Source organism: Aethalodelphis obliquidens, unplaced genomic scaffold, assembly GCF_003676395.1.
Source record: "Aethalodelphis obliquidens isolate GAN/ISIS:26980383/991018 unplaced genomic scaffold, ASM367639v1 scaffold82, whole genome shotgun sequence".
NCBI classification, from domain to species: Eukaryota; Metazoa; Chordata; class Mammalia; order Artiodactyla; family Delphinidae; genus Aethalodelphis; species Aethalodelphis obliquidens.
In genome coordinates, this window is record NW_020838026.1 from 150223 (window position 1) to 221793 (window position 71571).

Here is a 71571-nt window from a genome sequence, read left to right on the forward strand (position 1 = left end):
ATTTCACCACCTGTGAGATTTTGACATCTGGACCAGCACCTGGTGCCAGGGGCCAATTGTGATCCTCCTACAACCAGTGATGGGTCCTCATGGCCAACAGGGTGGTGAGCGGTCCAGTTCTAAAGTCCTATCTCCTGCCTTCTCAGGACTGTGAGTACCAACCACCACTGTTCAGGTTCCCCAATAGCAGAATCTGAGCCAGGCTTGGAGTGCAGGTGTTGATCAGGGATCAGTATACGTGGAAGGAGAGGAGGAGGCAAAACTGGGCACGGGAGGAGCACCGCAGCTCAGCCCAGCCTTGGACCCACCTGGGGGCTCTGGAAGGAACACTGCTGTTCAGAGTCACCTCATGATGTGTCTTATGTCCCTGGAGGTGGACTCCCCCAGGAAAGGATATGATCTAGAGCCAGGTGGCCCTCCGCTGAGGCACACCCTGAGGGAGCTGAGAGCTGGAGGTGGTCTGCTGACCTCACTGTAGCTCAATACTGATTGCTCCCGAAGAGGGATCTGGGCAGTGCGTGCCCGTGTCCACCCCTCCAGAACCGAAGATTAAGGATGATATATGCAAACGACCCAGCAGATTACAGGTGTCTGGTAAATAGTAGTTAATGTTCTAATTATTTAATTTTATAATGGGAATCCTTTTGAAAAATAGAGTAGGCAATAGTGTTACAATGACAAAGATCAGAGAAGGGTATCCTTCCTCTGTAGGGACCTCAACAGTGCGTTCTGCAGTCAGAAGCACAGGACAGATGGGGACACTCCTGACTGTGTGGGTGGACATCTTCTTCCTATTTACAGAAGAAGATTCCTGGGTTCAGGGTAGCAGGGTGACTTGCCCAAAGGCATGTGTTGGAAAGTATAGAGTCCAAATTGGAACCCAGGTTTTCTGTCTCCAAAGACACCAGTCTTTGTTCTCTGCTGCCACTTAAAACAATAAAAGCCATATGAAAAGGTGTATTTTTACCTGTGTGGCAGCAATTTTTTTTAGCAACATAAACTCTCTTTTTTCTGCAGAAGTCACTAGCCCCATTTTCCAGGAAGTTCAGGACAGACTAAAAGCACCTTGATTTCCTGCTGCTAACGCCTTGGACTCCAGAGTGAAGGACCAGAGAGGTGTCATCCAAAGCAGGGGTCCCCAGCCCCCGGGCCACAGACCAATACCGGTCCGTCGCCTGTTAGGAACCGGGCCGCACGGCAGGAGGTGAGCGGCAGGTGAGTGAGGGAAGCTTCATCTGTATGTACAGCCGCTCCCCATCGCTCACATTACCGCCTGAGCTCCGCCTCCTGTCAGCAGTATAGTGAGTTGTATAATTATTTCATTATGTTTTACAATGTAATAATAATAGAAATAAAGTGCACAGTACATGTAATGTGCTTGAATTATCCTGAAACCATCCCCGCTCCCATCGGTGGAAAAATCATCTTCCATGAAACCAATCCCTGCCAAAAAGGTTGGGGACCACTGCCCCAAAGGGCATCAAGGGCTTTGAGAGGAAAGAAGAGAGAGGTGTCAGTGACAGAGAGAATAAAAGCAGAGGAGTTTGAAGCTGGGGAGACAGAAAAGAAAGGTAACAGGAGGCGATACGCCGACTCCCAGGCCCCCCCTAGGACAGGGAGGTCCAGGCCGCTGCCCGGAGGAGCTGGCAATGAGCGCATGGGTGGCCGAAAGTTGGAGGGCAGTGTCTTAGGGGGTGAACCATACATCACCGGCACCCCAGAATGATGCCAGTTACACTCCGTGATCCAGGTGAGTCAGAATGCGACCCTGGGAGACATGAGGCTGAGTGTAATGCCTGCTCTTGGGCAAGACTGAGCCCGGGGGGCAGTTCCAGTGGACACACTGTTGCCTTTGAATCAGTGCAGCTCAGAACAGGGTTTTTACAAAAAGACATGAAATAAACATGATTATTTATTAGTCATAATCTCAATTAAAAGCTGCCAAATCTTAGGCAAATGGTAGCAAATAACATAGTTTGAAATTATGAGAAATTTATATTTAAATTTATATTAAACTTAAATTTCTATTTAAATTATGGACATTTATATTTTAAAAAATACCTTTTCAAACAACATCTGGAATCATTAAAATCATAGGAGAAAATTAATAAAATGTGTACAGAGCCTGTGCACTAAAAACTACAAAACATTTTTGAGAAGTCAAAGACCAGATTGAGCTATGAAGTCAGTACAATGCCAGTCAAATTCTAACAGCAATTATGTTTTTTACATTAAGATAGTTTCACAAGATAATTATTCTGTCAAGCCGATGGGTTCCAGAACATGGTTTAAAATCGCAGCCTAATTAATTCAGCCCTAGGCCCCTCCTCTAGCCCTCTTTACTGATTTTTCTCTCTCCTCCCAAATATCCAGGTTATATTTCCGGTTCTACTAAAATTGCCTTGCTGCAGAGCACTCTAATGGGATGCAAAGACGGGACTCATTTATTATTGCACAATAAGCATGTCGAGAAGTTTCCTTTGCCACACAACCCCGGGTGTTTTATTACTATAGTTTGCAAAACTGAGGAGGGAAAATGATTGCTCGGGACTCTCCAAGAAGAATGTACATGACACCTACTGCTTGTTTGTTTAAGTTGATGTGGGGATTTGGGCCCTTAGTACAGGCGGTCCCTGACTTACAACGATTCAACATACAATTTTTCTACTTCACAATGGTGCAAAAGTGATACACTTTCAGTAGAGTCTGTACTTGGAATGTTGAATTTTGACCTTTTCCCGGGCTGGTGATATGCAGTACAACCCTTTCCCGCAATGCTGGTGAACAACGGATACACTTAAACCATCCTGGACCCCGACAACCAGTCCGTTTCTCACTTTCAGTACAGTATTCAATCAATTACATGAGACAGTCAACACTTTATTATAAACTAGGCTAACATGAGTGCTCTCAGCAGCTTTAGGGGAGGCTGGGTTGAGCTGTGATGCTGTAGGTCAAGTGTACTCAGTGCATTTCTGGCTTCGAGATTTTCAACCCACAATGGGTTTATCGGGACATAACCCCATTGTGGGTCAAGGAAGATCCATAATGGGTTAAAATTCTTAATGTCAATGTCAACTCCAAGGGATGATCTAAGAAGTTTGATTTCAGAGTCAGAAAGTGTCCTGGTTAGGACGGTGGGTGACAGAGATTCTTGGCTTTAATTCAGGAAAGAATTTCTTAGAGAAAGAAAAAAGGACAAAGGTTGCCGGCTTTTCCTGTTCAGAACAGCTCAGTCTGTAGGGCTTTAGAAGGCATGAACAGCAGGTAGAGGTCGCCAGGGTGTCCCAGGTACCACGGCCCCCACCTGGCACCTCACCTGGCACCAGCCCTGCCCGGTTTCCAGGCTCTGTGTCCCTCCCTCCTCCTCAGGGACCAGGGACTCTATTCCCCAAGGTCAGCTATGCAAGGAGAGTCTCCTCAGGGGGCCGCCAGACCTCACAGGCCTCCTCCCCTTTCTGTGACTCGTATCATCTGAGGATTCTCACTAATATGATTCTGGCCCTGCTCTGGCTTTAGGGGATGCTGTTCTCCCTTTAATGGTCTTTTTTTTTAATTAATTAATTAATTAATTTGGCTGTGCCAAGTCTTAGTTGCAGCATGTGAGATCTTCGATGTGGCGTGCGGGGTCTTTTAGATATGGCATGTGGGATCTTTAGGTGTGGCATGCGAGATCTAGTTCCCTGACCAGGGATCAAACCCAGGCCCCCTGCACTGGGAGTGTGGAGTCTTAATCTCTGGACCCCCAGGGAAGTTCCCCCCTTTAATGGTCTTAATCTAGTTCAGACCCCTGAGAACTGGCTGGAAAATATAAACAAGAATTTACAAACAGCCCAGAGAAAACCAAAGGAAACGAAAACAAAACAAAACAAAACCCTGTGAGTAATGACATCTCGGCTATGGGACTCACAGGCAGAGTTATTCTTCCATCTGGTTCACACCACCCCGTCTCTCTCCCTCCATATATCCCAGGCCAATTGCAGGAGGAGGCACTGGGCCTCTTTAGCTGACAGTTCTTCATCACCATCACCATCATCATCACCATCATCATCATCATCATCATCACCATCATCTTCATCATCACCATCATCATCATCACCATCATCATCATCATCTCATCACCATCATCATCCCATCATCATCATCACCATCATCACCATCATCTCATCATCATCATCACCATCATCACCATCATGACCATCATCATCACCATCATCATCACCATCATCATCATCATCACCATATCACCATCATCTTCATCATCATCATCAGAGCGTCCCCAGGGGATGAGTCGGCCTTCAGTGCCTTCCTGTCCCCCCTGCTTCATGAAGGTCAACTCAAATTTCAAAGCTGCCTCTGGTCCTCATAACTTTATTTTTTTTCCCAGGTGCATTTCTATCCATTGAATAGGATATTAAAATCTCAACTCATATAAGCAGCAGGGAGACTGAACTGTATTTTATTTTCTTTAAAAATTTGAGAAAAACCCTCAAATGTTGCACCTTTGTTGCCCTGGCAGAGTCATTCATCATTTTCCACTTTTATTAAATTTACATATTTACTTATCAAAAAACATTATTAAAAATGAATAGGCATGTGACAATTGGGAAAGTATTACACAGATAGATATAGAAATAGATACCAATGTAGATATGTAGATATAAAACGGGTGAGTCATTCTTCGTGTACAATTCAACAACTAATACGTGAAAAACCCATTGAAAAATGCAAGCAGGCATTTCACGAAAGAAGACATATGAATACCAATAAGCATATGACATTGTGCGCAGCATCATTATTTATCAGGGTGATGCAAATTAAAACCACAATGAGATACCATCTCCAACCCATTAGAATCACCAACACAAAAAACTTCTGACAATATCAAACATTGTCGAAGGTGTGAAGTAACTAAAACTCAGACATAGCTGAGGGAGAATAAAATGAAACACTCACTTTGGCAAACTCTTTGACAGTTTTTTTTAATAAAGTCAGATACACATCTGACTAAACAATTCCACTCCTAGCTATTCCAAAGAAGGTTTAAAACATGTGTTCACCAAATTAATAGTATAAGAATATTTGCAGTAGCCTTTTTCTAACAGCTAGAAACTGAAAACCACCCAAATATTCATCAACTGAAGAATGAATATGGAATGTGGAATATTCCATAATGGAATGCTACTTAGAAATCAAAAATAACCTACTGATAAGTGGAACAAACATTATTCTGAGTGAAATAAGCCAGATACAAAGAACACATTCTATATGATCCTACGGACATGAAGTTGAAGGACAATCCAATATAATCTTTGGTGATAATACTCAGAATATTGGTTTCTTGTTGGGAGGGGGAAGGGTTATATAAAACAGCACAAGCAAGCTTTCTGGGGTGATGGAAATATTCTGTACCATGTTTTTGCTGTAGTTTTTTTTTTTAACGTCTTTATTGGAGTATAATTACTTTACAATGGTGTGTTAGTTTCTGCTTTATAATTTGCTGTAGTTTTATGGGCATATGTAATGCCGCAAATTTATCTAACTAACAGTTAAGATAAGTTATGACCTTAATAAATAAACAGTACGTGCTAAATGAGGAGCATTATCTAACATTGGCCCTCACCCATCTCTGACCAAGATGAACTGGCAAACTGGATGATTACCAGCGACACAGCTGCAAGGGTTCATTTTACGGTTCGGCCTGAGATATTGTTTGCTAACAGCTGTGGGCACGATCTAAATCACGCCTCCTGCCCGTCCAGACACAATCAGTGATCATCTCACAAAATAATGAATCTGCCAGCACAGAGAACCCCAGAATGTCCTGAAAGAATCAACCTCCTGAATTTTATTTCTAACCTTTTCTTACCCTTGAAATATTTCAAACTCTAGCAGCCCTGCTCACCAGCCTCCCACAAGGAGCTGCCCCAGGAGAAAAATATAAGCCCCGTGACCGGCTCTGTCATCGGCCGAGGACAGGACCTTCGAGGGTGAGGGCAGAGAGAGGAGGATGGAGAGGTGCCAGAGGAGGGCGGGGGCAAAGAAGAGGACAAGCGGGGAGAGGACGAGGGGAGAGAAGGGTGGAGGAAAACACAGAGAAAGTGGGTTATTTACCTCTGACAAAAAGGAGAGTCTCAGACGGTGGTGGAAATTGGTATTTTTGAACTAGGTTTCTGTACCAGGCAGCGTCATGCATTGGTAATAAAAGAGATGCCCCGGTGTCCCCAACAGAAGTACTTGGGACAGAGAAACCCCCAGACCCTCCTTTTACAATACGGCAACTCCTGTCAAGATTAGCACGTTTTGGGCTTCCCCGGTGGCACAGTGGTTGAGAATCTGCCTGCTAATGCAGGGGACGCGGGTTCGAGCCCTGGTCTGGGAAGATCCCACATGCCGCGAAGCAACTGGACCCATGAGCCACAACTACTGAGCCTGCGCATCTGGAGCCTGCGCTCTGCAACGAGAGGCCGCGATAGTGAGAGGCCCGCGCACCACGATGAAGAGTGGCCCCCGCTTGCCATAACTAGAGAAAGCCCTCGCACAGAAACGAAGACCCAATGCAGCCAAAATAAATAAGGAAATTAATAAATTCCTACCCCCAACATCTTCAAAAAAAAAAAAGATTAGCACGTTTTTCTGAGACTCGTTATCAAAGCTTTTATTTGAGGTACATTCTGTATATATTTCGTGATCCTGGAATCTGTTATAAATTTTTCCTCGCAAAAACTTTGCTGTGACACCAGGGATCATCTACTTCTTGCTACTTCCTTAGAATTTTCATTTCTTATAGGTATATTTATGAAGAACGGGAACACTCTTTTTGCCAATTTTAGTTTTTACTTGATCTGTGGAGAAATATGTTTCATAGAGGACTCATTTCTCCAAAACATTTTTGTTGACTGACTTTTTTCAAAACACTTAATGGTGCAAAATAGGCCGTGGCGGAGTTGCTGTTTGAGCCTTCCGCCCTCCGTCTCAGGTGTCCGGGAGAGCAGAAGGTGACCGAAGGCAGCTGCACGTCCCTGGGCCACCCACGGCATCTCCATCTGTGTCCCAGACCCACCTCCAGGTTCAGCACTTCTGGGAGCCCAGGAGGCCGGCGTTGGGTCAGAAGCAGCTCTTCTTGGTCTTCTACAGTTTTCATGGTTCAGGCACTGTCAGCCCAGCCCTAGAAAATCTCAGAAGAGGAAGCTAAAGGACAAGCCACGGAAGGGATTTGGAGGAAAAGTGGAGTGAGTTCAGATTCCAGGGGCATCCCTTCTCCGTTCCCACCAACAACTGTCCTCAAGGAAGCCCCCTCTCTTTCACAGCAAGCGACACAGAGATGGTCGCAGGTATTCTGGGACGGCGGACGGTGGGCACAGAGGGTCAGCCCCTCTCCCCCCTCGCCTGCCTGCTGGAGGGGAACCCCTGGGGTAGGGGGAAGGGATAGCCCGGGGCCTCGCACATATCCTTAGGTCTGGGTGACTCAGTCCCTTGGAGACACCAAGGTCGTCCCGCCCCCTCAGGAGGCTCTCTCAGCAGCTGTGCAGTGTGAGCCAGTCCTGCCCCCCAAGCGCAGAGCTAGGGGGAGGGGGTCCCGGGAAGGCGGTTCTTAGAGCTCCGTGTGCAATATTTAGGACTGGTTCCTGCGGTGGCTGAGAAAACCAGAGACGGAAGGAGAATGGGTCAGTTTCAGGGCCCTGTCGGCAGTAACCCAAACAGGGACATCTTTCCAAAACAACTAAGCGATTCTCTGGTGCAACGCCATGAAGGACAGAGTTCCTTCCAGCTAAATATAAGCATCTCTCCAGGCGTAGTGATGCTGGAAAGGGAATCAGGGATGGGAAGTTTCTGTTTCCTCTTCCCTCGGCACCCTCACGCTTCCCACCCCTATGATTTGGGGAGCTCGCCGCCCAGACCTGACCTTTTCCTTTGTGGTTCATCTCTTTCCACAAACGGTCCAGGTGAAATGACAGTCCCTGATAAGAAACGTTGACATTGACAGCCCCCCCTTCCCAGGAAGGAGCAGAGGGTTGCTTTGACTAGTGTGTTTGATCATGTCAGCTTGAAGACAGGTTCCTCTGATTTTAGTCCACTTATAAGACTCAGATATGGAGCAGGTACAGGAGTACCAAACCAATTACCACCTTAAGAACTGTGGCTGGGGGAAGAGGGGGAATCACAGAAAGGGGAGGATTAAACAGACTCAAGAACTTGTGTAACGTGTAAGGTATGGATTGCTCTGAATAAAGAAGATGTGCATGAAAAAAAGCTTTACATAATTTGAATATCTCTCCTGGGATTGTTGTAATAATTTGAAGGTGGGAGAAATTTGGTTACATGTGCAACTTTTATTCTAAGGTAACTTAGAGGTAACTTGAGGCTCAAGTGAGGTCATATACATTTTGAGAGTAATTTTAAGCTAAAAACACTGTCCAAATACTGGCAATGGTTTGTGTGACATTATTCATATTAATCCAATCAAAAACTCATTTGGAACCTCCCAAATTATTTTCAAGTACATCACAAAAGTATGTGGGATAAATTTCCGTTTTACTCCAAGGCACAGAGGAAAAATACTCAGAAATTTATGACAAAACTGGGACTAGAAGCCAGGTCAATTTTCTCCTGAGATGGTGTGGTTCCTATTAGGCTGTTTTATTTCTATGCAGAGAAATTTGACCAGGATACCACAGCAGCCTGGCATGAAAGACGTAGCTGCATTCAAGGGATCCGGTCGGTCCTCTGGAACAGAAGAGATGCTTATAGGAAACGGGCTGGCTGCCTCGCCATGAGAAAGTCTCGTGGAGGAAAGGATGTAACATCCTCGGGTTCATGTTCTCCCTCTGCCTCTCCGGCTCACACTGGATTTTGGCTAACCCAAAAGCCGTCACCAGTACGATCTTGTCCTATTCCTCCACTGCACAGGCTGGAAAACTCAACCCTTATTTTCCCACAAAACTAACTACCAGGTGTGTCTACATGATAGAGTTCAGGTCAATGAAATGCATGTGATTTAGCTGCTTCTGGGAAGGGCTTCCCTCTTCTAACAAAAGAAACAGTTAAAATCGATGCTGCTATTCCCTCTTCCTCCAGCCTGGATCTCCAATGAAAGGTCTGGAGCCACAGCTACCATATGATGAGCACGAGGCCTCAAGCACGAAGGAGAATCCAGCAGTTGGTCCTGGACTGTCTGAGTGTTGCCTCACGGCCAGCATCTTCCCACCTCCAGACTGTCTGTGCTTGGGGAAGAATTAAACCTCACTTGTCCTGAGTCACTACAGGCAAGTGGGTTTTGTCTGTTTTTCTTCAGGCGGATGCACTTATAACTTGTGGATGACCACTCCTCTGAGCACGCAGTCACCTCCCTGAGTGACCACCTGGCGCACAGGGTATTGCAGGCCTGGAAGGACCAACAGAGGCTGAGGCACAGACGATGTTGAACGAGCTGCTTTGACCCCACCCTCCTCCCTCCCCACCTCCCCCGCTCCTCCTCCTGTGAACCTTTTACCATTCTTTTTTTTTTTTTTGCGGTACGCGGGCCTCTCACTGTTGTGGCCTCTCCCGTTGCGGAGCATAGGCTCCGGATGCGCAGGCTCAGCGGCCATGGCTCACGGGCACAGCCGCTCCGCGGCATGTGGGATCCTCCCGGACCGGGGCACGAACCCGTGTCCCCTGCATCGGCAGGCGGACTCTCAACCACTGCGCCACCAGGGAAGCCCCCTTTTACCATTCTTGATGCAGAACAAGGACCATTTTCTTCCCCAGACAGATCCCAGCACAAGGTTTCCAGCATGGCCTACGCCAAGTGGAAAGATGACCAACAAATGGACTCTCCAAATCTAGAGGCAAAACAAATCAAATGACATTGGAACACAGAACCGCCCACGAAATTCCAGAACCCCCCCATGTTAGTTTGCTGGGGCTGCTGTCACAAAGCACCACAGAATTTTATGGTCCCCCAGTTCTGGAGGCAGGATGTCTGAAATCTGGTGTTGGCAGGCCCTGCTCCCCCTGGGGACACAGGGCGAGGACTGAGGTCCCCCCAGTCCCGCAGCCTTGGGTGCTCCTGGCTCGTAGGCGCATCACTGGTTTTCAACTTCACATCATCTGCCTCTGTGCATGTCTGTGTCCAAGTTCCCCTGTTTTCTGAGAACATAAGTGACATGGGATTAGCACCCACCATAGTGACTTCATCCTAACTTGGTTACATCTGAGAAAACTCTATTTCCAGCTAAGGTCAGGTGCTGAGGTGTTGTGATTTAGGGCTTTATTGTATCTTCTTTGGAGGATATAATTCAACCCATAACATCCTTTATGCACTGTTCTGTAGCCCTTGCTTGGTGGCATCTTCATATTACTTCAATCAAGAAGAAACTTGCTTTCAGCTAGATATCATGGTTTTGTCTTCTTCCTTGTGTTCCTGTATTTTTAGGTTTAATATGAATGTGATTATAATTCTCTTTTCCCCAAGAGTATTTACCAGTGAGCGGGAGATTATTTAATCCAGAAAGCTCTAGGTCCTCTGACAGATGGTGAATAAAATACAAAGCATAACGGGGGCCTATGCTTTGTATTCCCAAGGGCCTGACCTGGTCTGAAGAATCACCACTCAAGCACACACCGTGCTTCTCTGTTTCATGCTCGTGGTGACCACTTCCCAGCAAAACTCATTCCTCTGTCTCCTTTTCAAGAGTCACTTCTCTAGACCAGGCCCCGTGATTACTTGTCAACTCACAATGGGGAGATTCTAAATGATGTTGACAGCCTCACCTCTTTCAAATGTCATTTATTTTTCTTCTTTATAAGTGCCCAAATGGCCCTGGCGTTTTGCAACACAGAAAATCAAGTGTGAAGTTAAGAGCAGATTGGTTGGCTGAGATTTTCCCAAGCAGCACACACACAAAGAGCCCGGTGATCTGGGTCAGGTGGACGGCCATGCTCAGCGCTCGTCGGTGGCGACTGGTTGCTGGGGAAGGAGGGACTCGATGAGACAGATGCAGAGCAGAGAAGGCCTTGCTTCAGTGGGAAGAAGGTGGACAAAATAAACTAGATGGAGAAGGAGAGGAATCAGAGGGTCTTCTAGCAATTTTGATTGCTTTCTTCTCTCACATCCAAGTATGAATCCATTATTCTCAGACCTATTATTGCCGCGTGGTAAGAGACCGTCCTCCGTCCTCCGCACGCTGGCCTTTTTCCCCTTGTCTGACAGCAAGTTCCCCACGGCTCGAGCAGATGTCCCATCCCCTGTCTTCCCTCCACTTCCTCTGACTTGGCTACTCCCGCCTCTCCTCTCCCTCGTTGTAGTTTGATCTCTCATCTCAGGAGGGAAATCCTCCCAAATGAGAGAAGAGCCCCCGTCCGCTGAAGACGATTACCGGGAGGATGGCGGGCGGCGGCCGCTGGTTACCGCTTCCCAGGCTCTCCTAGCTGCTGACCAAGCTCCAGGGTTGGGACGGCTTCTGCACCAACTGTGTTTAATCTGCTGTAAAATTGTTTTCACGGTCGCAGTCAATGTTACTGTAAATGTTTAACAGTGTGCATTTCTTGGCTTTGCAGAGGCCTTGACGGTCTCTCTGCAAATCAGTGCCTTGTCTAATGCCCTTAAGCATGGTTCCTGGAAAAGCAATGGCTGGAGTCATGGGTAAACTCGTGGGCTCAAGGGGGGATGAGGAGACCAGAACAAAAGGAAGCAGAGACTCTGCAACGAGGGCACAGACATTGCTGGAGACACGTGGTCCCCACCTCCAGCTGCAGCCTCGTGTAGGGACAGGAGGAAGCAGATTTCATCCAACCAGCAGGGCTCGTGTCCTCCTATCACCTGGGGCTGACTGTCAAGCTCTATCTGAAGCAGAACACAGCGGATCCAGCTTTGCATAAACAAGCATTTTTTGATGTGTATTCGTCATGGGACTCATGTTTCAGGTAGAAGACACAGAGTACGTTTCCTCAGCTGCCCCGTTAACTCTTGTCACCCTCTCCACCATCACTGGCCTGGGGGAAAACTGGCTTTCTGATCCATGAGTTTTACGCCAAAAATAAAACATTTTCCTCTACCCAGCCCCCAAAGTCCACTCCACCTCCCAGCCTTGGAGAAACTGTGACCCGGGAGAGGGCTTCCTTCTCAGAAGAGAGGCCATCCTTTGTCCATGAATGTGAATAACAGAGGCTAAATTTGCAAATTCAAGTTCAGGTCAAACCTGCTATGAAACAGCACCTGCATTTCTTCCAGATGCAGTTAAACGAAAGCACAGGGTCCTGGAGCAGAACTCAGCCTGCACGTCGGGTCTGCCCGCCGCCCTGCTCCCCTCAGCAGCCTGTGTCCAGCACACTGACCCCTGCTCCTTCCTCAGCCCCTTTGGGTGCCGGGCTTTGGTGTGGATTAGCCCCCGGACAGTCGAGGACGGTGGGGGGATCGGGGGCAGAGACAGGGGCCACAGCAGGGCCATCAGGGCAGAGGCCCTAGGGGTCTCGGGGTGGCAGAGGCAGCTCCCGATCTCGGTGCAGGGGGACCTTCTGTAGATTTTGTAAAATTAGGTCCTTGGCCCCAGCCAGGGAGATGCTGACTCAGTCACTCCAGGGCTGATGACCGGTATCTGTGGTCAACAGAAACGTTCACATGTGATTCTGCCGCAGAGCAGGGCATGAAAACCCTGGGTGAGATCACGGGACAGTCATTGTCTCTAGAATGTGAGTCAATGAGCCATGTTCTACAGACAGGTGTGCTGGTGACACCAGGGCTTATTTAATAGCACCAACTTTTCCTTATTCACACGCTCGTTGTTTGAAGCAGGCCTGAACCCGGGACACCAAAGTGTGCATCTCCTGGTGTCATTTCAGATACAAATCATACAGGCATGGAATGTCGGGATGATAGGAAGTCTTACAGACCCTTGAGGTAACTCCTGTCCCTTTAATTCACCAATGTCATCTCCAATAGCTCCTCCAATTCATCTTCCACCCTCTCCTGGAATTGCGTCAGTGAACTATGTGACCAACAGTTGACTGAGCCTCTCTGGGAAGAAGCGTGGGTTCCACAAAGGTGTCCGCGGCTTGTTCCTGCCGAGCGACCAGACTCTGCCCCCAGAGCCTCTTCCGGCTGACCCTCGTCCTGGTCAAGGCCACTCCCAGGAACGCACTGCATCCGGAGCAGACTTGACTTTGACCCCAGTCCCCTCTTCTTCTTCTTCTTCTTTTTTTTTTTTGCGGTACACGGGCCTCTCGCTGTTGTGGCCTCTCCCATTGCGGAGCACAGGCTCCGGACGCGCAGGCTCAGCGGCCATGGCTCACGGGCGCAGCCGCTCCACGGCATGTGGGATCTTCCCGGACCGGGGCACGCATACGCATCCTCTGCATCGGCAGGTGGACTCTCAACCACTGCGTCACCAGGGAAGCCCCCCTCTTCTTTTGAGGGCATGACCTGTAGGCCGTCCCCCAGCAGGGACGGGAGCAAGACCTGCCTGGGAAGCCGGGGCCCCAAGGTGCAGACAGAGGACAGATCTCAGGAGGCTCCCTCTCCCCAGGCCGCAAAGGAACCTGCGAGAGAGCCAACGGTGTCCGCAAAAGCCCTGGAAAGTCACTCTCGAGCTCCCAGCCCGAGGCTCAGCTCCGAAGGGCCGATGAGGCCGCAGGAGGGGAGGACTGATGGGGTGAGGGGCCTGCCACCCCGCGGCACTGGGACCACGATGTCAGGACAGGATGAGGCCCCCAGGGGAGCCAACTGGCCCTTCTCCCCCACCAACAGCCACAGGGGAGGGGTCCCCTCGGGCAGAACCCGTGTCAACCTGCGTTTTCCTCACCAGTCTGAGCCCCAGGGCTGTTCTTCTGGGAGGGCAGCCTGCAGGCCCTTCTCGCCGAAGATGAACCAAAATGCTTGGGAGCTGCTCAGTTACCCACACAGCCTGTTCATCTGCTTCTGTGGCTACGGTCCGTGGCCCATGGCCCGTGGCCCAGACACGGGCAGCAGGCGGTCATCTGTCCCTCCTCCTGGCTCAGGAGAAAGTCCTTCTCACAAGGAGAAAGTCCTCTCGCCTTCCGTGGATGTTCTCCAGATGAGGAAACCTCACAAGCTGCCTCGATGCCCTTCCCCAGGGACTTGGTCAGCCCTTACTTAGGAGCACTGTTTATTATCTAACTTAAATATATCTTGTTGAAATTAAAACTTTGGTTTTTTTCCCCTTAAGTTTCATCCTCCGTGAAGTCTGAAAACAGGGGCAGTGTCTAGGACACACTTGGCCAGGGTGGGGAAGGGAGGGGGGTTACAACCATGTGTGTGTGGTGGGGGGGGGGGGTAATGTGGTGCTGGGGTCACGGGAAGGCTGGCATCAGACGGCCATGGCCATTATGTGCTGGGAGCCTCAGCACAGCTACGAAACCACAGGGCTGCACAGCTGGGAAGCGAAGGGATCCGGAGGTCCCTTCTCCATATCCTGGGTGAGCTCCATGCACTCAGGTCCCCTCGGTTTGTGAGATGCTGTTTACAGCAGAGAAGGAGAGGGGTCTCCTGGGCCGGGGGAATGAAGGTGCTGGGTGCCCACGTCGTATCTGATGTATTTGAATTCAGGAGCCCCCCGAGCCCTGCTCCAGGATGCAGCAGCACCTCCGCCTCACCTGCTGCTCTTGTTGCCATATCCAATCCCCCAGGACCCTCTCAAACACCTTCCACAATCGTCCAACTCCCCGCTGTACATAACAGCCAGATCCTGCAACTCATTCGGCAGTTAGGAGACTGCCTCTCATAGAAAGAAATATACATCCTGGCTTAGGAGATCAGCATTGAAGAAAACCAGCTTCATCTTCACAGGCACTTAGATGCTGTGTGCCTGTTAACAATCTTTTTGCAAGGCCTCAAATGCCACAGTAAATGTCAGCCAAGACCACATTTTGTGTGCGTGTGAATCTTCTTTCTTCCTATTTTGTTTCTTTTTTATTATTAAAGTATAATTGATTTACGATGTTGTGCTACTTTCAGATGTACGGCAAAGTGATTCAGTTATAGAAACATTGTATATTCTTTTTCCCATTCTTTTCCATTATGGTTTATCACAGGATACTGAATATAGTTCCCTGTGCTCTACAGCAGGACCTTGCTGTTAATCTGCTCTATGTAGAGTCGTGTGTATATGTTAATCCCAAACCCCTAATTCATCTCCCCCCCGCCTTTTCCTTTTAGTAACCATAAATTTGTTCTTTATGTCTGTGAGTCTGTTTCTATTTCGTAGATAAGTTCATTTGTGCCATGTTTTGGATTCTACATATAAGTGATATCATATGGTATTCGTCTTTCTCTTTCTAACTTACTTCAGTCAGGATGATATTCTCTAGTTGCATCCGCTTTGCTGCATATGGCATTATTTCATTCTTTTTTCTGGCTGAGTAATATTCCGTTGTATGTATGTACCACAGCTTTATCTATTCATCTGTCAATGGACACTTAGGCTGCTTCTATCCCAAGACCATACTTTCCTATTTATTGCTGCACACATGTGAATCAGGGACCATCACTACTACTCAACTTCTAAATTCACCTCATCCCAATACAAAAGCCTTAGAAACTCTATGCCAATGGATGCCAGGGATTATCTGACCCCACTCACTGACAGCACTGTGGTTCCTAAAACCACTTGATTTTGAGGGCCAGTCCTGGTAACCCACTGTCAAATTTGGTCACTTTAGATGGAGTGGTACTGAGGACTTTGGCTTCTGGGCAGATGGAGAAATAGAAAAGATGATCCTAAAATTCATATGGAAAATCAAGGTATCCAGAATAGCCAAAAGAATCTTGAAAAAGAATAACAAAGTTAGAGGACTCACACATCACATTTTCAAAACTTATTACAAACAATGGTAATCAATATTGTGTCCTATTGGCCTTAAGGTATTAATCAATGGAATAGAACTGAGAGTCCCCAGAGAAGCCCATACATTTATGGACAATTGATTTTCAACAAGAATTACAAGCCAATTCAATGGACAAAGAATATTTTTTTCAACAAAAGCTGCTGGTACAGTTAGATTTCCATACATGAGAGACTGAATCTAGACCCTTACCTCACACCACATGCAAAAATTACCTCAAAATAGACAAAACAACTAAGCATAAGAGTTAAATCTAAAATAATCTCTCAGAAGAAAACAGTAAAGTTGTCACGTTAGATGAAGCCATGGTTTCTTGGATGCGGCATCTAAACCACGTACAACCAAAGAAAACACAGAAAAGATGGGCTTCATCACAATTGAAAACCTTTATACGTAAAAGACACTATCAAAAAAGTGAATTCTCTGAAAACTAAGGATAGAAGGTAAATTTCTCAATGTAATAAAGATTATCTACAGAAAATCTACAGCATTATATTTAATGAATAAAGAAGAAATGCTTTCCCTCTTTTATGTGGTAGAAGAATGTCCATTCCTGCAATTCTTTTTCAACATAATGCTAGAAGTTTTAGTCTGCATCATAAGGCAATAAAAGGAAATGAAAGGCATGCAGATTAGAAATAAATACATAAACGATCAAAATAATAAATAAATATATACATAAAGTGTCCCTATTTGCAGATTACACGATGCCTATGTAGAAAATTTCTAGGGATGTACACACACAAAAAAGTCTAGTACTAATAAGTGAGTAAAACAACATTGTAACATACAAGATAAACCTACAAAACTCAGTCACGTCTGTATGCTAGCAATGAACACATGGATACCAGAATTAAAATTACACTGCCATTTGTAATCACTCAAAATAATGTGAAATACTCATCTGTAAATCTAACAAAACATATACAGGACTTGTATGCTGAAAAATACAAAGTCCTCATCAAAGAAATAAGAGGAGATCTAAATAAATGGAGAGACACGCCACGTTCACGAGTTAGAAGGGGTAGAAGACTCATCATAGTAAATATGTCAATTCTCTCCCAAACTGGTAGGCAGGTTTAAGACAATTCTTATCAAAATCTCAGCAAGATTTTTTTCTATAGATACAAGCAACATTGTTCTGAAATATAGCTAGAAAAGCAAAAACAATTTTGACCAAGAAGAAGACAGTAGAAGAATCACTTTCCCATAGCTCAGAACGTACTAGATAACTGTAGTCATCAAGATTGCCTGGTGCTGGTGGAGAAACAACACACAGATTGAAAGAACAGAAAAGGGAGTCCAGAAATGAATCCCCTTAATATGTCCAGTTGGTTTTGACCAAGGGCAAAAGGAATTCATTGAAAGAAGGAAAGTCTTTTCAACAAATGGCACTGGATTTATAAAATAGATAACTAATAAGAACCTACTGTATAGCACAGGGAATTCTACGCAACACTCTGTAATGACCTATATGGGAAAAGAATCTAAAAAACAGTGGATATGTGGATATGTATAACTGATTCACTTTGCTGTACACCTGAAACTAACACAACATTGTAAATCAACCATACTCCAATAAAAATTAATTTTAAAAAAATGGTGCTGGAGCCATTGGACTGCTTCCCCACACAGTGGCTCTCAGTGAACATTACCCACCCCCTGCTCCCCAAGCCCACCCCTCTCCCCTACTGCCTCTCAGCACCACCCCCTCCTCATTACCAAACCAAACTCGCAACCCCTCACCCACACACAGTAAAGCTGATCTACTGACCCCGGGTTATGGAAGGAAAATGCAGCATTTACTGCAGGGCATCCAACATGGGGCCAAGCAAGGAGAACGGAAGGAGAACGGACAGCTCATGCTCAGAACACCCAAACTCCCCAGTGGCTTTCAGGCAAAGCTTTTTAAAGACAGTGTGAGGGAGAGGGTCGTGGGGTACGTGGCCAGCTTGTGGACCTTCTGATTGGGTGATGGTGAGGTAACAAGGTGATGTTTCAAGAATCTCAAGTATCAGTTTTCTGGTTCCAACCGGTCTGGGGTCTACGGTGGGCAGCGAACAGTTAATTTCTTCCACCTGGAGGGGGTTTTTGTGTCTGCAAGACAATTCAAGGACATGGCTCAGAATATTATCTGCAGCCCCTGAGGAGGAAGTAAAGGTGCTTGACTTTGTTTAATGGCTAAACTATTATTATTTTGTCTTGCTTGACTGTTTTCCTTTGTTTTCGCATTTCCTCACCTCCCTGTTTAAATTTGCTCTTTGGAACGTGGGGAAAGCCTAGGAGACTAAAGCTTTTCTACAAACAAGAGGCGGAGACACGGGGTGGGGGAGGGGTTCTGTCACTGAGATCAGGCCTCAGGGAGGATTCCCCGCCTCCTCCCAGCCCTGGTCTCCCGCCCCAGCCTCCCTCCCGGCCCAGAGTCCAGGGACCCGTCACCGTGGCTCTGCGTCCCCCGGGGACCTGAACCGGCAGCAGCGGGACGGCGGGCCGCCAGGGCCCCCTCTGCACCCCGTCCTCTGAGGGTCAGAGCTGCTCCGGGCAGGAGGGGGACTTGGGCTGGACCCGCCCTGAGAGGCCTCGGCGGTCCTGGTGGGCTGAAGCGTTCCTGCCGGGCTGGGGTTGAGGTCGGGATCCCCACATCCCTGCCCGCACCCTGAGACTCGTCCCTCCTGGGGGCTGCTCGTCCAGCCCATATGGAATTAATGCACAGAGCAGGCCCGAAAGCCCCGTTTCTGCAGAAGGAGGCTCGTTTGCTTAGCTCCACGTGTGGCCGTTAATTAGAACGAATAGCCTGAGACACACAATAAAATAAAAAATTGATGATTCAGTGACGGCGAATCATTTGCAAAAAACAGCAGATGCTCTTACAATGAAGATATATTTCACGGTTTTTTTAAAGCACATTTAACTAACTGAATAATGCATTATAATGATCATGCTGATATTTCTAAATACGTTCTTAAGAATTTATAATAAAATTTTTCCTCTGAGGATACCAAGGAGTTTTACTTAATTGGTGACAATGTGATTAGGTTCTATTTGTTTACTTCTGCTTTTCTTTCTTTTTCCTTGGGAGACTAAGAGCACCTGGCAGAGACTTGGCTGATAAAAGGGCATTGCAGGTGTTTGTGACCATTGAATATGTGTAACTTACTTATCACTTCTGAGAGGGGAATATAGAATTAATATAGAATATAGAAGCCTTTCAGGCTTCGTAGTCACAGGGCCTTGGGAGATCACCCGTGACAGGTACCCAGCTAGGGAGCCCACTTCACGTGTGACGCTGCCCACATGCGGCGTCAGCCCTGGAGCGAACTCTCCACCGCCAACCCGAGGCAGTGGGTTCCTCACCGCGGCTGTGCTGGCCCCCACTGCCAAGGTCGCTGGGAACTTCTGTCGTCTGATGCACCGGCACCTCCAAAATAGAAGTGAGCAAATATTCCACAGAGTGAAGGAAATTTATAAATCTTATAGAGAAGGAAACTTTGTAAGGTCCAGGAAGTGCAGGTGAATCTCATTCGGGGTATGTGCGCTAAGATCTTTTATGTGTTCAAACAATTAGATCGGGGCTTCCCTGGTGGCGCAGTGGTTGAGAGTCCGCCTGCCGATGCAGGGGACACGGGTTAATACCCCGGTCCGGGAAGATCCCACATGCCGCGGAGCGGCTGGGCCTGTGAGCCATGGCCGCTGAGCCTGTGCGTCTGGAGCCTGTGCTCCGCAACAGGAGAGGCCGCAACGGTGAGAGGCCCGCGTACCGCAAAAAAAAAAAAAAAAAATTATATCGGCACTCAGCTGACATCAGTGGAGGCCTCTTTGGTGAAGCCAATCAAAGCTTCAAAGAAACTACAAAAGGAAAGGAACATCAATGCCCCTGAGGGATCAATTAACACCTTGAAGTTTTCATCTAAAACCTTTTTTAATGGATACCTGACTGAAGCAGGCTTCAATTCCAATGGGGATTGATAGTGGAACCCTAGTAGACTTGTTAGGGCTGCTTTTTAAGGTGGTAACATCTGCCAGTCTACAATGAGCAGCAGAGTCAGAGGATGAAGAAGAATCCAATTTTAAATGAGTAAGTGCAATTGTGTGTGATAAAAATCATCAGGGAAAGCATTTGTGTATTCTGCTAGAAACCTTATCCATGCATGATATGACATACAACTAAAGAAGTTTCACGGAGATACAGATTCTTACATAAACTTTTAGATGAATGAGAAACATATCTCCATAAAAGTACTCACATCTGAGTTTGTCTCATGAGATCTGCAAAGTGGACTCCCCGTCCTGTTCTAGGCACTGCTCACATCGCCCTCAAACGTAACACTGCCCTGGTCTCTGATGCCAGATTCATGCTGGCTGTTTTTGTCCGGAAGTAGAGCAGTAAACACACCCCGTGTCTGGCTTTGTTGCTCAGCATTTTGTTTGTGATGCGCATCCGTGTTGCTGGGTGTCGCAGCAGTTTCTCCTCATTGCTGCATACTTTTCCATTGTGTGAGTATATTATAATTTGTTCTATTATTGGCGAGTATTTGGGTGTTTCTCATTTGGCACTGGAGGGAGAGCCGCCTAATAGGAACCATTAGGGAGGCAGCCAGCCAGCCCAGGAAGGGAGAGGGAGGAACTCGGTACCCCGGCCTGTCTCCTCCTCTATCTCACCTAGGGTCTGTTCTCTCTGCTGGGGGTCCCACTAGCAACCAAAGCACAAGGACAGGCGCATGGGCACCACTCCCAGGCCTGGGCCTAGAGGGCATGTGAACACGGCCGGTGCTTGCAGGCAAGAGCAGGCATGCAGGGCAAGGACCCAGGGCTGGAGACTCCGTGTGCTGTGATGGACATTTGACAGGCAAACCGCAGCCCTGCTCCTGGGAGCCCTGGGCAGCCCCCTGCCCATCCCCCCACAAGGAAAGGCCAACCCCACTGTGTTAGACTGTACAAGGCGCTCAGCTGCCCGTGTTGCCTCTGCTGTGGGCTGCAGGAAATCTGTCCTCTGTGTTAGTAGACCCTGCTGGCTGCAGCACAACAGACAGACAGACATGGTATATAAAGAGCAAAGCTATGGCTTTGAAACCCACCGTGAGCACAGAGAGGTTAAGCATGGTTCCCAGAGCTGCACAGCAAAGTCAGCTTTAGGGAGATTTGGGTCATGATAGATAGATAGATAGACAGACATGCCAGCTTTCAGAGAAGAGAGGTTATTAAATTGTGGAACAGGATATCCTGGGAACTCTGAATTCTTCCAAAAAGGCTTTAAAAGTGGACACGAAGCCAACTGTGTAGGACAAGGCCCTCTAAGGCACACGTCAATTCTAGCCTGTCTGCCTGGACTCCCCACCCTGAACCTGAGCTTTACAGAAGCGGATGCTTGGCCCAGCACTTCCCAAGGTTGTAACCGGACCACGGATGAGCAAGGCCCTGGACCCCTGGACCAGTAACGCAGAGCCTCATCCCGGCCCTAGGAGCTCAGAGGACAGTAGGAAATGAGGAATTAGAATCTCACCTGTAGGACTTGCCTGGTGGCGCAGTGGTTAAGAATCCGCCTGGCAGTGCAGGGGACACGGGTTTGAGCCCTGTTCCAGGAAGATCCCACATGCTGTGGAGCAACTAAGCCCGTGTGCCACAACTACTGAGCCTGCGTGCTCTAGAGCCCATGAGATACAACGACAGAGCCTGTGAGCCACAACTACTGAAGCCCGCACGCCTAGAGCAGCAAGAGAAGCCACCGCAATGAGAAGCCCGCGCACCACAACGAAGACGAGCCCCCGCTCGCCACAACTAGAGAAAGCCCACACGCAGCAACAAAGACCCAATGCAACCAAAAATAAATAATAAATTAATTTTTTAAAAAATCATTAAAAAAAAAAGAATCTTACCTGCACATTTTTACTTTTAATTTTGGACCCTGTTATCTAAGTAAATGTTTCTTATTTGGCAATGATGGCTGAAGGAAAACAGGAGTCAGGATACCTCTAGGAGAAAAAGTATCAGCGTGGGCGATAACTTTTGGTTGCCCAATGTCCTGAGTAAGACGGATTCTGTCTCCTGGACAGACCCGTTCAGTGCACAATTTATTAAGCCCCACCCAGTGGGATGCCTTGTACCACAGATCAGGGTGTTCCTGCCTTTGCGTGCAGGATCCTGAGGGCGTCTGGCAGCAGTGACCCTCATTTTTCCTGCTCCAAGGCTATAGAAGGTCATAAATCTATATTACAGAAGTAGAAATAAAGACACAGGGGCAGGGAAAGGGCTCCTGTGAAAAATAGAAAAGCCCATCACAAAGGACCTCTCTCTGCAAGGATGATTTGACTTCCTCGGGGGCCAGGAGTGACAAGAGGAGGAGTATCTTTCATGGGACGGTGACAGCACCTTAGCCAGGAGAGACCAGGCCCTGAGTCTGTGATGTGTTGGTCTCCAGCCTGTGCCCCCGCAAGAGTAGACATGTGGGCTGTGATCCGGGAGACCTTTAAGGGCTGATCACCGGAAGGCGCACCGAGGGGCGGCAGGACAACTGGGGTGAGTCCTGATTCTTCACTAAGTAGCACGTGGCCTTGGGCAAGTCACTCAGCCTTCCTCTATGCGATGGTAGGCATGGACTCAGTAACTTACATAGAGCATCACTCATGAGAAGTTCCAGTCCTAAATCCCCTGTCATGGTGGGGCCTGTAATTTTCCAGGGTGCAAAGTTCTCTCTATTGTAGGGTTCAAGCTCATAACACATTTACTCATTCAATCGTTTAGTTGTTTGTCCACACACACAATTAACATTAACAGAGCATGTTCCCGGTGAGGGGATGAGGAGGCTTCAGCGCACTTTGAGGCCGTTCTTGAGCCTCTGTCTTTGTTGCTTCCCTCTGCTGTACCATCCCTTAGGTAGCCTGACCTGTTACCATTTTCCCAAGGAAAAAGCCTGAGACAAATTCAGTATCGAAATTAATTGTCAGGCTATCAAATCCACCCCCCCATTCCTAGCAGCAACCCCACCAGACCTGAAATATATCCCACCCCGTCATTTATGCTCAAGAGGGAGGGTTCCCGTGAGACACTCACGATTTTCTGTGCACGAGATAATCGACCCCAAGAGAACAGCCTGCGGGTCTGGCACACAGTGTTGTCCCTGCCGTGGGCAGGGGCGGTTGCAGGCTCACCGTCCCCTCGCCTCTGACTGGGCGGCGGCCTCCTGGCTGCACAGGATTTCCCTGGAGGAGGATGGGGCCAGCGCTGAGAACAGGCAGCGTCCACGCGACCCGGGCGGGTGCAGGCGGTGGAGACTGGGGTCTAGACCCAGGCAACGCCCCTCAGACTCGGTGAAGAGCCGCGTTTCCCGAACCCACCTGCTGTCCTCCTGGCTGGGCAGCCACACCCGGGGTGCAGGACCGCGGGCTCACTGGATGCGGATGCAGGAGCTGCTAACACGTGCCAGGCGGCTGAATGGAGACACCGCCTTGTCAGCACCGGGAGCCCCTGACGGACGGTGCCCCTCCATCCAGACGCGTTTGCGGCCCAGGTTCCCACGGTGAGAGCTGCCGTCCAGAGGGACAGGGCGACCTGAGCCTGCCCTTCTCGAGCTGGAGATAGAAAGTTCTGAGAGTGCAGATTTTAAAACAGATCAAGGGTTATCTTTTTGGCCACCCTTTCTAGTCCACAAGTTCAGATGGCGAGGGTCTCATCTGATCGTCATAGCTCCGCTCCGAGGCCTGAGCCTCCCGTGACAACTAAGCAGGTCCAGAAAGGCCGAGGTTTGCAAACATCACCTGGTGTGTGAAGCTGAACCAGTCCTGGACCTCGGCCACATCACCTGCTCTCCCTTCCTGCTCTGTGCCAAGAGACGGCCGAAGAACAGCAATGGCGTGGCCTGAATTTTCGGAGACAGCCCTGATCTCAAGTAGATTCCCCGTTTGCCTGTAACCACACGAGAACCCATCAGGCCCTCTTCCCACTCGGGGTAGTGGTCTCCATCTGTCCAAAGTGCAGCCTGACAGACACAGCGTGTGGTGTGAGGTCACTCAGACTGACCACCGAGTCACCCACTGACGCCCCACCATGTGCCCCCTGCAGCCCCACCCCAGGCTGAGACCACCAACCCGGGAACCAGGGGCTCCGGGGAAGGTTCCCAGGCTCCCAGCCCACCAGGATCAGGGAGAACTCAGGCTAGGAGAACCGCCAGCAGGACAAGGCCCCCAGACCACGCTGGCCATCACTGATCCCCGCGGAAGCGCTGGCCGCGCAGCTGGCTTCTGTGCCTGAGAAATGTGGGTCAGGGCTTCAGAGACGAGAGAAAAAAAGCAAGGCCATCGGCATGAAGGGTGGAAGGGAAGTGACTACAGATGCAGATTAAATAACCATCAGACGATAAGCCGAGGTACAAGTCAGCCCCTGCAGACGAAGGAAGACAATTGAGTCCAGGGTGCAGCTTGTCCCCAGCTTCTCAAGACAGCCGCCATCCTGTTTCCAGCCAGGGTGACCGGCTCCTTTCCCGGCATCTGCTTTCCTCCCTCTGCCCAGCACACGGAGCTACCTCAGGGCTGTCCCTTGTCTGGGGAGTCGGGCCTGGTCCCACTGCAGGATCCCAGAGGAGGGGGCGTGGGGTGCTTTGAGGGGCTGAGAGCCCCAAGCCTTGACCTGAGGGTGTGAACTTGGATGGCGTTATCCATGGAACCACCCCAAAATGCCGCATCCAAAACCTCTGCTTAGGTGGAGCCGTCCCATTAGTTTCACAAATTCCCTCCTTCCACTGGCAGCTCTCCCAGGAGAGGGGGGGCCAGACACAGTTCTGGAAAGTCTGGCACCCCTCGGGCATCCTCCTCAGCTCCGTGCCTGAGCACGGCACCCGGGCTCCCAGCTGGCTCTGTTTGCCCACTGAAGCCACAATCCCACTTACCCAAGCCGCTTCCATTTGTCAGAAAGGGCAACTTTGCATAATAAATTACATCCATTGATGTAATCAAATATTTCCATAGATTGAATTAGGTGTAATCGGTTGTCCTCAAGGCTGTTGCCCTCCTTCCCAGCAGGGTTGGCGGCCCCCCTGCTACCCGCCCCACCCCGTCCTCTGTGCCGGGCCCTGCACACCCCACCCCCCCGCCCAGGCGCACTGGGGTGTGGGCGGAGCTCGGGCGAGGGCGCCCCGATGCTGTTCTCAGCAGCCTTAGAAGTTGCTCCAAAGCAGTAGCTCCGAGCGTCTCACTGTCCTTCTCAGCAGGCGTAACGTGTGCTGTTCTAGGCACAGAACACGATCCATTTCTCTCTCATGATGGGACAGATTTGGGTGGAGCCTCAGCCCGTCTTCACTCGGACACGGCTCTCTATTCTCGAGTCTCCACCCACTTTCCTGTGACAAGGAAAATGTGAGGCCCGCCCTGCCCACCTCCCAGGACGCTGGCCGGGCTGCACTAGCGGTACACCACGCACGGAGGCCGGGCCGGGTCAGCACCCACAGCACCACTTCACTTAATCCCCAGAGCAACCTTCCATCCACGACTGGGGGGGGGGGAAGCCAAGGCCCAGGGAGCTTGACTAGTTTACAAGGTGTCAAGGTCACATCCCTGGGAGGTGGCGTGGCCGGGCCAGTGACAGGCTCGGGAGTGGAAAGGCCGCCCAGACGACCCCGCTGTGTCCGTGGGGTCAGGACGACGCAGATGGGTGTCCACACGGGGGTCCTGCTGCCCAGCGATCCACCTGTAGGCACCTCGATCTGGTCTGGAGGGGGGGCGCTGGGGGCTCCAGGCCAGGGAGAGGGTCCGCCGGATCGGGCCTCGGTGCTCTGTGCCCTCAGCAAGGCTCCGGCCCCGTCCCCCCGCCCCCACTGCTGTTGCTCTGCCTGGGGTCCACGGCTGCAGCCCCTACGCACGACCCAGCGACCTCACGGGACGGATGCCTAATCAATGCAGCCTGCTGAGTTACGTTTCCACTGCACAGTTAAACAAGAACAAGAATTAAAGAAGCCAGTCTCTGGATGTGAACGGGGCAGGGGCCACGGAGGACAGCGGGTAAGCAGGAAGAAGAGCTGGCCTAAAACTCGTCCCACCCCGGACCCTCCGGCTTCTGGGTCCCGGGAGGGGAGCGGCGCGGGGACTCTTGGTTGGGGAGGTGGCGAGTCCTGAGCCGGGACGCAGAAAGCAGCCCTTGCCGCACAGAACAGCGCCCACGGCACGGCGCGTCCCGCCAAGGGACCGGGGCCAAGGCCTGAGCTGCAAGCCCCCCACTGGTGGGAAGGGGGGTTCACATCCTCTGACTCCCTGCTCCGAGCGCCACCGAGCGCCACCGAGGCCACGCGGGGAGGCCGTCACGGGCTCCGCAGCCACACCGCGCGCTCCATGGACCCAACTGTGCTCGTGTCTCCACAGCAGCCTCACTAGGTGGCTGCGAGACCCGTCGCCGCGGGGTCTATGGTGTTGACCACTGACCCCTAACTGGCCAAGCGAGGCCGGGAGGGGGCGCGAGCTCCGTCCTCTGCTGCGGGCCCCTCAACCCTCACCACCTCAAGGAGCGAGGACAGCCCTGGGCAAAGGGACACTCTGGGATGAGCCGGTGTGACGGGCACCCCCTCCCCCCCCAGAGCAGAGGCCCAGAGCCTCACTGTGCCCTTGGTCTCGAGGCCCGGGCTGCAGGGGCCACGGCGGGCGGTGGCCGGAAGCCACACACGATTGGTAGCCGGGGAGGAGCCAGACAAGCCGGGTCGGCACCTTTGGGGAAGACTGGAGCCCGACCTGGCTAGTGGGACCTGCTCGCCCCCCAAAGCCACTGTTTGGCCTCCCTGGCGGCGACCACAGGGGTAACGGCCCGGTGCCTTTCAGCGCGTGCCCACCATGACCTGCAGAGCAATCTCTTCAAAAATAAATCCAGCTGGAGACTCAGTTGAAAACAACTTCTTAAAACTGCAGGAGAAATTGGACACTTTATTTCAGTGACAAATAACTGGGCTGCTGAATCTCTGCGGAAAGGGCTCTTTTCAGCCATTCGAGCTCGGGCTGCAGGGCCACCCCACCATGCTGCCCCTCAGGGAACAGCAGTCAGGCAGATGCTCCAGGTGGGCAGACCATCCTCAAATGACCCTGACCCCAAACACTGCCTCTGCCCCACCCTGAGCCTCTAGCCCCTGCCTGCTTTCTTGAAGGTTTGAAGTCTGAAGGCCCTAGCCTCTGAATGCTGGATGCTGAGACAACTCAACACGGAAACTGATCACTGATTTAGGATTAAAAAGATCGATGCCGTCCTTCTCCTGGACTGAGTCTTCTGCACTCTTAGCCAGAGCACCAGGGGGTATCTGTGTTTTAAAGAGGACAGGAGTCCCCTCACCCAGGGCTGCGCTTTCCAAACACCTTCCCAAACTCTGTTGTGTTGGATCCTCCCACAAGCCCAAAAGATACTTCATTCTGTTTTCTCCATTTCACTAGGAGAAACTGAGGTCACTGAGCTTACACTCCTTTCCCCAAACTATTTCTCAGTAAACGCAGAGCTGCGGACTGACCCCAAGTCCTTAACTCAAAACCCCACGCTGGCTGTGCTCCTCCAGCCAGAAATAACCTTGTCTCCCCAGGCATCTAAATCTCTTCGAGGAACTCGTCCAAGAGGCAGGTGGCACGCGCTGTGGACGGAACATGAACTTTAGAAATTAGAACCTCTTCCCAATCCACGCCTGCCCTGGAAGGTTCTGGAAGGATTCTATGGCATCGAGCTGATAGATGTCCACTTCACCCACGCCCACCCATCCCCTGCGACCATCAACCCTGAGGTCCACCCCCAAAGGGCTGTTTGGAGGAAGCACTACACACTCCCCCTGTTCAGCCCATAGAGGCAGTGTGTCCCAGCAGGAGAGCACTTCTGCAGAAAGTGAGATAAGCGGGGTAAGTAGAAAAAAGAACAGGATAAATTACAGATATCGCATTTCTACAGGCACTAAAGTAACAGGGAGAAGAGACCATGGCCAGGCGAGCTGAGGATCACAAGCCGGTTTTCCCAGTGGGCACATTTGCTGATTCTGGGCTCGGATGGATGGGAGGAAAGAATAACCAGCAAAGCCCTCGGCCACTGTGCAGGCCCCGAGCAGCAGGCTGGGTGCTTGAGATGCTCAGACGCACACCTGGACACTCGGGGCTCCAGCAGTGGAGACCGACCGTGGAGACGGCTCAGAGCCCAGTGCTTCCAAGAGTCAGGGTGGAGTCACCTAAGAAGTCTTGCTGTTCTCAGGAAGCACAGGCCCGCCCGAGGGAGGGGGACCTGCCTGCCCGCTCGGGACGTTTGAAGGTTGTGTGTCTCCTTGGGGTCCCGGGCTGGAGTCGGGCGCTCCGGAAGCCCGTAGGGCGGCTCTGGATGCCCACTGTCCGGGACTGAGCCATGAACACGGGCAAACCAGAAGCTGAGCCGGCCTGTCCCTTCCTTTTGCTTCTGCCTGTTGTTTACATTTAAAATTCCTGTCCTCCCCTGGCGTAAGGTGGTAACCAGACTGACATTCTCTACTTTCCGTTACTGCGTTGACATTGAGTGAACGTGGACAGCCGGGTCTAAATCTGCCCTCTGTACGCCAGTTTTCTGTTCGTTCTTTCGGGGTTTGCTCCTCTGATGCTGCACTATTTCTGCCTTACTTGGGGTCAATTGAACATTTTTTCAGTGGTTTTTAAACTAGACCTCTTCACTACTGTTTTGTGAATGCTTACTCTGGGGATTATATTATCCATCCTCATCACGATCTGGTTGGAATTAATATTGTACCACTTCCCTTCACATCCAACCTCATGCTTCACACGTGTGAGGCCTTTAAAAAGGTATAACTTCATTTCCTGACTCCATCCTTTGTACTATTGCTGTTACAGCTTTTCCTTCCAGGTGTTAAATCCCCAGGTGATATCTTCATTTTGAACGAGTCATCTGTCTGTTAAGAAAATTGATGGAAGAAAGCAGATGGTTTCTGTATTGACCCACACATTTAACATCCATTGCTCTTCACTTCTTCCTGCAGATCCCAATTTTTATCTGGTATAATTTCCCTGAAGCCTGGAGAACACCCTTCAGTATTCCTTCCAATGCAGTCCGCAGGCAACACACTCTCATAACTCTTGTTTATGGGAAAATGCCTTTATTTTTGCAGCCACGTTTGAGGGATTTTTCACTGGATATAGAATTCTGCATTGACAACACTCTGTTTCTCCTTTCAGTCCTTTACGATGTCGCTCCGTTACCTCTGGCCTCCGCTTTTCTGACGGGACGTTACTGTCCTGACGTCACAGTCCTCTGTGTGTGGTGGGTCCATGTGCTCAAACTGCTTTCAGGATTTGATCTCCATTCTTGATTTTCAGGAGTTCGCCTAAGTCTTTCTTTCTTTCTTCTAAGGGGCTGCTAAACTTCTTAGGTCTGGTTTTCAAAGTTAGGGCATATTTGGCCACTGTTTCCTCAAAGAATTGCTGTAACCACATCCTCAGGGTCTACTTTTCTAGCATCCAGTTACCTCACTACATTGTGCAATATTGTCTCCCTGGTTAGTGGCGCTTCACTCTTTTTTTTCCATCTCCTCTTCTCTCTTCGGCAGATTGCATCGTTTTCGCTGAACTGTCTCCTAATTCATTACTGCTTTTTATCTTCCACTTCCATTCTGTTGTTTAGCCCATTCAGTGAATTTTTTCATTTAAGTAATTCTATTTTTTGTGCTGAATGTCTTTTTGACTCCCGCTTATAATTTCTACTCCTTTGCCGACAATCCCTGTCTGTTCACCCATTAAAATTAACTTTGTAAAGTTCTTTAACACGTTTACAATAACTGCTTCAAATGTTTTGTCTACTAAACCCAGCATCTAGGCCATCCCAAAAGGGTTTTATTCACTGATTTTATTTCTTGCCAATGAACCAGGTTTTCCTGTTTCTTTTTTCTCTAGAAACACTTTATTGTACACAAGACATTGTGGTCACTCACTGTAGGATTTCTGGATTCTGTTATGTTCCTCTGAGGACTTGTGGGTGTTTGTTCTAACAATCAACTCGACTGCAGGTGAGCTGCCTTAACCACAGTCTGGGTTCTATGTGCTGTGATGTGACCCTGTGGAAATGCCAGCCCCTCTGACTGGCAGAACTCAACCTCCAAATCCAAAGTTATTTTCAAAGTGTTTAATTAATTTGAGACATTGTTACACTGGGGAGGAGTAGCCTTTACTCTGGGGGGCGTCCCCCTTCTGAAGCCGTGGCCTCCTTAGGTGCTCTGGCTCACCTGAGACACCACGACCCAGGGCTCCTTGACCTCTGAACGACCTTCATCCTCAAACCCACAGCCTGCTCGACTTCACTGGTCTCACCACCTGCGTGCATCCCAGGCTTTTGGAAGAGCCCCAAGAAAGTCCCCCCACAGATGTTGGCCACCTCCCAGCGGAGGTCTCTGGGCTCCAGCCTTGAGCTGGGTCTTATCAGAGCTACAATCCAGCCCAAGTCCAGCCCATTTCATGACTGAAGCCATAAGCCCTTCCCGCTTCTGCCCAAAAGAGGAAAGTGAAACTCCAACTTGAGGGATAAAATGTCACCGAGAGTCGTTAAAGCTCTTTACACACAATATGGACACAGAATAACGCAAAATATCACTAGACAGGCAAAGAAGTTAAAAAAAAAAAAAGCTGCTAATTAAGAGGAAAAGTGGACCAATGACTCAGATATTAGACTTAGCAGCAAAAACTTTTTCAACTCTGATTAATAATTCTATGAATAGTAGAAAAGATCAACAGTGTAGGTGAAAAGATGGACATTTTGATATGTATAACAGGAACCTATAAATAAGTGAAAATGCAATATCTGAGTATTACTCAATTATTAAGTATTGACTAATTATTAATATTTAATTGACAGATTTGAAATCATATTGGATGGAGCCAAACACAAGGTTGGTGAACTGTAAGTGAGGTCAAAGGGCACGGAGATTACACCCAGGGATGCAGTCGTGCAGGACTCCCCAGCAGGCTTGAGATGAGCGCAGTTGTAGCAGCATGAAGACAGGGTGATGAAAGCATCCAGGAAATGATGACTGAAAACTGATCAGGCACAGCAGCACCCAGACTCATGAAGCTCAGCAAACCTCCCGCAGGACAGAGACCTGACAATATGCTGACAGATGCATTATGGTCACAGAGCTAAAGGATGGGGGAGGGGGGACGGAAACAGAGGGAGGGAGGGAGGGAGATCTGAAAAACAACTTAGGGCTAAAAGAACATCACCTTTAAAGAAACAATAATAAGAGCTCACTTCTCAAGAGAAAGAATTGAAACCCAAAGATAATGGAATGTTATTTTTAAAGCATTAAAAAAAAAGGTGAACCCTGTAGAAATGAAGATACTTTTTAAAAATAAGCCTCTGGATTAAAAATATATATATATGAGCAAAGTAGTGCCAGAAAACTCAACTACAATAAATACTAAATTAAATTAATCAGTCTGAAAGGAAAGGTCCTAGATGGAAACGCAGAATTGCATGAATCAATGAAAATAACCAGAAAGTGAAAATACATGGGCCAGTAAAAATGAATATCAACTGTAGACACAATAGTAGTAACGGCTTGTGGAGTTTCAAGTACATGCAGAATTAAGATGGATAATAATCACCATGAAAGCAAAAGGCAGCAGGGGTAAATGGAGTTGAAACATTCAGCGAAGTGGTAAAAATACCATTTTATTAGACGGTGAGAAGTCAAAGATGCATGTTGAACTATCTGCAGTAACAGGAAAATCATAAAAGAAGGTATACAGGCGAAGGTAATAGAAAAAATGAAATTTAAAAATATCACATTAATTCAAAGGGACTGGAGAAAGGAAAGGAGAAAAGGAAACAGAAAAATCAGAAAAGAAGGTATACAGGCCAAGGTAATAGAAAAAATGAAATTAAAAAATATCACATTAATTCAAAGGGACTGGAGAAAGGAAAGGAGAAAAGGAAACAGAAAAATCAGAAAAGAAAGTATACAGGCCAAGGTAATAGAAAAAATGAAATTAAAAATATCACATTAATTCAAAGGGACTGGAGAAAGGAAAGGAGAAAAGGACACAGAGCTGCTTGTTCGACCAGGAATTCAGTGGTCACGTGACAGCTCTGGACCCACTCACATTGGTAACAACATAGGGGTGAAACAGGTGCCAGTGATGGTCTGGTTCTTGATCTGGGGGCTCGCTACTAGGTGTGCTCAGATGGTGGAACTGTAAACTTAGGATTCGTACACCTTTCTGTTTGTATTTGATACATTCTTTAAAAGGTATCTCTAAGCCTTCTGGAAATGCCTACATTTTGGAAAGCTATAAACCAAAACGCCAAAGGCAACAGAAAAGGAGCTTGTCAAAGGTATTTGTGCCTTTTATGTGCATTTTCTGGTATCTTAACAATTTAAACCTCTGTACTTTGCCTAGTTACCAAAAATGTAAATATACTTAAAAGCCAGTGGAAAATAAACACATATAGAGATGGTCAGGCCAGAGTGCCTCCTGAGACCCTCCTGAGCCTCCGCCCCGACGCCTCACCTGGTGGACATGGTCCTTCTCCCTGGCCCTACCCCGGCCGTCTTACTTGGGTTCCAAGTTGAGAGCAGAAACAGAAACAAACCGATTACAAATGTAGGACTCTTAGCTACTGGGGGGCCCGAGAAATCTGTCATGTCCTTCTTCCCTCCTCCACCCGACCTCCTGGCAGTGCGGTCAGATGCCCGGGGGCTGCCCAGGAAGGCCTGTGCGTCTCTCTCGGTCCAAATTCTGGGGGCAAAAAAAAAAATGGGGCTTCCCTGGTGGCGCAGTGGTTGGGGGTCCACCTGCCGATGCAGGGGACATGGGTTCATGCCCCGGTCTGGGAAGATCCCACATGCCGCGGAGCGGCTGAGCCCGTGAGTCATGGCCACTGAGCCTGCGCGTCCGGAGCCTGTGCTCCGCAACGGGAGAGGCCACAGCGGTCGGAGGCCCGCGTACCGCAAAAAAAAATTGCCAACAGCCTCCGGGAATCCAAGTGCAACTACGAGGACAAGAGTGGGGACAGGGTGAGGACAGGGTGGGCTCGAGGCCGCTCCCACGTGGCTAGAGTCCAGTGGTGCCCCCGGCCCGGCCCCTCTTCTGGCAGCGCTGGGTCAACCCAGACGCGGGGAGAACGTGGACGGGGGGAGTGTCTCCACTTAGACGACCTACAGGCGCCCAAACCCACCAGGACTAGACTCCTCCCCACCGTAACCCACTCTTCCTTCTTGCACACATTCCTCCAAAGTGGAAACCCGGGCATCACCCCTCCCCACCCCGTGGGCCCAGGTTCTGCGGAGCCCACCTGAGACCCCCTCCAGCCTGTGCCTCTGCTTCCCCGTGGCCATCGGCCCCAACCTGTCACACTGACCTTCACCCTGGCCTCACACGCCGGCCCTGCTGGCCCCGTCATGTCAACAGCCCTGCAAAGTGCGGAAGGTCCCACGCGGCCAGCCAGCAGGGTGAAGACCGGGCCTCCCAATGACACGGCCGGGGCTGCTCCCGTCGGGTGCCCACCGGCACCACCAGCCTCGCTTCCCGCGTCCCCATCCTGAGCGTTGCCACACGGATCCCCGCAGACGCCCAACGGAGCCGTGCCATGTTCCACATCTAAGGGACCCAGGGCCCCTGTGGGGACACAGCGGTCGAGAAGGTGTCCGCCTTCCTCAGCCCCTCACTGGACACAGAGCCCAGGGAGGAGCTGGGCCCGCCCCGCCGGCTCCAGGCCACTGCACTGCAGACAAATGAACCCTCAGATGATGTCTTAAAGCAAGAGGAGGAGGGGGTGGAAGATAGCAGCACACAGTTGGGCAGCCGCTCGACTTCTGCGCAAACCAATGAGTAAAGCAGCCCTTGACAACTTCCCCAACTGCTGCCGACAGGATAATTGTGCCTAATTTCTTAATTTTAATGCCGTTGTTGCATTTGGCTTCTGCTAATGAGATGTAAATATGTGTCGCGGGTTCACGGATTTGTTTTATTGCAGGGTAGCTAAACTGCCATTGCCGGAAGGTTAGACTTGTACTTGCTTATTTTTATCATCACGTGACCCCGGACGGCAGAGAAAGTGAGGCTAGGAGGGGCAGGCGTGGCGTCGGCCCCCTTCCCTGTCCCCTCTGCTCCGGGGGGAGAAGGAAGGTCTAGGGCCCCCTGAGGCTGGAGGCTTGGGGGTGGGGGTGGACAGAGAGGAGGGCTGCCTGGACCGCATCCCTCCCAGGCCACCAGCCCTCAGGAGCCGCAGATGCATTCAGACCAGAGCTCTCACGAAGGAGCCGACACAGCCGGGACCTCCCTGCGTCCACCTTGTCCCCGAAGGGCAGGCCTCCTGCAGCTGCCTTGCCCCGTGGAGAGAAGTTCTGCGGAGGGTCTGATTCGATCCCTGCCCCGCAGTCCTAGTGGGGTCTCTGCACCACCCTCTCTCCAGAACAACCCTCCAGACGCTTACAGGACGGCACAAGGTGCCCCCCAGCCTCCTCCTTGTGGGGACAAACAGTCACTGCCCCCAGCCCTTCCTTCCCACCTACGTTTCTCTGAGACCCTCTGCCGTCGCCCCTCGGGTCTCGTCAGCTCCGCAGGCCCCTGACTGGGGAGGACACCCTTTAGTCAGGGTCAGGGCAGCAGAAGTGTCATCTTACCTCTTGGTCTTAGGAAGATGATGCTGAGAAATGGGCAGTGTGCCCCTGGCAGGGGGGGTCCCGGCGCCCACCTGCCCCCCACTGCCCAGGTCCACCTCCAGAGCACGCTGGGAAAGGAGCTGGCACACCACGTCCTCCACGTTACACTGCGTGCACTGTTTCTCCTAGAGGCATCTGCGTTTAGACCCAATCCAAAGCTTTACAGTCCAAAGACGTGAATATCTAAAGGTGGAATTTCCTAGGCCAGGAAGATTAACAAAATTAATTTTATAAAACCTATTCAAAACATTTCCCTATCAGGGAGGGGTGCAGACACAGCCCCACCAGTTACGATGCCCTGTCTATGTGGCAAGTGTCTCCCTGTATTTTACTACTGTGTTTTCCATGCGAGCCTCTCACCGTTTGCTCTTCTTTACTTTCGTGAAAGTACCCAGTGAAGCAGAAAGTCAGGAGACCCGCCCCCTAGTCCCATCTCACTTGGTAACAGAGTCTGGGGAAAACACATCCCGGCATCGAGGGTAAGGTCACCTGGTCTCCCTCCTCTGAAGTGTGAACATCTTACCACTTGCTCCAGGCAAGTGCTTGAATCCTTCTAAGAAGCCCTCGTCCCCAAGCAGGTGCCCCCCACCCCGGCAGCAGCTCCGAGGGTAGGGGCTTGGGGGACCTTGGAGGAGGCTGTGTACCCAAGGGAAGAACTCACCCTTCCCAGCCGCCCTGTGTTCTTGGGGACTGGCTGGTACCTCCCTTTCCTCATCTGTACAGCAGGAAAGATAATCTCCATCCCAAAGCGATTATTGTGAGGATAAAATGAGATTATGTTTGTAAAATGCCTGGCCTGTAGTAGGAGGGTGATTAGTGTTAAATCTCATCCTTCTCTGCGTGCGGTCCCTTCGAATCCTGCAGGTGGCCTCCTTCTGCTGAGTTGAGCGTCATGTAAAAGGGTCCCATGTCCTGTCGGGGTCCTGGTTTCCTCCTGGGAATCACCTGGGAACAGCCCCATGGGCCTCTCGACTGTCAGGGGCCGTGCGGTGTCAGTGCCATCACGAACGTGGCCGGATGGCAGAAGCCTCTGGTTTTCTGTCTGGGCACTTCCCTCTGTCCCCCTTTCTATTCCTCCATTTCCCCTTCTCTTCCTCCTCTTTCTCTGGCTGCCCCATCCATCCCAGCCCCCCCCCCCCCCTGCCCTCCCCCCCCCCTCCCCCCCCCTCCCCCCCCCTCCGTTCCCCTCCCCCCTCCCCTCCCGGCCCCTCCCCCTCCCCAGGCCTCCCCCACTCCAGCTGGCTAGCAGGGAGCAGGACCTGGAGATGCTCAGGGTTCCTCCACCAGCCTCTGACCAAATGTGTAGCTGTTCATTCCCAAGTACATTTGGTGGAAAAACTAAAAGCTCATTAGTTTCATAACAACAGAAGGATAGGTCCACTAACAGGAAGCTCACTGAACACTTCGCAAACCAGCCAGGCAGCTCATGAGACGGCCCCGGTGTGACTCATGGTTTCCTCGAGGCCCCAAAGGCCTGAGTCTCCCTTGCTTGGCTGTTGAGACATGTCCCCCCCTCACCCAGCCCCAGGGGGGACCCTGGGAGCTCCCAGGCCGAGGCAGTGCCAGCCTGAGGGGCCTCCCAGCTCTGCACTCATCCATCTCTGAGCTGTCAGCACTTCCCAAACACCCGCACGCCCATCACCAGCACCGCTGACGAAGCTCACACCTGGGCGGGTCCACTGGGGTTTACGGTGGGAAACCGGTGGGTGAGGGGTGCAAAGTGCGTGCCCACCTCAGACTCTTCTAGCTTCGCTGTGAGGGGCAGACCCTCTAATCGGGTCTCCTTCACAGAGTGGGGAGCTGGGACTGGGGGAGCTGCCTAGGTGACTCGATCACAATTACGCGGCAAGAAACAATGCAAGTGTGGACCGCAGCTTCCGAGGTCGAGGGGCAGGCAGTGGACTGTCACCCGGTGCCCTTGCTGGTTGGGCCACCTTAAGCAAGTCTATCCACCTGTTTCCTCACCTGTAAACGGGGCTGATGGTGCCTCACGAGGCTACTTCGAAGCTTGAACTAGTGTGTATGTGCGGACCTAGTGCCCCGGGGGCTCCAGCAGCTGGCGTCAGGGTCCTGCACCCTGACCCCAGCAGAGAGGGTTACTTCCACCCCTCGCTGGGCCCCTCGTGAAGATGGCAGCTCCTCCAGCCCCTCCCCCTCCTCCCTCCAGCAAATGTTAATTGCACATGACGCTTGCTCCAGCAGAAGGGTTATAATTAATTTATGTCAGGACCGTAATAGATTCCAACACAAACTGCTCCATCACATCCAACTGTTCTCTGACTGCTGTTGGCTGCAAAGCACGATCCCAAAATACACTGCAGGATGTGCCTCGCTCCGCCTGCCCCTCCCCAGCTCCCAGGAAGATGAGACACAGGTCCAGCCCCCCCACCTCAGGCCACCCCAGGTGCCACAGACCTGGCACGGAGTCCCACCTCCTCCTCGTAATTGCTGTGTGACCCACGATGTTCACCCAACTTCTCTGAGCTTCAGCTTTCTTGTTTACAAAATGGAACAGTAGGTAATATTTGTGAGGATTGAATCAGGCAGACTTCGGTAAAACACTCACCACAGCATCAGACACTTGCCAGGGACTTAACAAAAGAGTCACAACAGCAGCTAAGCTGTGACAGAGTTCCTGGGTGCTGGGCGCCCTGCTGGCTCTCCCCACCCTCTGGACACCCCGTGGGGTCCAGCCCTCCGTGTCATGGGCGGAGCTGTCCTAATGGTGTGGTCCTTCTTCACCCAGTGGGTGGGGGCGGAGGGTGGGCCCAGCTGCTGCCACACAGGGTCCTGTCAGGGAGCAGGGTGCAGGTTGTTCACTCCAGGGGGCATGGCTTGCTGTCCCCCCCAGATCACCAGGATGTGAGGAGTAAGAAACTCAAGGTGAGGGACAGACGCGGACTCTGAACTCAGAGGCTGGAGGGCGGGGCCTGGGGCTGCCTCTGAGAGGGGGCCATGGAGCAAGGACGCTTGGAAAGGGTCTGCGTGCCGGGCGGAGAGGGTCGGGTCGGAGGAACAAGCCCCCAGGACCCTAAGAGAGCGCGTCCTTCCTGGCCGGCTCCCAGGATCGCCCCGGGGTCCACGGGGGCGCCCCACTGCTCTTCCCGAAACTCATTTTCTCTGAGCATTTGTACCGTTTCCCACGCCTCAACCAGCTAGCTCACCAGCAGCTGAGCGGTTTGCCCTCTGTGTCACGAGCACAGATACACAAGCGTCCTCAAGCGCCTGACGCTCTGTGCCTGGTCAGGCTACCCTCAGCCTTGGACAGGGTCCCTCATTCTCCAGCCCGTGTCCTGGGGACACCCTGTGATCCTGAACCGGTTCCCCGCTTAACCCGGATTCGGGCGTCTTCAGAGCATCGATCAACTCCCAATATTTTAAATATATTTCTGTTATTTGGTTATTGGCCGTGTTTCCCAGTAAAATGTCAGATTTGGGGTTATGGGGTTTTGGAATTTTTTTTTTCTTTTTTTTTTTTGCAGTACGGGGGCCTCTCACTGTTGTGGCCTCTCCCGTTGCGGAGCACAGGCTCCGGACGCGCAGGCTCAGTGGCCATGGCTCACGGGCCCAGCCGCTCCGCAGCACGTGGGATCCTCCCAGACCAGGGCACGAACCCGTGTCCCCTGCATCAGCAAGCGGACTCTCAACCACTGCAGCACCAGGGAAGCCCTTGAAATTTTTTAAACTACTGCATCCTCAACGCCTATAACAGTGTCTGAGATTTAGTAGGTTTTCAGTAAATAGCGTCTAGGGAAGGAAGGGGTGAAAGGAAATGCTTTGTCCTTCTCCCCTCCTTTGTCTGCAGCAAAGCAGGTCAGGAAAACACACTCTGTCTGCAGTAGAGCTGCTGGGAGACAGCCATGGGTGTGTCCACACACACGAATGCACACAGGTACCGTGTTGGGAGTGGAGAGGGCCCAGCGGGAGGAACCGTCATGTCACTGAGGAAGCCGCATTCCGGGAGGGAAGAGGCCACGGTCTTGAAGGAGAAAGACGTCAGACGAGCAAACTGACCCTCAAAGGACGTGCAGGACAGTGCCGGCCAGACCCGAGGGCTGTCAATGACCGCAGAGACAGGCTGGTCCATTTCCCACGAGGCCACCCCACAATCTCAGCTTGGGCTGGCCTGCAGCGAACGAGGGGCTCAGGGGCATGGGAAGCGGGACCCTCACACCCAAGCCCCTCCAGGTGGCCACAGCCCACTTGTGCTCTTTCCTGGTGTGAGGGGTCGCTGAGCCTGGGCCAATGCCCCCACGTCTCCGAGCCCAGGTTCCCGTGGTGACCCCACGAGTCAGCTGGCACAGGGCCACCTAGGGGTCCCTAGTGGTCAGACCTCCACTCACTTCAGAAGAGTCTCGGTTTGGACAATAAGCTATCTTGTGACCCTAAAGCAAATCCCTTTTAGAGTTTTTGTGAGGATTCCATGAGCTGGTACATGGGATGGAGGCCAGCGCACGGGACAATTAAATGCGAATCCCACCCGGGTCCTGCCTGGCCCAGCCCCCAGGGCCCCGTCCCACTGCTCCTCTGATGCTGCGGCCCGTCCCTGAGGCCTCCTTGCTCTCCTTCCAGCCCCTCTGGATCTGCTGCTTTTCCCTCCCCCTGCTCTTAGCATCTGCCTGTCCCCAGCTGAGTGATTCATGGGCCACTAGGTCTCGTGGAGGTTGTCGCCCTGCCTGGGGAACCACGACTCCGCGATGGATCCTGTCCTGTCCTGGCCGCACTGGTAACGGACGAATGCGGCTACTTAGGGAAGCTTCCCTTATCTCACCTGCAAAGGCTCCCTCTTCCTTATCTTGAAAAATGGGTGGCTGACAGATATGGGAGCCATGACCACTCGTCAGAGCCTTCACCGGGACTGATGGATGGAATCTCTGCTCTTTGCAAAGAGAAATTTTGCAGCGATAGCCTCTCCCTGGGCTTTGCCTGCCTCTCTGAGAGGAAGCACGGACTGTGGAGGCTGGAAGGAAGTTTCTGCAGATGGGGGGTGGGGGTGGGGTGCTGGTGGCAGGCACAGGTCAAGGGCCCAGGCTGGCACTCGGGTCCTCCCTGCTCTGAGCCTCCCGCGGAAGAACCCCAGGGGGCCCCGAGCCCAGAGCAGAGGCTGGACTGTAGGAAGGAACGCTCCACAGGCCAGCACCCTGGCTGGGGAGGACTCTGCCCACAGAGCTTGGTGCTGGGACCGGACACCCCACCAGACTCTGCCCTGACTCTGCCCTTCGTGACCGTTCACAGGGGCTGCCGGGCTAGAAGGAAAGTGAGAACCACCAAGCCCTGCAGTGTTGAGGATACGCACACTTACCCAGTGTGCTGCGGCCTGAGGTGCACGTTTACCTGGGCATCCCCGCGTGCAGGCCTCCTCTGACCAGTGCTTGGGTATGAGCAGGTGCTGCCGGGGGGCTGCTCTCGGGGAGCGGGGCCCAGGGTCAGAGGCTCAAAGTCCAGAGGAGGCCCCGACCGTCAAGAGCAGGCGGGGTCCCACAAAGCGCGGGGAAGGGATCCTGAGCTCTGGGCTGGCCTGTCTCCAGCTCAGAGCCAGGAATCTGCCTGAGACAGGAGGCCTCGGGAGGAGGGAGGGGTGGCCCTGGGGAGCAGGTGCCGGTCAGCACGGTACCTCCTCGTCCCCAGGCTGGCCCTGTCCTCCAGGCCTCCCTAGGAGAGTGGGGGACAGATGAACCTGGCCCTGAGCTGAGCCCCACTGCTGGCCCTTCACGGGAGACACCTCTCCCAGCGTTACCCCTGGACCCAATGTCCACACACGCGAGACGGCCAGTGCCCGGAAGGAACTCAGAAAATTGCCAAATGGATAGATGGACTCAGCCCATAATGTACTATGTTTTCTGCCTGTATGTCCTCAACCTAAAGGTTCCTGTCTTTCACTGGTTTTGTCGCTTTCTCAGCTGAGCCTCACTGAACGCGGCCCCATCCTCCCCACTCTCCCCTGGAGCCCACGGGACTTTCTGATGCTGTCCTCCAGGTCCCCTTCTCCGTGACGTTTGTCATCCCGTCTTGGGTGCCGCCCACTGGGCGTGTCCTCACCTGGCGTCCACGCATTTTCTTCACTGCAAGTTCAGCTGCTCACCTTGCCTGTTAGTTTTTCATTTTAACACGGTCTATGTTAATTTTGAGACACTGGTTTTTCAAACCCTGTGTTCTTTTATAGTGATTTCCTGTTCCTCCTCATGGTTTTATGCCTTTTTCTCTAACAATTTCCGTAGACTTTCACAGTGCTGTGTGACCCTCAATCCTGGGGTTCAAGTACCCCGGTTTCTTGGGCTGTGGGGTCCAGCTCACGAAAGGATGCCTGGGACACGTGTGACATTTTTATTGTGAGCTCATAATCAGCAAGGACTTTTCTCTCCATGGGATCCTACATCACCTAAGTTCTCTGTTAGCTTCTTCCTGGCACACCAGACCTGGGATCGAGTTCATGTTCATTGCTCAGCTTGGGGACCCTGTCCTTCCCATCTCCAAAGCCAGGCACGGCAGAGGCCGAGGTACCAGTGACGCCTGGGAGATTCTGCACCCCAGACCATGGGCAGAGCTCCCCGGGGGAGGCAGGCTTCCCTTCTGAGGCTCAAGGTCAGCTCTCCCATCCGCGTGTGGTCAGAGCCCAGAGCCTTGCACACATGGGCACAAAGGCACAGGGACACACATGTGCATACATGCAGGCCCACACACACACACACACACACATACACACACACGCGCGCACGTGCAGTCCCTGCAGTGAGATCTCACACTGTTCCAGTGCTGGCTTTCAGTGCCTCCCCGGGGCTGTCACCTGGGGTCCCCATTCCTTTCTTGCATCCTCATCTGGACCTTCCAAGCACATGCATGCGGTCACTTAGTCAACACTCCTGTGGTCTGTACGGGACCCGGCTCTGCCTGCCTGCCGTGATGCCAGCGTCCGACGTCACACAGGTCCTGGGGGCGTGTTCTGCTCCGTGCCCCCTTTGGAGCATCACCAGGGCACAGCATCAGCTTCACCGTCCCCTAGGATTTCGTCACATCTGACAGACACTGAAGAGATACTTGGGCCCAGGCGCCCCCTTCTAGGAGAGGTAGAGTCAGGTGCCTGACGGGGGCCCCGGGCACCCCAGCTCTCCAGCCGCACCCGGCCTGGCAGGCCTGGGATTCACAGACAAGAGGGAGGGACGTGATGAGTACAGCCCAGCCCCCACCGGGACACAGAGGGCTCCAGCCCTGCTGGCCTGGGATTCTGCCAGGTACACGGTGCCCCTCGGCCCCTACGGACCTGACCACAGACCTGGGGCAGGTTGCTCACTGGAGGCCGGCCCTGCTGCACCCACTGCGCTCTCCAGCCTGGCCTGCATCCTCTTCATGGTAACCAGGAACATCCCCGGCCCTGCTCTCAGCATCACCCCTCGCACCCCTGGAGATCGCAAGACAGAAGACAGAAGGCACCGCACCACAGGCAGGGCCAGCACAGGGGCCTGGGCACTCGACCGAGCCGCTGACACGTGAGACCCTACTGAGGTCCCGTAGGACCGACCAGTGCAGTCAGAGCCTCAGGACCCGAGCCCCAGCCCCCTCCCATGTGGCAGCGAGGGCCAGCCCGAGTCAGGCCAGACTCCCTGGAGAGGACGCCCCTGACGGCCTCATCTCCCTGTCCACCCAGCTAGCCCCAGCCATGCCCAGGGCACGGGGACCTCAGCCCTGACCACACAGGGGCCAGCAGGTGCCCCCCGACTTCCTGCCCCACGTGGTGATATCCTGAGACACATGAGAACAGTGCGGGCTCCTGTGCCCAGGAGGCTCCTGCCACGGCCCTGGTGGGAGTCAGCCCGGAGGAGGTGAGAGGTGGAGACAGGAGTCGCCTCCCCCAGCCTGGAGCGACCCCAGCGAGCTCCCCTCCCCCTCCCTCCCTCCTTCACCCTGTTTTCATTCCTTCTTTTGCCCAGGAGCCCTTCAGACCCTGTGCAGCCCTCGCAGGCCAGCACTGCGCCAGGCACTAAGGAGGCAGTAATGGGTACCGAGGGGCGGGAGGAGGGGCCCGAGCAGACAATGCCCGTCTCCCAGGGGAGGGCTGGGAGGGGAGGGGCCTGCACGGCAGCCAAGGGGCTGGACCCGCCCGAGAACAGTGGGGCCGTGAAGGGCTTGCAGGAGGGGACCCGGCTCTGTCAGGGCTGCTGGCACAAGTGGGGTGGGTAGGCAGGTGCCAGGGGGGCAGTCGGAGGCTGTGGGACCAGCCCTGGGAGGTGCGGGGGGGGGGGGGGGACCCAGCACGGGGGGGGGCGGGGATGAGGGCAAGAGGGTAACCCTGAGGCCCCACCAGCAGCAGGATCTGCAGGACCTGCCTCCACGGGGGCAGGTGAGGCAGAGGTGAGGCAAGGGGGCCCCCAGGCCTGCAAGGGTGGGGAGGAGAGGCCCCGGGCCAGCGCCTTCAAGCCCCTCGCCCTGAGAGGCCCTCGGCCCCCATCCCGTGTGCCGTGAGGACAGGCCCCAGCAGGCTGTCTCGGCAGAGCCCTGGGGAGGGGAGGCGCTCGTCCATGATGAATCCCCCTGGGGACCTCCGGGCCTCCAAAAGCAATGGCATTATTTAAAACTGGCTTGAATTTGGCCCAGGACAGAGACGCCTGCCTCTCTTGTTGATCGTCACCCCTGCTCCTGCGGCATCTCCCCGTTTCCTGAGAAGACGGGCAGCAGGTCCTCCTTGCAGCCCCACGTGGACGGCACCACCTCCCTCCACCCGGCTGCAATGGAGCCGGTCATCCCTCTTCTAACCTCGCCAGTTCTCAGAGGAAGGCTAGTATAATCATTTCTGCTGGCATTTTGGGGAGAAATCCAAGTCATTTGGTCCCTTTGCTGGACCACTCCGAGTTAGAAGACCACACAGGTCTCATGACAGCCATGGTGAAGGGGGACTGGCCTGTCCCCTCGAGGCCAGCACAGCTCAGGCGGCTGGATCCTGGGGCTGGGCTTCTAGCCTGGGGAAGAAGGAGGCCGGGAGCGGCAGGAACCGTTGCTATGGAGACACTGCCCAGCAGTGGGGCAGCCGAGCTGTCAGCTGGACGTAACCTTGAAGGATTTCACAGGAGAGAGAAACAGAAAGCAGGCAGATACAGATACAGGATGTGAAGCCGACCTTTACCTGGGAGGCTGGGGAGGGTGAGAGGCCAGACAGACAGCAGGGCCTGAGGGAAGGGGGATAGAGGGGGGAGGGTGGAGGGGAGATGGGAAGGGGAGGGAGGGGGCACAGGCAACACCTCCTGAGAGCTGCCACACCCAGAAACGCCGGGTACGAGGTGTCGACGGCCCCACTGACCGATGAGGACACGTGTTAGGTCACGCATCCAGTCTCAGACCAGAAAATGATGCGGCTGGAGTTGGAACTCAGGTTTTTCTGACTCCAAAATCCACACCCCCCGCCTTCTCCCACTGCCTGGTCCTGCTGAATCAGCCCAGAGACCCAGCTCCCTGGGAGGCAGAGGCTGCCGGGCTGCACACGAATTGGACAGAAGAGACCCCTCTCTCAGTTGTGCTACTGGGAAGACACCCAGCTATCTCCCACGTGGCTCTCCTGGGCTCGGGGTCCCTGGGGTTTGCCCCCTCCTGCCCTCCAGGAGCTGCGGGCCCTAGGCCTCTGGTTTCTGCATCCACGCTGAAACCTTCAAAGCAATCAGCACCCACAGAGGATCAGGGTGAGGATAAATACATAATTTGTACCGCTTTTCTAGCTAAAAGATAGGCTGTGCCGGACCCCCAAGGGCTGGTGAGCAGAGGCACTGCAGCAGCCCCAGAGGCAGATAAAGACAAGCTCCTTTCACCACTTTGTTGCTCCATTCATCTTAGACTCGGAGTTGAAGACTAAGGACTAGAGACCTGGGGGCTCCAATTTCAAGGGACAGAAGCTTCCGCTGCAGAGTGGCCCTAAATTCTGGAAGCACAGATGGTAAAGCATAGGTAATAGACGGTTTTCCAGAACAGGTAGTTCTGGAAGCACAGATAGTAAAGCATAGGTAATAGGCATTGCATTGAAATACACGATCTAAGTGAGGACTCGAATCAATAATGTTATCAATGAAAGAGGAGGCATTTCGACTGAAACCCAAAGGCTCCTAAGAGACCATGAACATTTATAGGCCAACAAGTTGGATAAACTGAAAGATACAGACACGTTCCTAGAAACATACAACCTACCAAGTCTGAACCAAGAAGAAGTAAAAAAAATCTGAACAGACCAACAGTGAGTAAGGAGATTGAATAAGTAATCAAAAACCTCCCAACAAAGAAAAGTCCAGGACCTAGTGCCTTTACTAGTGAATTCTAGAAAACATTAAAAAAAATTGGCACGATTCATTCTCAAATTCATCCAGAAAAATTGAAGAGGAGGGAACACTTCCAAACTCATTTTATGAGGCCAATATTACCCTCATACCAAAGCCAGACAAGGACACTATAAGAAAAGAAAATTCCAGGCCAAAATCTCTAATGAACACAGACGCAAAAATTCTCAACAAAATACTAGCAAACTGAATTCATCAGCACATTAAAAGGATCATACACCAGTGACCAAGTAAAATTTATTCCAGGGAGGCAAGAAGGGTTCCATATCTTTAAATCAATAAATCTGACACACCACGTTAACAGAATGAGGGAGAAAAAATCGTATGATCATCTCAACAGATGCAGGAAAAGCATCTGACAAAATTCAGTGCCTTTTAGGACAAAACCTGGCAACAAATTAGGTGTAGAAGGAATGTACCTCAACATAGTAAAGGACATATATGACAAGCCCACAGCTAACATCAGATTCATTGTTCCTCTAAGATCAGGAATGAAACAAGGATGCCCACTCTCAGCACTGTTTTTTTTTTGTTTTTTTTTTTTTTGCGGTACGCGGCCCTCTCGCTGTTGTGGCCTCTCCCGTTGCGGAGCACAGGCTCCGGACGCACAGGCTCAGCGGCCATGGCTCATGGGCCCAGCCGCTCCGCGGCATGTGGGATCTTTCCGGACCGGGGCACGAACGCGTGTCCCCTGCATCGGCAGGTGGACTCTCAACCACTGCGCCACCAGGGAAGCCCTCTCAGCACTTTTATTCAACATAGTACTGTAAGTCCTAGCCAGACCAGTTGGGCAATAAAAAGGAATAAAAGGCATCCAGGTTGGAAAGGAAGGAGTAAAATTGTCTCTGTTTGCAGATCAGATGATCTTATATATAGAAAACCCTAAAGATGCCACCAAAAACTTAGTAGTGATAAACAAATTTAGTAAAATTACAAGATATGGAATCAACATAGAGAAATCAGTTGTATTTCACTCGCAATGAGCTATAGGAAAAAGAAATTAAGAAAACAATCCCATTTATAATAGCATAAAGAATACTTAGGAATAAATTTAATGAAAGAAGTAAAAGATCTGTACACTGAACACTTTAAAACATTGATGAAAGAAATTGAAGACACAAATAAATAGAAAGATACGCCATGTTCATGGATCAGAGGAGCTAATATTGTTAAAATGATCGTACTACCCAAAGTGATCACACATTCAATGCAATCCCTTTTAAAATTCCAGTGGGGGCTTCGCTGGTGGCGCCAAGAACACACAGTGGGGAAAGGACGGTCTCTTCAATAAATGGTGTTGAGAAAACAAGTTATCCCCGTGCAGAAGAATGAAATTGGATCCTTATACCATTCCATATACAAAAATCAACTCAAAATGAGTTAAAGACATAAATGTAAGACCTGAAACTGTAAAACTACTAGAAGACAACATAGGTGAAAAGCTTCTTGACATTGGTCTGGGCAATGATTTTTTGGATCTGACCCTAAAAGCACAGGCAACAAAAGCAAAAATGAACAAATGGGATTGTATCAAACTAAAAAGCTTCTGTGCGGCAAAAGAAATACTCAACAGCATGAAGAGACAACCTACAGAATGGGAGGAAATATTTCCAAACCATACATCTGACAAGGGGTTAATATCCAAAATATATAAGGAACACAAGCAACTCGATATCAAGTAACCTCACTAATAAATGAGTAAAGCACCTGAATAGACCATTTTCCAAAGAAGATATACAAAGGGCCAAGAGGCACATGAAAAGATGCTCACCATCGCTAATCACCAGGGGAATGCAAATCAAAACCACAAGAAGATATCACCTCACACCTGGCAGAATGGCTATTATCAAAAAGACAAGAAATAGCAAGTGTTAGTGAGGGTGTGGAGAGAAGGGAAGCCTCGTGCACTGTTGCTGGGAATGTAAACTGGTAAAGCCAATTATAGAAAACAGCATGGAAATTCATTTAAAATTTTAAAATAGAATAACCATATGATCCAGTGATATATCCCTCTTCTGGATATATTTTCAAAGGAAAGGACATCTGCATCTCAAAGAGTTATCTTTGCTCCCACGTTGATTGCCGCAGCTTTCTCAATTGCCAAGATATGGAATCAACCCAAGTGTCCATCAACAGATGAATGAAGAAAACCGTGTGTGTGTGTGTGTGTGTGTGTGTGTGTGTGTGTAGGAGATTCTGACACGTACTACAATGTGGATGAATATTGAGGACATCACACTAAGTGAAATTAACCAGTCACAAAAGGACAAATATTGTCTCAATCCAGTGTTTACACCTGGGAGGTGGGAGAGCTCAGACTGGAGCCCAGGCGGGTTCCAAAGCCTGACGATCAGCACCACACAGTCGTCCTTCCCCAGGGCGGAGGCGAGTGGAGGGACCCCGGGAGAAGAGTGGGGGGAAGGTCCAGGAGGGGAGTGGTCTTCAGTCAGGAGGCCTTGAGCACCAGGCAGAGGGGGTACAGCAGCCATCGGGGTCACCCACGAGAAGGGGCTTGGTCAGGGTGGACGCCACATGGAGCCCCCCAGCAGAGCTGGAGCCCCCGGAGTGGATAGTACAGGCCACCGCCGCTCTGCCTTGTCAGCCCTCCCGCAGGGGCGGCAGACGGGGCCCCACAGCTTCCGGCAACAGTTGTGTTTCCTCCATCTGACGACTTCAGGTAACATGAGCAACCTATCCATCAGGCCCAGAAGCCAACCTGCCGTTTCATCCATCAGCACCCTCCCACTGCTGGGGATGCACCCGCCATCCCCCACTCTCCAACCACCGCTGCCTCTCCCCATCCAGCCAGTGTGCTCCTCCAGGCAAAGCAGCGGCCCCTAGTCAGGCTGGAGAGGGAAGCGGGCCTCTCCTGAGCCTTCGGACACTGGCCTTTAGTCCCGGCTGCACCACCTACCGGCCTTGCGACTTTGTCCAGCCCTCACCCACCTGAGCCTCAGGCTTTCACCCGCACAGTTGAGTCGTGGCGTCGACCATGGGGAACTCGGGAGGAGCAGGCAGCACGCGGGACTCTGCAGTGGGCCCCACCCTCAGCATAGCTGACCACAGCAGCCTGGTCGGCCTCCACGCCATTATCACAGAATAAATACGGATCTACGTGAGACGTGTGTGTCCTTCTACAAAGAAGTCAGGTTTTAACATAGCTGTAGACAGAGGATAGATAGAGAGACAGAGAGAGAGAGAGAGAGAGAGACATACATACATACATTCATACATACATAGATGATAGATTGATAGATTTTGGAGAATAGGTGTCTTAACAGAAAAAATAGCTAGACAAAAGTCATAAAAACCAATGAAAACATAAGAAATGGAAAATTTTTAAATGGGCATGTGAGTGCAAAGCATAGATTTTTATACCTAGGTGAGAATAAACAAGTGAGGGTTTCCTACTGGGCAGGGACAGCAGGCCGGGTAAGGAGGAGGGATGGTAGGCGGCCTTCACGTCTGCGGAGCGTGTGCCGAGCCGGCCCTGCACCTGCAGCTCACACACCTCACTGAATCCCCACAGGCCTGTGAGGAGGCAATCCCACTGTCCCATTTCTCAGCTGAGGAAATAAGGCCCAGAGAGGTTAAGTCACTTGCTCTAAATCACACAGCCTGTGAAATGAAGAGGTGGGGCTGAGCCGAACTTCTCGACCATTTGCTGCCCACCCCACGCCCTGCCCCCCAACCCAGGTGGAAATGCATGTGGGCAGGTGGGGAAGTTCTGCAAACCCACAGAAGCACATCCCGCCGGCCTGAATCTCCCACCTTCTTCTCACCTCAGTCCTCCTAATTAACCCGAAAGCTCGACAGAAGCCCCCAGTCCCTGTGTCCCCACCGTTGAGAGATGGGGTCCTGCCGGCCGGGAGAAGACACAGGTCCCGGAGACCACTCAGGCGACAGCTCTTCTCCTTCCCTGCAGCCCCCAATCACGTCCCGGAGGCCCTGGAGGGGTCTCCTCCCCACCTCGGGGGAGCAGGCTGCTCTGCTGTGACACAGCTGGCGGCGGCACCAGAGGGACGGGCATCCAGTGCTTTCTCAGCGGGCTGTCCTTGGCCGTCCCTCAGCATGGACCCCCCAAGCCGGCAGCTCCGGGAGGCGGGCGTGAGAGGCAGCAGTGGGTCTGGAACAGCACTACCGCCCCTTGTGGGTCGTGGGTGTGAACAGGAGGCCTGGCCCGGAGGCCAGCGTGTCCCCGAAGCCAGCGTGTCCCCAGCAGAGGTGGGACCTGGGAGGGCCTTACCTCCCACAGACGCAGGCTCTCCTCCACACGGAGCCAAAGGGGTTCACTTTGCCCTTAAACCTCGGTTGAGATTCTAGATTTCACTGGGCACTAGGCACCAGGCTCTGAGTGAATCCCGCCAGGCTGGGGGAGTGCAGGCACGGAGGCTGCAGAAGTGGAGCTACCACAGAGGCACCCCAGGTCCCCCCACCCCGTTTCCCCTCTCTGCTCCCATGGCCCCCCTTCCAGCACTTTGTTCCAGGCTTTTCACTTACTTTACTATGAGCTTGAAAAAAAATCATAATGAGGGAAGTAGATCTTCCAGCCTAGCACATAAAGCGTTTTCCAGCCTGTCTGGACTACCTGCTCTCTGACAGGTGCAGAGGACAGAGCACCACGCCCACCCACCCCCCAGCTGCCCTGGGCACCCCCCAGACTGCCCTCCCCTTACACCCCGTGCAGAGGAACTTGGCCTCTGAACGGTCAGCCCTGGAGGTCCCGAGTGTGGGAGCACCGTCAGGGCTGCTGAGAATGAAACAACAAATTCGGGTTCCAAATCTCTAGGGTATTCAGTTCTAAATTTTGTCCTTGAGCCTTAGAAACCAGACAGATCTAGACAACAATTTAGTGCAGGGCAGTTACCCACGGGCACTGGGAAAATAATCACACATGGGCCCTGGGAACGGACAGGCTGAGAGTCAGGAGGCAGCTCAGTGTCCTGCCTTCGTGACAACCCTTTGAAGTGGGTCCCAGTGTCCCTGTTTCACAGATGAGAAAACTGAGGCTTAAGAAAAGAAATAAGCAACTCACCTAAGGATGCACAAGTCATGACGATGACACTGGCTGGAACCTGCCAGCCCGATGCTGCTGTGTTCCTTCCCACCTGCTCTTTGGTGGAGGGGCCTGTAGGTTAAGGTGGGCTGGACTGGATCCTGCTCTGCCCCCTGGGCTGTCTGTCCTTGGGCCAGCTGACTAACTCTCTGTGCCTCAGTTTCCCCAGGTAAAGAGGGAATGAGAGTAGTGCCTGCCCCACAGGGCGTCGGCGCATGTGAGCCCCGGGCCCGCGCTGCCCTCGCTGCATCCGCTCTGCGTCCCCCTCCTCGCTGCTCAGGGCAATGTCACCAACACCAGGCCCTTGATGTGCTCACGCCTCAGCGGCAAGAGCCTCGCTGCCCCAGGGGACTGGGTGTACAGCAACCTAGCTTGTCTTCTGAAAGGGAAGTTGCAAGTCTTCTAAGCAAGAGGGGCTGCCCGGGGCAGTAGCCATGTGTGGTGACAGGAGGGAGGCCCCCAGAATTAATTGCTCACCACATGTCACCACTGGTGACAAATTTGCAATTACTGTCTTCCTAGGAATAAAAATGTCCCATCCTCTCCCAGCTCCGGTCCCCACAGCCTCCAGCCTGATTTAAGCCGGTCCGGAGGCAGCACCTGCCGGTTCCAAAGAGGAAAATGACACCCCGCTCCACCACCCAGAGGAGCAAAGGATCCCGGGCCTTAAATGACAGGCTGGTCTTTCTCATCTGTTTAATCAGAGAAGAACTGGCCATGCATTGATATCCCCAAGATGGGGCCTCTGATTCGGATGGAGGCTGGCGGAGTCTGACGTGGGGCAAGACTGGGAAGGATGACATTTATTTCCAAGGACGGATCCGGGAGAGAAACTTGCCCGCTCCCTGTTCCCACCCGGCCTCAGATCTTTGCTTCAAGGTTCATCAGAGGCAACTTGGGAAAAGGACCAGAATAAACACTGGGTCCCGAGTGGATTTCCTGAAAGTGGAGCCTGGGGACCCCCAGCGGGCAGGGGCATGGCCAGGGAGCTGCCCGCTCCACGGGTTACAAGCCACGGCCCTGGGTGTTTGCTGCGGTGGGGGAGTATCCTGTGGGGGGAGGGTCCTGGAGGGGTCAGGAAAAGGCAGGCAGAGGTCACACAGCTGCCGGGCTGGGGGCCCAGGTGTCTGCAGCCAGCCAGAGCTGCCATCCAGGAGCCCCCAGGTGAGAGCCCAGCCGTGGCCCCCGGGATGGGGACACAGGAACGTCGCTGGACAAGTGTAACTCTTGGCCACCGAGAGCCCACAGCTCGGGGGCCCCTCCCACGGGAGGTTAAGACGATGATGCGAGGGGTCCACTGGCCTTCCGGCCCCATCTTGAATGATAACGCCCTGTGCAGGTGTCTGACCTGTGGACTCAGACTGAGTTCCTCCACAGCAGAAGCCATCCTTAACCCCTCTCACACCCACCCCGGCCAAACACCCTTACACACACACGCACACAAATATTCGTTCATGTGCTGACACGCCAACGTTTTTCAAAGGGGGAGGGGAGGGGTCTGAGCCCTCGAAATCTGGCCTGACTCAGTGGAGTGACGCCAGATCCACAGCAGGGAAAGCCTTGGTTTAGGACCATAGGTATTTCTGACAATAGAAAAGCTGAAGGAAACTGAGGTTTCTCAGTGGAAGATGGGAAAGTGCCGATACAGGCCTCGACACCCACAGAGTGGAGGGTACGAGCTGCCCGTTCTCTCAGGTCCTTGTAATCCTGGGTCTTCGCCCTCACCACGTACGGCCCACTCACACAACCACGTGTGCACACGCCCACACACACACTCCCTCCCGGTGAGGTCTCGCCCAAGGCCTCCTCTGGCCTGGAGGAGCAGAGTGGCTGGCCTGGCCCCCACGAGGGCCTGGCAGGGCCTCCCTGTTCCCTGGCCCTTCACCCTCCAGGACCTACTTCTGATGGGCAGCCTCTTAGCTCCCTGGTTGTCGAGTTCTACCCTTTCCTCCCAGGACAATTTACTCAGCCTCACTCTTCTTTGGAAGAGAACTTCCCCCATCGAATACTGGGGCCGAAGGGGCAGCACCCCGACAGCAGGTGGATCAGGACCGGGACCCCGGCCTCGGCATCAAGCTTCCTCCCTGACGCACGATGACCCCTCGGGGCCGGGCCTCCAGGACCCGCCCGTTTACGAGTCTGTTTCTCAGCACCACTTTTCCGCTCCGGTAGGAGGGGTAGCAGCCTGGTTCCCGGGGCAGCAAGCAAAGCGAGGGGCAAACACCTCTGGACTCTTCTCACATCCAGGCAGGGGGCCCGACTGTCTCTGGGGGCTTGGCCCCAGCCTGCAGGCCTGTGTGGGACCAGCCAGGAGCCCGAGGGCACAGATCGGGGGCTTGGTGTTTCTCTGCAGGAGGAGGAGAGGAAGACGGTGGGAGGGACCATCCGTGGGAACGAGGCCTGAGTTGCCTCCGCCGGTCACCAATGACCCCCCTGTGCCTACAGCCTTAGCCTCTTCATCTGCAAAGTGAAGCTGGCATCCCTGTGTCTCAGGACAAATGCGAGGGTCAAACGTAACCTCACGTGGTCAGCACGTGAGGTCGGGGGAGGTCGGGGGTCTTTCTGGCAAAGCTCCTGGGCCCCCAGCCCGACTCCAGTCTGGTTCACCTTCGCTGTGTCTATCCCCACCAGCCCGGGAGCCCGTCTGTGACGAGTGCTGCAGAATGCACAAGTGACCGAGGGCCCCCGAGCTTCATTGTTTCTGCCAACTGTAAAGCGCTGTGCTTCGGGGTGAGTGTGCAGGACCCTCACTGGGGGGTCCCCGAGGACGGCATGCCCATCAGGGAGTCCCTCCCTGTCCCCTTCCTGCTCCTCCACAATCACAGCCCCACCCATGACCATTAAAACAGACGCCTGGCACCCTCTGTCTGGCCCCGATCCTGCTGTCCCCGCTGCCCATCCGGCTCCCACTCAGCGGCACAAACTGAGTGGCCTAATGGGCCTGCACCTCTCTGAGCCACGTCCACGTTCCCCCAGGCTGACTGTCGTGGCCACCCCTCTGCTCATTTCCAGGGGTGTTTTGAAAGAAAGGACACAGGCTCGGGAGGATGCTGCTGTGCAGAAAACCGCTCGGCCCAGAGTCCTCGGCACCAGGCCCCGTGCTCAGCGCAGCCCCCGCATGGGGCCCAGCAGACACTGGGGCGCCCGTGGGCGTGGAGCCCGTTTCTGTGGCTCCCGGGGGGCCAGGACTCACGTGCTTGTTTTTCCAGGCCTGCGGGTCCCGAGTCACAGCCAGGCCCCGGGAGGTGGGCAGGCTGAGACCCCCCGGGGGTCCCCAGGAAGCCATGGGCCCCTTCCCGGTTCATTTATTTACTCCATTGGTCCATTCAGCAGATGCACGTTCAGCTCCCACCTCGGCCGGGTTCAGGCCCAGGAGCAGGAAAGGGAACAGTCAACAGAAAGCAGCCTGGCCGCCTGTGCAGCTGGGCCCCCGGCCAGGGTTCCCTCCGGGACACTGCCCGGCCCTCCGGTCTGCCCAGCCCCACCTGGTCAGGGGGCCCACACCCTGCCCTCCGGGTCTGAAGCCGTCCCCTCCTGGCAATGAGGAGGTCGAGAGGGGCTGCCGTTGGGTGATCAGAGCACAGGCCGCACGGACAGCAGAGGGCCCACCGGGGGCCCACCTCCTCGCCACGCGTCCCCTCTTCCCTCCAGAGGCGGCTTCCCTGGCTCCGTGTGGGCCTCAGGACTCTGGCCCATGGGTCCCGGGAACCCGGGTCCAGGGGTCCTGCCGTCAGGCCCTGGCCCATCCTCCTGCCTCTCCCTCCAGGATGAAGGTGCCCAGGGAGGGGGGCGGGGGACAGCAGGTGTCCAAAGTCCCCCGTTCATTAAATGCTCTGAATAAAACGTTATTCACAGATTAACTGAGTTTTACGTGAACAACCATTTTCATGTGTTTTAATTTTTCATGGGTACTTTTCTGAAGAATAAGTACATTGTTAATAATTTAGGGGAATGAGGCCTTGTTAACCTCTGTATTTTAATAAGGTCCTACTGTGCCCCCGCCATTTATATTTAAAGCAGCTTCACTTTTCCCCAAAGCCGTTTCCTTTGAGGCGAGTCCTGGTGGGGCAGGCAGCAGGGAGGGGTGGGCGTCCGAGTTCGGAAGGAGCCTTGGGCTTCAGGATGGAACCAGGGAGGCCGTGGGTCAGCACCAGGGGCGGGGAGGGAGAATGCAACCGCCACAGGGGGCCCAGTCCCGCAGCGCCAGCAGGACCCAAGGGACGCGATGGGGCCACGGGCTGCTGCACAGAGAGGACCCAGCACACGGTGAACAGAGACCGGGGGAGGGAGGAAGGCTCCTGGGCGGGGAGACGCCCAGCACCCCTAGGTCCCCGAGGGAGGCCCCCGCTTCCCCACGTGTATTCCGTGGCACCCCTAAACCCGAACACGCATCCTCCCAGTCAATGCTCATGACGCCCAGAAGAGGGGCTGACAGCACATCCCCTTCGCAGACGCGGAGGGAGTGAGGCTCAGACCAGAGCAGCCTTCAGGCAGCAGCACAGCCAGGACCCCACGAGGCTCTGCTTCTGACCACCACGCGGCCCTGGGGAGGTGACCTGCCCGCACCTGCCCGGCCCAAGCCTCTCGTCTCTGCTCCAGGGGATGCCTCCACGGGAAAGGTCTCCCATCTACGCTCCCACAGCTCCCTCCCCACCCGCCGTGGCTGAGCCCCCAGCCCCTACCCGGCCTGGCCACTTAGATAGGAGGCCCCACGGAGATGAATGTGCCCTGAGGCCCGTGGACTGAGCAGAAGCCGAGAGGGAAGGGGAGGAGACAGGCTTGGGCAGCCCGGCCTGGACGGAGGGTACTGGAAGAAGCCGTCATCCAAGCCTCGCTCTACTGGGAACTCGGGCTTTTCCTGCTTCCAGAGGGAAAGCAGTAGCCCCACTCTGGACGAGATTAAGGAGGCGCCTGCCAGGAGTGAGAGACAGGAGGGCCCTGCTTACGGGTCACACGGGATACGGGCTGGTCAGGGGCGGTATGCAGGGGTCGCGCCCTGCCCTCCAGAGCAGACGGGTGCCTGGCTGACGCTGGGGGCCTCGTCCTGCCCGGGATGTGTCATCTGTGGGAAGGACAGCCCACGACACCATGACAGCAGGGGACTCTCCTCTCCACCCACCCCAGATCCCCCATCAGGATCTGTCCCTGCAGAAGCGCAGCCAGGACAGCGGAACGGCCCGTCAGCTTCTACCCCCAGCCCTGCCCCTCACACGGGGTCCTCTCGGCACAACTTCCCTCTGCTCACTCAGGAAGGCAAATGCTCTGATGGCTGGAAAACAAGCGTGTCTCGCAGACATCTCTAAAGTCAACGCCAGCGCAGCCCACGTGGCATCAGAGCGCACGCCCTCGGCACTGGGACGTGAGGGTCCCCTGCGCTCTCGGGGACCCACGACTATGTTACAAGAGCACCACCGGCTCCTCAGCCTGGAGCCGCGCCCCCACTCGCACTGCATTAGCTCCTGTCTCAGCCCCACCACGTAGGAATGAGGAAAACACGACCCACTGGCTGAGCCAGGCTCCGAGCGCACCCCAGCGCCCGCTGCACCCAGTAGAGCACCCACGTGGTTCTTGTCGCTCCCTGTATGTTTGCTCAGAGCGCTAACCTCACCAGCTCCCCTGCAGCCGCCCTGCTCCCTGCCAGGGCACTGAGTCAGCCTCACTTGGTGGAGACGCTGAGATTCTGGTCCTGGACCCGGGTCCTAAGAAGCAGACCCACTCGTACCCCCGACCCCTAGGTGGGAAGACACTCCCGATGCCCATGTCAGCCAATCTGCCTGAGTCCTGACTTGCTGGGAGAAATTCCTGCCGCCCGTCTTATGGGCTGAATTGTGTTCCCCAACGTCATATGCTGAAGTCCAGACCCCCAGCCTTTCAGGACATGACTGCATTGAGACAGGTTCCGTAACGAGGTAATTAGGGTAAATGAGGTCACTAGGGTGGGCCCTAAGCCCACGTGACTGATGCCCTCCTGCCCAGAGGCGACTGGACACAGACACACATACAGAGGAGAGGCCAGGTGAGGGCATGACAGGGCAGCGTCTGCACCCCAGGGAGGCCCCAGGAGGGACCCTCCCCGCTGACACCTGGACTTCAGATTCCAGCCTCCAGGACTCGAGAGAGTAAACTTCTGTGCTTTCAGCCCCTCATTCTGTGGTCCTACCTTCCGGCACCTGGAGCCGCCTTTCTCTCCCTCTCTCTCCACCCCTGGCCCCCCCTCCCTTCCCCACCTTGATGAGCCTCTGATGGTTCGTTTAAGTCCCCCAAGAGGCCTCCTCTGACCGCGTCAACTTGTTTGGGAGCCTCTTGTCCCAACTTCCACACTGCCTTGTCCACGTGTGAGCTTGTGTGTACACGCATGTGTGTGTGTGTGTGTGTGTGTAATTGTGTGTGTGGTTGTGTATTTGGGCATCTCTGGGACCCCTGTTCATAGGACACACTCCCTAAGGGCAGGGGTCATGTCGAGACTCACGGAGCATCAGGCTCAGGGGGCCCCAGCGACTACGAACCTGCGATCTTAATTTTACAAACAGCTGGAGGAGGATGTGATGGTCGTGACATCTGGCCCAAGCCACCCCTCCAGGCCACACGCCTGCTCTTTGCCCTCTGAGATGACCCAGCGCCCAGTGGAGGCTCTGTCCCCTGCGGCCTGTTGATGACTTCTCTGGGGGTCCCTCTGATGCCGCCCCCCACCAGACCCCCAGATGCACTATTTCCACTAGTGTCCCATCTCCTAAGGACGCGGCGCTGGCCGGTGCTGCCTCGGCAGACACAGGTGCACGTGCGGCACCAGCGACGTGAACCCCCCCCAGGCGCACAGGCACCCCTCGAGCACACGTGCACGAACTCCAGAGCCTTCAGGAGCACGTCTCACACCTGAAGTTTACGCAGCTTGTCATCCTGGTTCACGTGGCTCCCCCACGAAACAGGAAAGGCCGTAAGAGCGGGTCTGTCCCCTGGGGCCCAGCCTGCTCAGGGAAGCCCTGGAACCACGGCTCTGTCCCTTCCCAAGCAGCACGGATGTGCACGCCTGTGTGTGCCTCGGGGACCCCGCATATGCATGTGTGTGCCCGTGTGCCCACTTTTGCGCACACATGTCTACTCATTCAGCAAGTGTTTACTGAAGACCTACTACGTGCCAGGCACTGCTGGGCCCCAGGAGAAAGACTTGTCTGCTTGGAAGGTGAGCAGAAGCATGCCAGCCAGAGCCCCCAGCTCCACCATGGCCAGGGCCCCACATGCATGGTCTCAGGCTGCCCAGGCAGGGCTTCACCGGAGTGCTCAGCTGCAGAGCAGGTGACCCACGCAGCTCTGAGTGCCGGGGGTCCCCAGACACCCTGCCGGTCTTTTCCTCCTCGTCTGAACTCACGTGTCCACCAGACAGAGCTCCTGGACATGGGTCCTGTGTCCTAGATGCAGCTCTGTCCCCGCCCTGGCCGACCGTGAATAGTGCTCACAGACCTGCCCCCCCAAGCGGGGCGTGGAGCGTCCTCACCGGCTTTGTCCTCTTCCACTGGTTCTCCTCTGCCGCCCTGGCCGCGGAGATGGAGCCCAGGCTCTCCGTGTGGCCTCTGCCAACCCAGGCCCAGGAGAACCAGGACCCAGGCCGCCTGCTGGACAGTTCCGCGCATTCTTCCTCGTTTCTCTTCTGAAAACATCCTTAAGTAGTCTGTGATGACTTTCACGGGGTTAAATGACTGGTATCCAGGTTTCCTCGTGGTGGAGTTGACCACCTCGTTTCCCGTACAAAGCAACATGGCCACGAAAACAGGCTCAGGGGTCCAGCAGAGGAACTCAGCTTTGGTTCCAGAGTCACCACACCTGTGCCTGAGTGGCCAACAGAGCTCACCCTCAGCTGCGGGAGGAAGCACGTCAATCGTGCTGCAGTGACTCATGTCAGCAGGAGGGGAGGACGGCTGGGCGGCTCCTGTCGTTTTGGGGGGCTGTTGACACCGGGGGACACGCAGTCTTCATTCATCCCCACCAAGCACGGCTCTCCGGGTGGCTGGCGGCCTCCTCTCCCTCCCAGCTCCCCGCCTGTCCTGAAGCTCACCAGCTTATTACTGTTAACAGGGCTGCAGATTGCACTGTCAGCAAAAGGCCCCGGAAGTTCATAAACGGCCATGAGCAGACCCTGCAGAGCACGCAGACGTCTCCAGATGAAGGTGCCACTCGCTGACATCTCTGCCAGGTCTGGAGTGACAGGCGCGTTTACCCTGGGCCCCTAAAGGCTCCGGAACAGGGCGTCTCTCTCGGCTGCCCAGGGGCTCCTGAAGTTTGGAGCCAGAAGACCCGGGTTCTATCCCAGGTTCTTATGCCCACCAGCCATGTGACCCTGTAAAACCCACTGAACCCTCTGGGTCTCAGTTCCCTCATCTGGGAACAATAACCGTACCCCCTTCACAGGGTTGTTACAAGGATCAAATGAAATTATCTGTGTCATTAGTGAAATGATGGCACAAGATAAATTCTGACACGTTACAGGTTCACGGTCGTGCTGACTCAGCCCTCGTCCTCGGCATCATGAGTCTCCGGCTGGTGCTCCAAGCACATGGAGGGCAGGTGTGGCACTGTCGTCGTGTTGCCCCCAGGCCCTGAGGTCAGACGCCCCCTCCGTCTGCCGTCCTGTCCACCTTCTGTTCCCGTCTTTCCTGCGACTCCTCCCCTTGGCCCTAGTCCCGAATCCTGGGAGCTGCCCCCCCAGTGCCCCTGGCACTTTCCGTAGCCGTGTCCTCCTGGCTGCAGGGAAGGGACAGGGGCGGGTGGACCATCTTGACAAAGTGACCCATAAGGCAGCTGTGTCCTGACTGCTACTGGGTCCTGATGGGATCAAACATCAGTGTGACGGTGTGGTCCCCTTAGGGGAGCCCAGGCCAGCTGGAGGCCAGGGGAACAGGCAGGACCACGTCATCCGCTCACACCTCCGCCAAACCCGGGCAAAGGGGCAGACTCACCAGCGAGGGGGCAGGAGTTTGGCTGAGTCTCAAAGTAAAGAGCAGGATAAAACCGCACAGGCCCTCTGGAGACGCACTGCCCGCGGCCGGCCTGCAGTTGGAGACGGTGTCTGTTGTCAGCCGCATCGCGGGGGGATGAGTCAGTGCGGGATTGATTTTTCAGAGCCTGACTGCTGATAGCACGATGAAATGAGAGATAGAGATTGTCACCCTTTGCCATCAAAGCTGCTGTCACTGCTGCACTTACCTTCTGCCTGGAGGAAGAGGACGGGGTGCAGGGCCAAGCCTGGCTGCTGCGTGAGGGGACCCACCCCGCAGGTTCCAACCTAGCTGGCTGGCCTTCCAGAGGACTCAGCTGAGTGTAGAGTAGCCATCAGTGTCAAAGGAGCAATGGCTCTGCGGTGGCCTGAGCACACCTCTGCACTCCCGTGCTGTGTGGCTTTGGGCAAGTTACTTAACCATTCTGAGCATCAATTTCTTCACCTGCAAAATGAATGTAATAGTAATACCTACTTCATAAGATTGTTGGTTTAAGAAATACATGCACGGCTACCTATGGGTCCAAGTAACCCAACTCACAAGCCAACCCCAATAAGGCAATTTATTATTCCACAAAACACACTGTCATAGGGAGGGAAATTCCAGGGTTTTTTAATTGAATGGCTCAGCAATGTCATCAAGAACCTAGGTTCTTTACGTCTTTTCATTCTTCCACCCTCATCATGTTGGGGTTCTGTCCTCATGCTAGGTGTCCATGGTCACAGAGAGGCTGCCACTGTTCCGGCATCACAGCTGGGAATGACACAACCAGAGGAAAAAACGGATGTGCCCTCTGCCTCATGTCTCGTTTCGAAGAACCCTCCTCAGAGCCTCTCCCCTCCCTTCCCTGTTATCTCATCAGCCAAGATCATGTCCCAGAGCCCTACTTACCCCAAGGAGGTGAGCCAAGGCCTTATCAGGGAAATGTGACCCTCATCCACTTGCCCCCTGGGTGAGGTCAGCTTCCATGAAACGCACGACCACATGGTCCCCAGGCTGGCAGGAAGGATGCCGGGCTTGTGCGGGAGCCCACCACCCACCACCCCTCCCCCTCCCCCTCCCCCTCCGTGGGCTGCAGTGGGCACAGAACCAGCTACACATCAGCTGCTTGGTGTTCACATCTGAATGGAAACGTCACGACATGAATGCCAGGCCTCGGCAGCCGTGATGACCCGGCTCCAGCATCCCAGAGCCCCACTAGCTCTTCTAGAGAACACACTTGCCTTATAAAAGCACATTTCCTAACAAGTAAGCAGAATGCTGAAGAATCCTATCGTGGACTTACATTATTTATTCCAAAACTGCATTCAGGCCGTTAATTAAATACAATTACAGAAAACTACACTGACACTAGATTTATAGTTAAGAATTATTTAAAAGAACATAAACATATAAGTACATTTAGATACGAATCATACCAGTTTTCAGCTTCTGCCCTTTGGAGTAAGTTAACCAAACTCCTATTTACAAGAATCAGCCCTCCTTCCCAGCCTGCCTGGAATCCCACGTCTCCCCGCTTGTCTGGGCTGCAGGCCGGGCTCCTAGCCACCAGCGCTGTCAGCTTCTTGGAGCTGCATCTCACTTCCTCTAATTAGAGAGACAGCATTGCGGTTCTCCACCTCTTCTTCCGTCACTTCGGATTTGCTTGTTCCTGGGTTTCCCTGAATGCTGGAAGGACAGCTACCCTCTCAGGAGAGGGCTGTCTTCCCTCAGCCCCGCTCTATTGGCTTCCTCAAATCTTTCCAAAATGAGCTCAGAATCTATCATTGAAAATATGTACTCTGATGCTTCCAGCCCCTCAACTCCATCCAACTCTCAGAGAAGTCAAGGTGGGTTCTTCCATTTTTAAGAATCCTTTTTTTCTACATACACAGGCAGAAGGAAGAAGATGGAAGCCTGTAACTGTAATGGGCGTGGTGCCCAGTCCATGGTGGGCAGTGATGGCCAGGCGGGGAGGGGGCAGGAGGGCTGGGAACCCACTGCTGGAGCTGCTGCAGGTGTGGCCCCTCCACCCAGGCCCAGGCCTGAGGAGCCTGCCATGACGTGCAAGGATGCAGGAGGCCCCTCTTAGGAGCACAGTGCGTCCCCTGCCTGCACTGCAGGAGCCCTGGGCCAGCACCATAAACCCACCTGGATGGAAAGCACAGAGGACAGCAGCAATTCCCCCCTACAGCTGTGCGTCCCCCAAGTCCACTCCTGGTCTGAGCAGACATTTCCAGAACCAAGCTTGTTCTGCTCAACCAAGGAGCTTAGATTTTATGAACCTGCTTAATTTAGTTTTTAAATGCATGCAGGTTCAAATTATAGCAATTGATTTTCGTAATGGATGTTTCCTTCTCATTCAGAGAGGAGAAAATAGCTGAGGTCCCCAGGGTAGCACGGATGGAGGGGCGGGGGGTACCTTGAGTTCAGCCAGAGATTGGACATGTCACAAAATCTGAGATTTAGACCAGGTGACCAGAACTTTCAGCCTGTACTCCTCTTGATCTATTTTAGACCAACCATCCCTCTCCACTTAGGATCACCCGGGACCCCCTCCCCAATAAAATGCACCCACGGAAGCAATGCTTGACACCTGGGAAGTTCTTATGGAATACAACCTAAACCTCCTCCTCTGTGAAAGGTTATCGCTCTTGCATTTCATCCAGAGGGAGCCTGGCCCCAACTGTTATTTGATACTGAACACTTGAAAGCGTGGGCTGAACTCCCATGTGAAGCCCCAGCAATAAATTACAAAAGGAAACAATTCCGATAGCCATAACTGCTGTGAGAGGCCTTTGTCTCCACTGAAGAATATCTTTCTAAAAGCCTGTCTCCCACCCCACTGCCCGCCTGGATTTCTAGGTGGGAGGGGAATGAGGAGAGCATTGTGGGGAAAGGAAGCTCAGGCACAGAAATAACCTAGTGTGCTCTGCTGGTGGGGATATTAACGAATCTCATTTAGCACAAAGCCCTCCTCTTAGACCAGCTTGGACCACAGGAAGGCAGCCGCACGGGTGCGGGTGCAGGCCTGTTTAAAGGGGTTCAGGAATTTAAAAAAAGCAAGTCAATTCTAATCTATTGAGTGGAAAATTCAATAGTTAAGTTTTGAGTAAAGATGATGCTGGCCTGGGAGCTTAGGCCATAAAGACTTCTTGGAACCGGTGGGCTCCAAGGGGGTCCCCACAGAGGGAAGGAGGGAGGGGGGAGTCTAACCACGGGCTCGGGTGGTGGGGAGGTAGCCCTCATTTTCCCTGAAGCGTGGACACTCCTAGAGTTGGCTGACACACCAGCGCAGCAAGAGTGCCCCTTGGGGCCATGGGCCACAGAGCTTCCACCGAGGGATAAGTGATCCAGTAAGTGGGAGGCGGTCGGGGAGGAGGGAACGGCAGGGCAGGTGCCACCCTTCCCCCGCAGCTCGTGAGGCTCAGGCTCCTGACCTTGGACCTGCGGTTGGGGGCAGCGGTATCTCCATTAGGGCGCCCCCTTCCCTGTCCCTCCTCTTGTCCCTCCCATCCCCCCCTGCACTCAGCTCTCTCCTCCCAGACTGGATTCCAGGCCCACAGCTTGGAGCGGATCCAGCCAACACGTGGGCCTCACACTGGCTTGTCCTCAGGTTTCTCTGCATCGACCTTTTTCCGTCCCCTCCTGCCCTCCTCCGCTTCTCCAGTATTCTCCTGTTCGTCCTCTCTGTGTCTCCTCCTTGCCACGCCCCCAGCCCACCCCTTACAAAGCTTGCAAACCTTTTTCCTGGTGCCAGCCCTTCCGCATGAAATTCCACCAATGTGTCACTAAATTGTACCCACGCACCACTCAAGCGCACTTCCATCCGCAGCCCCTCTGTGCGCGCGCTCACAGCTCACGTCCTCCTCTGTCCTCTGAGCCCCTCACTATTGGTCGTCTTTCTCTGATAGTGGAGCAGTGGAAGTTGCAGTGCTGGTGTCCACCTCCCTCCCCAGGTATAAGCTCCTCGGGTCGGGTTGAGGTCAGGGTACCAGGGCCTCCCTCCCGGCATCTGGCACAACTCCTGCACTGTAAGGACCAGGTTCTCTGGGATGAACAAGCCCTCCCAGGTTTCAGGAGCTTCCCCTGCTGGACAGTTCCCGCCCCTCCTGCCCATTTGTCACCAGCACCGTCCCTTAGAGGTCCCTTGCACTTCTCTCTGAGAGGACAGGTCTACAGTCAGAGACTGCAATGCACGTATCCCAGGTCCCCAGGGGTCACAGGGGCCAATTTCAGTGACTCCCCACCAGCCTCTCGGCGCCACTAACCACCTCTAGTCTCCCAACCAAGGAAGAGCAAAGACCAAACATGATGAAATAAAGATGAAGGTCTCTTCTCCCTGAAGGCTTCTAGGAACCAGGATGTCAGGACTGGTGAAATCTTTAGAAACCAGCTAGTCCAAACCCCACAATTTACGGGCGAGGAAGCTGAGGCCCAGCGTGCCTGAAAGCCACCTGAGACCACCCAGCGGCTGGTCAGAGCCATGCGGACACAGCCAGGGGTCTTGACCCCAGGACCCGCTCTGCGCCCTCCTGGGGAAGCTCTGCCCCCACCGCTGGCTCCCCACCTCGCCCCAGCTGCTACTCTTCCCTCCCAGCCACGGCCACTTGATACGCACAATGTGTCTTCAGTCTCACCAAGCATACTACGGGGAGCAGTGGCCCCTCCCCAGGAGCCAGGTTCCAACGCAGGCAGACGCTTGGCCAGCCTGTCACTGCAGCCCTCAGCTCCTGTCCTGCAGGGGAGCCCTTGCTCTGCTACACTTCGTCACGGCACAGATGTACATGTTGGATTGCGTGTTGCAGGTCCATGCTGGGCGCCCCCCGGCCTCCTACTCCAGTGAACAGACGTGGAAGCTGTGGTTGTGATTCCCTGAGCACTGAGGCTGGGAGACCCCGGGCTCCGGGGGTAATAGGAAGCAGCTGCAATCACAGGAATGTTTTAGCCACCTCCGCGGTGGCCGAGGAGATGCAGACTGCTTACCTCAGCAAGAAACCCTGCAGGGTGGAGGTACCCGGCCTCCCCCGCTCGCCCGGCTCCTGTTCCAGTCCTGGAGCCTCTGCACAGAAGCCAGTAGGTGCGGGGGGGTGGATCCCACCTCAGCAGGAGGAGCAGCCCCTGGGGGAGCCCAGGCAACAGCCAGCACCGGCTCCAAGCTGCACCCACAAAGGCGATGGCACCCCCAGACCCTCTCTGCCTGCTCACCCCCGGCTCTGTGTACTCAGGCCGCCCCCCAGCCCCGTGTACTCAGGCCGCCCCCCAGCCCCGTGTACTCAGGCCGCCTCCCAGCCCCGTGTACTCAGGCCGCCCCCCAGCCCCGTGTACTCAGACGCCCCCAGCAGTCACTCCCCAGGGCTGAGCAAGACACAACCAAGCCGCACACAGAACGGGGGTGTCGCCCCGGGCCTGCGGTCCCGCGGGAGGGGGAGGGGAACGGCAGCCAGGCCCAGCCCCCACACATGTGTCCTTGGGAAGATGGTCCCCCCGGCTGTGACGTGGGACGGGGGGAAGGCTACCTGGGTGAATCTCCTGAAGTTACACGCGACCCAAAGCCGCCTCCACTGAACTTTCAGGCCGATGTGAGATTCAGCCACGGGTTGGGGCGGGGTGGGGGAACAGGGCAGGAGGGGCACTGCCCCACCAGTGGGTCCCCAGGTCCCACCCCAGCTCCTTCCCTTATGAATAACAGGACTTAGGGCCAGGGGCTTGACGCCCACTCTAAGCCTTGGCTGCCACGTCTGAAAACAGGCCCCACCATCAGGCGTTTGCTATTGGCCTCAACGTGAAATGCCCACTTCCCTGCGCGGCCAGTGCTGGCTCGGCGGGGGCTCCCGCCTTCCCCCTGCAGAGGACGATGCCGTCCCTGGTCACTTCCCAGCTGGCAAGCAGGCTCCAGGCTTCCCAGCTCGCTGCAGACCGGCCCGCGCAGCCCCGTCTGCTGACGTCCCCGACCAGCTGAGCAGCCGCTGAGCCCAGGGCGTGCCCTCGCGCCCAGAGACCCCCTCCCCTCCGAGGCTGAGGAAGGGGCTCCATCCGGGGCCCCGGGCATACCCCATCCTGGCTGCCCGAGAGTCTGCAGGGACAGGAGCGGGAGGGACAGGCGGCCAGAGGACACGGGGCCTGGACAGTCTGGACCCGTCTCTCATCCTCACCCGAGGGCCCCCCGCCAGGAGCGCCAGTCCTCCAAGAGGGAGGCCCAGCCAGCCCCCACTTACCAGCCCAGGGAGCAGCCCGCTGCTTCCAGGCCCTTTCTTTTTATTGCGGCTGCCGTATGTGGCAAAGAAGGGTGCGCGGGACTCTCTTTGCTGCTTCATCTCCCTTCTTTTCAACAAGTCAGCGCAGTTACAAGAAGCCGTCAGAGGTGACGGGCCTGGGTTCACTTGCCTAGCTGCTGTAATTCAAGCCAAAACCCAAGGCTCTGACGTTTCAGTTGCCTTCGCAGCTTTCAGGTGGGTCTAAGCACACTTTTTATTAGACTCTTGGGAAATATTGCAAGAGATTCCGGAATTCCTACTGCTGTAGAAGGCCCGAGGGTGTCCGGACCCTGTGGCGAAGGCCCCCGGGAAGGCCCAGGCCCTTGACGCTGGTGTTGGCTGCAGCACGGCGGGGGACACAGGGCTCTGACGTGTGGGGCCTGACTCCCTCGTTCTGCCCCCCAGATAAACGCTCTTTATGGCGAAAGCAAAGAAATGGTGGTTTCAGCCTTTGTCCGAGGCTTGTGGGAGGCCCGGCTGTGACTCGCAGCCGTGGTCCCCCAGCTAGGGGAGCGGAGGCATCTCTTCCCTGCCCGCTTTTCTCTCCACGAGCCCCTGCTCTTAGGCGATTCTCCAGCAAAAGGAGCTCGGAGCCCCAGAGCATCAGGGCCGGGAGACGTGGAAGGAACGTGGGGCCTCCTTGCTAGTTTTAGGGACGGGGACGCTGAGGCCCAGGAAAGCCTAGTGACCTTCCCAAGGCTGCACACACCAGCTGGGCACGCGGCCAAAGCGGAGCTCGGATGTGAGGCCAAGGGGCTGAGCTCTGGCCGCGCACAACCCCTGCCAAGTGCAGCCCAGGCTCAGCACCGTCCTGACCGCCCGGGGCCCCAGAGCTGCCGGCCTGGAAGGATCCCCCAGAGGGCAGGTAGGGACAAGCACCGTGACGCGTCCCGACCCGAACGCTCCTCTGTGCCCACTGACAGAGCTCCCAGACCAAAGGCTAGAGAGAAGGGCCATCCCGTCACTCCCTCCTCCAGCCCTGTAACCAGCAAGCCGCCTAGTCCAGAGCCAGTCAGGGACCCGGCGCTGGTGGGCACAGACACACGCCCGGCCGCGTGCAGTACAGGGGGCAGAGGGCAGGATCCACAAGTTCAGCGGCTGGGGGAGGGGCTGGGAAGGCTCCCAGGAGGCCTACCTGAGCTGGGCCTGCAGGGGCGGCTGGGCGCTGACCGGAGGAGGCTGAGGGGCCCAGGCAGAAGCGGGCACGGAGGTGAGAAACACGTGGCCTGGGGCGTCCCTCCCAGGGGGGCACGAGTCACAGAGCTGGCACAGTGACCGCACAAGCCCCTTTCAGAGCAGCAGTTTTGTCTCTACGTGACGGGGAGCTACTGAAGGCTTGTACGCAGGGGAACGACCTGGCTCAGATCTGGTTTTAGCTGAATTACTTTGGCCATAGAGGGCAATGAATTGCTGATTGATCAGGAACGCAGTCCCCAGACGTCAGGATGCTCTGGGCAGTGACTGCCAGGGGACATCAGAGGTCTGGATTCCAGCCCGTGTTCTAGCATCAGCCCCTGAAACGCGGGTGCTGTGGGGATCGCCGTGCCAGATGTGCGGACAGCAAGCCCCCAGCCCCTGGGATTGCCCCAGACAGCAGAGCCTGCTGGGGGCCGCGCCCTGCCCCCCCGACAGCCCCCGTGACTCCCAGCCTCCCCTCCCGCATCCAGAACCACGGCCTTCCAGGCCCACAAAGGATGTCCCCAAATGTCTCCATATGCATGTCCGGGTCCCCCCTGCTGCCCGCGCAGCCAACCAGAGCTCGGCCACCAAGCACTGTCTGTCCCGTGGGGGCCACAGGGCTTCTCCAGTTTGGTGCCAACTTCCGTGAGAAACCCTCCTGGTCCCCGAGATATGGGCTGCCAGTGCCCTCCTGACCTCCTGGCTCCTCTCAAATGATGCTGCGCTTGGGACATCCTCCCTCACCAGGCCAGCTGCTGCTCAGTGGCAGGGCGGGGGCGGGACGGAGCGGAGGGAAGGGTTTGGGTTCGGGGAGGAACGTAGGAAGGAGGAGGTGGTGAAGAATGACAGGGAAGGGGCTGGAAGCTATCACCAGTGTCCTGTGACCTCGTAACACTGGCCAGCCTGATGCCTGAAATTTCCCAGGAGCATCACTCCTTGGGGTCTGACTTTGAAAGTTCCTCTTAGATGCAAATCAGCTTCTCAGAGGTGTAAACACTTTAGTGGTAACATCGGATATTCCTAGGGCATCCCCAGGATGACGTCGAATGTTCCTAGGACAACATATGGTAAAAAGTACCTTTACACCGAACCTCATCGTCTCAAGCAGCCCCGCGAGGCAGGAGAATGGTGACGCCTCTTTCTCAGGTAGAGTGGCCGCAGCTGGTGACACGGAGGGTGGCCCCTGTGCTGGGCGGCAGCGGCCGACCGCACTCCCTGACCTCAGAAAGAGCGTCCGCACCATCCGTAGGCCCTCACGTGTTTAAGCTGCCTGTGGTCAGGCCCTAGTAAGAGCCGAATAAGAGCCAGAGGCCGTTTCTAACGAGGACCGGCGGTCAGAGGTGGGGCTGCACCGGCAGAGCTGGAGGCAGCAGAGCTCTGCCCTGGGAACCGGGCAGCACCTGGGGAAGCCTTGGGCTGGGAGGCCGGCACAGCACCCAGTCCAGCCTGCGTGTTGCTCCCTGGGAAGTGCGGCTACAGGCCTTCTGAGCCATAGCCCTGGGAAAAGGTAGAAATAAAGAGAATGTCCCACTCTTGTTACTTTCAACAAAATGCTGCAGGAGCGAGCTGGGCCCAGGCAGAGCTGGCTGTGTGTGAAGAAGGGGAGGGGTGCCGCGCCCCGCCTCTACACCCCATGCGGTGGCTGGAGGAGAGTTCTTCCAAAGCTGAGACCCAGCAAGCCGCCGTCCCCCAAACTGAGAGTTATAAATGGGGGCTGTGAGCCGGAGCTCTGGTGGAAGAGAAAACCGTGACCCCAGCATTTATCAAGCCCTTTTATTAAGAGTCCTGGCGGACAGCTGGAGTCTGCACCCCACAGAGATCAGATAAGGGTGTTATCACCACAGTCACCATTAATTTACGAGCTAAGGGGGCGGGTCAAGCTTCAGGGGCTAGTGAGTAAGACACAAATATTCCGCTTAAAAGCCACGTGCAGACTGAAGAAATGTGGCTGTGGTGATTTGCTCACTGAGATGGGTTTGAGGGAACCGTGTCTCTGCAGAGTTCGCCCTGCAGCAGCCTGAGGCTGGAAAGCCCGGTTCCCCAGCCCCACCAAGGAGGCAAGGACCCTCCCGGGCTGGAGCTAGAGACACAGAGGACGTGTCCAAGGAGCTTCCCGGAGGCCGAGGAGTGGCTCCCCCCATCCCTGCCCGGCAGGGCTGACCACCGCCATGGACGGGTCGTCGGTTCCTCTTCCCCTTTCCTGGATGGAGGGTGGATCATTTTCCATGGTGGTTATGTTAGCTTTTCTGCATGGTGGAGTCTCAGGTGGGCTGGAGTGAAGAGCTTTCTGTTCATGGGTCTCAAGCCCTTGGGAGCCGACCTGGGACGAGGTCGAGGCCTTGCCAGTCACACAGCATTGAGAGGCCTGGCAGCAGTGACCAGGTGGGATTTGGGGGCTGCCGTGGGAGTCAGGCGTGTGTCCTGTCGGGGGAGTGGGGGCGGAGTGGCAGAGACAGCTGGCCTGTCAGTCGTCTCCAACAGCCCTTCTGTGCATCTGCGTGGTGAGCAGCGTGTCCCTGCTGGGCTCAGAATGACAGCGTGCAGTGGACACCGTGCCCTTTCTCCCGTGGGGTGGGAGGGACAGGAAGCAGGCTTCCGGGGCCCCAGGGCAGGACAGGTGGGGGTCAGCCCTGGGCCCCAGAGGGGGGCACCTGCCAGCCCTGGCTCTGGTGCCCCTCCAGGAGCTGGTGTCTCCAGCAGTCTTTTAAACTTGGCAACGAAAAGCACGACTTTATGGGCACCAGAAATTGGCTAAACTCATTAGTTTTATTCTTAATAGAAAATTAATTCTGGGATGAGTGAGCCGGCTGCAGAGAGGACCGGCTCTGGTTTGGTTTCAGACATGAAAAAAAGGCAGAGCCGTTTCCTGATGTTGACGGTTATTTCTGTCTTTACTACATCACAGCAGAAGTAAGTTTTCATCGTCTTCTCTTTTGTAGGGGAAGCATAGCTTCACAGTCCCAGAAATTTCATTTTTCTCCAGAGGAGGAAGAGAGGCCACCAGCCCTCATTTTGCTTCCACCCCGCTCTTTCCCTTTCTCGTGTCGTTAGGGTGACAGTGCCATGGGGCCGGTCCTGCCTCCAGGGTCAGGGAGCTGAGGGCAAGGCCGTGGAGCATCTGTGCAGCCTGAGGGGTCAGCTTTCCTCTTCGTGTCCTAACCCGCCTGCAGCACCTGGTTCTGGAGGCTGCCTTGGCAAGTGGAGTCAGGGGAGGAAGATAGAGAAGAAAGAAAAGAAGGAAGGAGGGGGAGGGGAGAGGGAAGGGAGGGGGAGGGGGGGGGGAGGGGGAGGGGATGGTGGGGGAGGGGCCTAAGTAGCATCTCTGAGAGCCGGCCATGAGCTAAGCACATTAAGGGCTTTACCTATTTAATCTTATTTAAATTTTGCAACAATCCTCTGAGATTGGAGTGATTTCCTCTGCTTTGGAGAAGGAGAATATGAGTGTCAGGGAGGCAGGTGAAGTCGGAACACGTGAGCCTCCAAGGGAGGACTGTGCCGTCTGCCCTCGCGGCCCCCTGCCCCACACACATGCCCTCCCCATACCTGCTGCTCAGACCCCACCTGGCAAAGGGTCCCTGTACTCAAGGAGAAGCAGGGGTCTCCAGAGAGGGCCCAGGGGCTCACAGGGGCTTCTGTAAATGTGGACAGGTCCCTGGGAGGATGGGCAGCCCGGGGGCCGCAGGGCCATCAGGACTCCAGCCCAGCACACTGCCTGCCCCATTGGAGGAGCATCCAGTTCCGAAACCAGCTTTCCACTCTCCACCCAGTCACTGCAGCCCTGTGACCTGCCTGAGCACCTGCGATGGGGTCTCCCGGCCTCGGAGCCTCCTCCAGGGGCTCCACAGGGAGGGCCGGTGATGCCTGCCTCTGGGGAGGAGACCGTGTGAGGACCAGCTGCCTCGGGGGTGCTGGCCTCAGCTCCCCTCCAGAGCAGACGCAGTGAATCGGGCCACACGGTCCCCCTGCAGCACGGGCTACAGCCCAGGCATCAGTGTCAGACACAGGCTCAAGTCCACACCTGACCCTCCCTGTCCGTTAACTTCAGGCAAGACGTTCACCCCCAGCCTCGGGCTCTGCGTCCACGGATGTAATCACAACCCTACACTGTCACCGTAAGGAGTGACGAGGTCACCGCCGGGAGGACCGTGGGCCTCACAGGCCCCGGGACGTGTGAGCAGTTGCAGCACACTCGGGCCAGGGTCCTGCTAGCATGGGGTGTAGGGAGGCTGTCTGTCTGCTGGGCTCTCATCCCTCCCCTATAACCACCGCACTTCACCCATCACCAGGACACCACTGAAATGTGGCTCCCTCCCCACAGAACAGGAGACCGAGGTCTGTAGAAGTTCTCTTGGTGAATGTGGCACCCACGAGGTCTCCCCCTGCAGCTTCTCTCACCATCCCCCTAGCCTCCCCTCCTGCCTGGGCAGGACTGACAGGATGGAAAACAGAGCAGCCCCGCAGGGCACTCAGGGTCGCCGACCAACAGCCACCGGGACCACACCCCAGCGTGGAGGAGCTGTGAGCCTCTGTTCTCCTAGAAGGATTCTCTTCCATAAGTGAATTGGTGTTGTGTTTGAATCCAGGAGGAATGACCCTCCTCTGCCCTTGGAAGCTCCCAGGAGCTTAAGAGATTGGCTGACAACCTCCTGTAACAGCCTGAGTGCCTCCAGCACAACGTCTCCCTGGTGTGAACTGGCCTGAGAGCTTTCACACGGTCTTTTAGCAAGAAGGATGTGAGAGAGAGCTATGCTCGCCACATCCTCACTTGCAGGTGCATCTTGCTGTGATCCGGGAGGGTGTTAGGCGGCTTAACACCTCCAGCAAGAGACCTTTGAGAAAAGATTCGGAAAAGTGCTGCCTTAATTGTTGGCACGTCTGGAACAGACATGATTCCCGCCTTGATTCCCGCCTTCTCTCGGGGCCATTAAATGAATGAGTACTCCTGCAAATGTCCAAATACTCAGCGCTGAAATGCATCCTTATCTAGACGTCCTGATCCAACGCTGTGGGAGCGTAAAGGTCAGGACTAAGCCAGCCCCCGGGCAGTGTTCTGACGGATTGGTTCATAAGTGCACTCACCCTCCAGGGGCTCCTCTGCTGGAGTCGTTAATCCATCAGCAAAGTGAGGGTGTAGATCTTCCGAGGGCTTGAGCCCACTAGGAATAATTCGGAATAACCTGGGGATTTTAAGCGCCTGCGTTACTTGGGGCTGATGGACCCTTGTTTGAAAAGTACCCAAGATTAGTTCTAATCAGGCACAGTGAGGCCAGCAGATCAGGAGGCGACTGTCCCCAAAGGTAGATTGTTACTCACGGGTCCCAAGAGGAGGGTG